The sequence below is a fragment of the Mesoplodon densirostris genome, chromosome 3 (genome assembly GCF_025265405.1).
Source record: "Mesoplodon densirostris isolate mMesDen1 chromosome 3, mMesDen1 primary haplotype, whole genome shotgun sequence".
NCBI lineage: Eukaryota > Metazoa > Chordata > Mammalia > Artiodactyla > Ziphiidae > Mesoplodon > Mesoplodon densirostris.
In genome coordinates this window covers 161,970,309-162,041,318 of record NC_082663.1, presented here as the reverse complement: position 1 = coordinate 162,041,318, position 71,010 = coordinate 161,970,309, and the positions used below count along the sequence as shown (strand labels likewise).

The following is a 71,010-nucleotide window of genomic DNA, read 5'->3' as shown; positions in this document are numbered from 1 at the left end:
TAGCTGTCACACAGGCCCTCCTGTTGCCCTCGCCTCTGCCTGCTACCTGTACTGGGCACCCCACCCCAGCTGCAGAGGCCTGGCAAGCCCCACTCCTGACTCCCACACCACCAAGGTCCAGGGAATGGAGGGAACAGGCAGGACAGCTAACCTGGGCTCCAGAACCCACGAAGGCCTTGTTCTGGCTCAGCTTGGCCTTCAGTCCCAGCCCACCCTGCTGCTGGTGATTGTGAATCCCAAAGCTTGAAGCACGAGGCTGGCCTCCTGCCCTGCTGCTACTCAGCCACCCCCGGTTCAGGCCAGCTCTCTGTCCAGAGGCAATAGTTGGAGTAGAGGGAAGGGACTTCGAATCAGCCAAGCCTAGTGTGAATCCTGGCTCTAGCACTTACTAGCTGTGCAACCTGGGCAAGTCAATGAACCTCTCTGTGTCTCCGATTGAAGATCCTGGGCCCTGGAAAAGGCACTAGAGCACGGGGTTAATGATAGTCGTTAATCACAGCTAATGCAGGGACTGCTGCTTCTGACCGCCATAGAGGAACAGACTGTGGATTGACCCTCCAGCCTGAAACAAACAAAAGTGGGACATAATATACCCAATAACACTTTTCAAGACACTGGGCAGGAGGCAACAGTGATTCTGGAGTGTCAGGAAGCAAAGGAGGACAGGCTCACTGGCTAGAGAGTTCCCAGACCATAGCATGGGGCAGAGTGAGGGGTGGAAACCAGGCAGATCTAGATGGTCTCTTTGAGCTGAAGAGATGGAATTGAAAGCCCAGGGAGTCCCAAGTGGCTAGAGTTTCCAGAAGAGAGTATTGGACGGGAGGGTGCTCCAGAGAGAGAGCCGTCCAGGGAAACTCAGGGGGCCTCCTTTGACCAGTGTGCACTGGTCAAGTAAGCTATCTGAGCTGGGGAAAAAACTACCTGAAAGAATTAGATGGAGCAGTGCCTGGTACTTATATGGGGCCAGGAACAGTGCCTGTTTGCACCACCCAGACTGGCAAACCTCATGATGCATGGACCATCACGCAGGATACATAGAAGGATCTTACCTTAGTAGTAGAGAACAATCAGCCCTAATTCCTAAGCACTGCTCTAGTCCAACATAACAAATCTTAAAAGCAAGACTTGAAAGAATGAAACCATTTCTAAATAATTTAATTTCATCCTAGAACAAAATATTCAGTTCCCAAGAAGGTAAAATTCACAATGTCTGGTATCTAATCACAAATGTCCAGGCAGGCAAAGAGGCAAGGAAATATGACCCATAGTAAGGAGAAACATCCATCAACGAAAGCTGGCCCAGAACTGACATGAATGTTAGAACGAGCAGACAAGGACATTGAAACAGTTATTATAACTGCATTCCATATGTTGAAGAAGTTAAATAGAGACTTGGAAGATATAAAACAGACTTCCAGAGATGAAAACTACAACTTCTGAGACATTACACTGGATGGGCTCCATGGCAAAAGATTAGTGAATATGGAGACACAGCAGTAGAGACTACCAAAAATGAAACACAAAAAGAGAATTTTTTTTTAAAGGATAGAGCATCCACTGGTGCTGTGGGACAGTTTCAAGCTGCTTAATATATGTGTAATTAGGTGAGTAAAAGAAAAACTATTTGAAGAAATAATGGTCCCAAATTTCCCAACCAAGGAAATAATAGCTACTGCTTACAGGTGGTTTGCTATGTGCCAGGTGCCATTCTAAGTGCTTACACACATTAACTCATCTACTTCTTACAATGCCTATAAAAGCTCTATAATTCTTGATTTATCCCCACTTTAAAATCAAAAAACAGAGGCCTGGAGGGTTAACCAATGGCCCAACGTCACACAGCTGATCAGTGGTTGAGCCCAGCCTGGGATCCAGGGACTTCACAGACTATTCAAATCTTGGCTCTGCCATTTGTGACTGTTTTTTTTTTTTTTTTTTTTTTTTTTTCTGGTACGCAGGCCTCTCACTTCTGTGGCCTCTCCCGTTGTGGAGCACAGGCTCCAGATGCGCAGGCTCAGCGGCCATGGCTCACGGGCCCAGCCTCTCTGCGGCATGTGGGATCCTCCCGGACCGGGGCACGAACCCACGTCCCCTGCATCGGCAGGTGGACTCTCAACCACTGCGCCACCAGGGAAGCCCTGTGACTGTTTTTGACATCAGTAAACAGCATGCATCTATTATTTTTAATGACTGCATAGTATTCCATTGTTAGAGTTTATTTCACAAATTCCTCATGGCTGAAACATGGCCTCTAGTTTTTCCCGTGATGAAGGGCGCTTCTTAGAACATGCACAGAGCTGAGGTGGTGGCCCTTGCCTGATTATATTCCTCAGTTTCTCAAAGTGGGGCAACTGGGTCAAAAACAGGCACATTTTGCTGCATATTGTCAGCTTGTCCGTAGGTAGTTTACACAGCCCCCAGAGCCCCACCAGTGACTCCCTGTGCTGCCTAGGGTAAGTGACTTAACCTCTCTTAGCCTCAGTGTCCTCATCTATAAAAAAGAGTATGATATCCCTCACCTCTCAGGGCTGTGGTGAGGATTAAATCAGACACCAGGTGCCAAGCAGTCGTCACGTTACACTGTGTGGCATGTAGTAGGTACTTCCTTTTTATGACATGAATGGCATAGCAGGATGGGGTTGGTGCTTCCTTAAAACTGACTCATGGGGGTGTCTTCCAGCTCTGAGGCCAGCTCCCATGCGTCTCCCTCAGAGAACCGAGGGCTGCTTTGAGCGTCTCCAGCTGGAACCTTCCCCCTCTTGATCTACCCGCTGACTCACGGTCTCTCCTAAGCTGTGGAAAAACAAACCCTAGCTTGTTTTCTTTGTGTGTGGGTCCCTCTCCGCTTTTCTATCCGCTTCTTTCAGGTAGAGGAGGTTTACGCTTTATAGGCATAACACAAAATCCCCCCACTCCACACAGACACACACACACACACACACTGTGTCTCCCCAACCCCACGGCATCCCCCCAGGGACCCATTATGACCAAAGAGCTATTTTTGTACAGAGACTTCTAGAGAGCACAGTTAATGCAAAGGGTGATGGTAACAGTAGAACCATAGGCGCCATGGGTGCACGGGCTGTATCCCATACCCTGAGCTGCGAGAGCTGGCCTTGGTCCACTGGCCATTCCCATCATGCCTTCTTCACTGTTAATGCGATTGGACCCCAAACAAGAATTTCCTAACTCAAAGATCATTTCCCACTAAATCAAATTCACAAGGAAATGTCTTCCCTTCCCTTCCTCCTCCCAAGAACACAGCTTTTAAAAATATGGTGTGAATGGGATTTTTAAAGCCTACTGGCTAATGTGAAGAGAGAAAGATCCTGGGAGAAACATGCTCTCCTGATGGATTAAATTACAGGCTTATTTGCAACAAGGAGGGGATGAATGTTTATTGAGCACATACTGTGTGCCGGGCACAGGGTCAGCATCTGCCTTCAATTGCTCACCTCTGACAATGCAGAAGGCAGCTGTGATGATCTCCCAGGTGAGGGATCTGAGGCCCAGACAGGCCAAGGGATTTGCCCAGGTCACACAGAAAGTTGTGTGCGGGCCAAGGAAGTGGGTCCAGGCCTCTCTGAGTCAGATATGGGGAAGAAGTCCCTTACCCTTGGGGCTGCATGGGATTGAATGAGTCCTCTGTGGAAGCCACTGGCCTAGGGAATCAAGGTTGGTCTCTTCCCAGCCTCCCCTCACCCATCTGGATCTCTCTGCACAACTCAGCTCTGTGCACATGGTAAGTCCTTCCTCCCTAATGATTTCTGTGCTCTGTCTGTCCTTTCCTTTGTTCATTCAGCCAGCATTCGTTGAGTACATACTACATGCTGGCCCTGTGCCAGAAGCCAGGGATGCCACACTGAACAGATGATTACGTTGCTGCCCATGTGAGCTCATAGTCTAGGGGGAGAAGCAATAACTAAATAACCTCATGAATAAATGCATACTTGTCCCCTTGAAAAGTTCTACAAAGGAAAAGTGTGTGTGTGGCGGGGCGGGGGAGGGAGGTTGCTCAGAGCAAGAAGAGAGAGAGAAGGGGTAAAGGCAAGGCTTCCTTGAGGTCTGAGGGCTGTACCCAGGGGAAGAAGGAGGGGTGGGAAGCATTCCAGGCAAAGGAAACAGAATGGACGAAGAACAGGTACCTGGAGGGAGAGATCCTATGGGCAGAACGAAGAGGGATGAGATAAAGTCAGATGAGCAGAGGTCAGGCCATGCAAAGGTCCAAAGGCCATAGGGAAGAACTGGGTTTTGACGCCAAGATGGTAGGAAACCACTTAAGTGTTTTAAGCAGAAGTATGACATGATCAGATTTGTGGGGAAGAGACTCTAGGTCCTGAGGAGAAAAAAGATTATTGCAGGTGAGAGCTTTAGTTTGCATGGGGCTATCTCTAAGCTTGGAGGTGCTGCCTTGGTCAGGCTGGCTGGGAAGGTAGAAGGCACTGGGGCAACAACCACACAGTACAGTCTTGTAGAAAATCAACCTCCTTCTCAAATGTCTCTCTGCTCTGTTTGCACTTCCTACTCATTGAGAGACTTAGTAGAAATGTCTGCCCCTCTCTTTCTTTCTACTAACATGACCCCGACATAGTCCCCACCCCTAACCCTTACAGGCCACTTACACTCCAGGCATGGTTACATATCTGGTTCCTTCTTTGAATCTTCCAACAAGTCTGTGAGGCAGATTTTATTTGATACTCATTTTACAGAGCTGGAAATTGAGGTTCGAAGCAGGAGAGGAGAATCAAAGTCCCCAGGTCATTGGCCTCTAAGATATAGAACGAGAATAGAGGAGAGTTCTAGTGGGCAGATTCTTTCGGCCTTGTCATCAATTGTAAAATAAACTTGTGCTTCCTGGAAGAGCATGACAGAACCACATGCCCACCTGTCCACAGCCTGATGCCCTCTGGCTACTGTTGAGTGTCCAGGCTGTGGGCTTTCCGAGGCAGGGACCTTCCTTATCCACCAGAATACACTCCATAAATGGCTGGAGAAAATATTGCAACGGCCTTCTCACCGGGGTACATGTCTCCACTCTCTCTGTCCTCCAATCCCTTTGCCACCTGCTCAAAATCGCCATTATCCTAGAGTAGCAGGCAAACTCTCAGGCCTAGGGCTCTCACCATCCAGGCTCGCACTCACCCCTCCAGCCTTGCGTTTTGGTAAGTGGCGTCTGAGGAGCCATAAGAACATCAAGCAAGGCTGTAAATAGGAGAGCTCAGGAGTAAGGTCCGGGCCCTTCGGTTTTTCTATAAACTATGGCTAGACCACGTACCAAGTGCCAGGGACATACACAGAAGCATTGTCAGTCCCGCACCTATTACCAGCGGCTTGCAACTGGGCCTAGAGTTCCACCACTGGCATTGCTCCTTTGCTTGAAGGTGTTATCTCCCGACAGCCCTTGTGAACACAGAGCAGTGAACACTCACACCTACACTGTACACCTTTACCTTGGCACCCCAAAAAGGCTAGGGTGTCAGGGAGCCGGAGCTCTACCGGCAAGACCAGAACACTAAGGGATGCATGGATAGGAGGGATATGGGGTTTTTTTTCTGTTTTTTTTTTTTAATTTTAGTTGACATACAATATTATGTTAGTTTTAGGTGTACAACATAGTGATTTGATGTTCAAATACTTTACAAAATCATTACCACGATAAGTTTAGTAACCATCTGTCACCATACAAAGTTATTACAGTACTATTGACTACATTCTTCATGCTGAACGTTACATCCTTGTGACTTTTTATTACTTTTATTATTTTTTTAAATTGAAGTACAGTTGAATTAGGAGGGGTAAGTTTTGACTCCAGTAGGGATAAACAGGTAGGTCAGCATGGGTGGGATGGTGTAATATACTAATAAACGTTTGGGGCAGGTATGTTTGTTATTGTATTGCTTTCCCACTTTACAACTAGAAGGGCCCTGATTGCTCAGTTCACAAGGGCAAACTCCCTGGGGGCCATCCTGCCAGTCAAGACAACCTCAGACTCTAAAACTTAGAGCAGTGGTTTGCAAAATCTCCCACAACAGAATCACAGGGCAGGACTGTAGAAGTGCAGATTTCGAAGCCTCACCCAGACCTAGCCAATCAGGAATTCTAAGGGGAGGGCCCAGGACTCTGCATTTCAGACACACTCCCTCTTGTGATTCTTATGTCCATTGAGGTCTGAGAGTCCATGACAAGGAGGAACGAAGCCCCTCAGGTGATCTATCTACGGCACGGCTGACAGATGATGGGGAACCGGACAGTCACAGCCCTGGAAGAACTGATGAACCGCTTTGCAGGCCAAGCTGCCAACAGAGACTCATCCACAGAGCTCAGAGGCCAGGGAGGGCCAAAGAGGGGGTCATGTCTCGGCCAGGCATCTCACCAGGCTGAAGGGGGGCAGATGACTGGGAAGGATGCTCCAAGCAGAAGGAACAGCAGAAAGGTTTGGTGGCTGGGCACACAGTGGAGAGGGTGGGGAACCGGACCAAGCAGTTTGGAGGACCTACCCCACCCACAACTGAACATCGTTTGTCCTCTCTGGGTACGTGGGCCTCTCACTGTTGTGGCCTCTCCCGTTGCGGAGCACAGGCTCCGGACGCACAGGCCCAGCGGCCATGGCTCACGGGCCCAGCCGCTCCGCGGCATGTGGGATCTTCCCAGACCGGGGCACGAACCCGCGTCCCCTGCATCGGCAGGCGGACTCTCAACCACTGCGCCACCAGGGAAGCCCTGTTCACATTTTTTGTGTGTCGGAAATCGAAACACATCTTACGATGGATGGCATTTTAACTTTGGCTCATCATGGCGAAAGTACCTGCTTCCCACGGTTGAGGGGAGGATTGGATGGAAAAATGTAAGGAAAGCACCTAGCGTGGCATTGGACACACAGTAGGAACCCAGTGAGCATGAGCTCCCTTCCCCCTAAGCTGGTGAAAGGTGTTGGGAGTTGGCTCAGACATTTCTAAAAAGGCCTCTCCCCAGTCACCTGCATGCCAAGGCCCTTTATGGACAGTAACGCCCTGTAATTACCTGACTTGATGAGAGCAAGCTCTAGTGAGCTGCTTGTCAGTGCCGCTGGCCTAATGACACAATCGTCTTTACGGGTGGAGTTCCTGTCCTGTCACCTGTGGGCTGTGATCAAAGGTCCATCCTCTCTGCACGGAGGCCCCTGCACTGGTTCATTAGACAGACTTTGCTCAGCCTTTCACTGCATGCCCCTCAAGGTTTATTCCCTGAGGAGAGAAGGAGGGTTTGTGCTCCAGGTGGGATTCTCAACCCCAGACCTACTGTGGGGCTCATGGGACCAGGGGGATCCCTGTGTACAGGCTGTGTGACCTTAGACAAGTCACTTAACCTCTCTGGGTCTCAGTTTCTTCATCTGGAACACAGGAGAAATAGCAATAGCATTGCTGAGGGTTCATTCATTGGTTGAACAGGTAGTTATTGAACACCTGCTGTGTGTCACATAGGCTCTGAAGATACAGTGGTGAACAAGGGAGTTGAGATTCCTGCTCTCATGTTGCTGGCCTCCTAGGAAGACAATAAATGAGTAGCCCTATCTGTATTACAGAAAGTCTTTGAAGACAATAAAATAGAAGGCTGAGATAACTTGTGCCTGAGGGAAGAGGGGCAGGAAGGTTAAGTCCAGCTAGTCAGGATGGTCAATGTTTAGGGGGCTTTTCTGAGGACACGACACTTGAGCTGAGACCTGAGTGATGAGATGAAGCCACTTAGGAGATCTGGGGAAAAAACATTCCAGTCAGGGTGTAGAGCAGGTGCAAAGGCCCTGAGGCTAGGTGAAGCTCGGAATACTTAAAGAGCACTGCGAGCACAGGCCAGCCTAGTGGGAGATGCGTTGGAGAAGTCCTCAGGAGCCAGATCAGAGAGGGCCTTGTGGGCAGGTCAGGAGGTGAGCTTTTTTTTTTTTTTTAGTTTCTGCTTTATAACAAAGTGAATCAATTATACATATACATCTGTTCCCATATCCCTTGCACTGGAGGGGACGCCACAGGAGGGATTCAGCCAGGGCATGCCGCAGGGTGAGAACTCTGCCGGCTGTGAGCAAAATGGATACAGGAAGCCCAGCTCAGTAGGTGGTAGGCCTCACTATGATTACAGCCCCTTCCCTGGGAGATGAGGAGAACCCAGACCTCTCACACAGACCACCAGGATTGAGCACCAGGATCCCCACACTCACTGAGCCCGCCAGTCTGCTCCTGTTATCTTAAGACCCCAAACGGTGACTCACATAATAAGACAGTCAACAGCTGATGCGCTTGGGTTAAAATTATGCAGACTGCATGTGATATTAAAAATCTAAGAAGCATATATTTCGAGCACAGGGGATGCCAAAATGTAGCTGTCTTTATTTAAGGAATTATTTGGTGTGAATGAATGTTCATCTGAGCTTTTGCTCCTGGTGGGGGGGTGGGGGGGCGGGTGGCAGGGAACAGGTACATGCAGCTTGGTTGCTAAAAATAGGGGGATCCTCAGTCTGTTTTCATGTGATAGGTCCTGAAATATAGCCCCCGCCTTTCCCACCCCCACGTCAAGCTGAAGATCAGAACAGATTCACAGAGACCTGCCCAGGATGAGCTTTGCCCAGGAAAGGATCTGCAGCCGCAGAGGGTCTGCCCCCCGGGGGCAAGTGCACACCCAGGGCCTCCAGAGTCCAACTCCCAGGGGTGACTCTGGCTCTCACTCCCCCGTGTCATCTTGTGCTGGGATGCCAGGTCCAGGTGGCTGCTTCTGCCCCTAGACTACAGGGACAGTAGCGCCCACTGTGAGGGCTGCTTAGACACTGGAAGTTCCAACACTCAGAGCTGGGATGTGCACGGCAAACAGGAGCTGCTTATCCCAGAGGCTCCCCTCCTGAAATCGTGAGTGCTGTGGAGTTCAAGTGCGGCCAGGGGCCTTCAGAAGCTGATGGCCTCTGGCCAGTGGCCAGAATTGGGTCCGTGGGAGGGAGAGGCACTCACTGCTCGCAGAGTCCATAATGGGTCCATTTCAGAGACGGGCACATGAGCCTCGGGGCTGGGGTTGAAGGAGGCCCAGCTGAGTCTAACCTTTCATGGCATCCCCCTCTGACCTCCTCCCCCCTCTGACCTCCTCCCCCTCTGACCTCCTCCCCCCTCTGACCTCCTCCCCCGTCTGACCTCCTGCCCCCTCTGACCTCCTCCCCCCTCTGACCTCCTCCCCCTCTGACCTCCTGCCCCCTCTGACCTCCTGCCCTCTCTGACCTCCTCCCCCATCTGACCTCCTCCCCCATCTGACCTCCTCCCCCCTCTGACCTCCTCCCCCCTCTGACCTCCTCCCCCCTCTGACCTCCTGCCCCCTCTGACCTCCTCCCCCCTCTGACCTCCTCCCCCCTCTGACCTCCTGCCCCCTCTGACCTCCTGCCCTCTCTGACCTCCTCCCCTCTCTGACCTCCTGCCCTCTCTGACCTGTCTGGAGCCTCCTGCCTCTCAGCACTCTCCAGGCCACCCGGCTGCTTGCGCATCCCTTTCATTCATTGTCACTCCCTCTTCATTCATTCATTTCCTCATTAATATTCAGTAATGGCCCTGGTCCTCAACTGGGGTACCTGAGACCAGAGAGTGGCCTGCACTGGCAGGAAGCCCAGGCCGGAGAAGGCTTTGTGCCCTCAGCTGTCTGAGTCCTAGGAGGTCACAAGGACCCCAAAGGACCCCAGCTGGGCTATGCAGGAATCCCAGTCTCTGACAAGGTGGCCGAGAGTGGCTGGACAGTTCAGAGGGATGCCTGATCCTGGAACTCCTCCCACAGCGTCCAGCTTAGGGGCAGTAGAGACCGGAGGGACAGGAACCTGGAGGGATCAGTGGGGAGCGCTCCACTGGGCTGTGACCAGGGCTGGCTGAGGGGGAACCATCCTGCGCTAAGCCCCGCCCACGCCCACCCCTGCTCTTCCAAGGAAGAGAGGAGGACTTTGACCTTTTGATAAGGTGAGAGATGCTAGGTAGCCAGCATTCAGCTGGGGGAGGCTTCAGGGTCAAAGACTCTGGGGTCAGAAAGACGTGGGTTGAAATCTCTTAGCTCAGCCACTCAGCATCCTAGGTGGCCTTGAACGAGATTCTTTGTCCTTCTGAGCCCCTCTTTCTTCAGGTGATACCTATGTCATGTGCAAGCACACCGGGCTGCCTCTCAGCTCATGCCCTTGCAGGCCCCTCTGTCTGGTGCACCCTTCCTCAGACGTCCACCTGGCTTCCTTCCTGCTTCCCTCAAAGGTCCCCTCCTCAGAGAGGCCTTCCCTGACTGCCTGGCTGGAAAGGCCACTGCCACCCACCCATCCCACTGATTTGTTTTCCCTCATTCCACATATCACCCTGGTTTCTTGTCTGCCTTGTCCACTAGAATGGACTTACCTTAGTTCAGGGGCCTCAGCTCCCTCTGAGTGTGTGGGTGGGCTGCGGACAGTACTCAGAGTGTTCCACTGTCCTCCCCAGGGGACACACCCACCCCTTTCAACTTTGGTGGAGGAGGGATGGGGGTAGGGATTCATGCCGAGGAGGACCCAGAATATTGCATCAATATTCTGAGACTGGTACTAAACCTAGCTCCATTTAGCAGATGAGGAAATAAGGCTCAGAGAGGTAAAGAACTTGTTCAAGATCACACAACAGTGGCAGAGTTGGGATGCACATCCTAACTGGCTGACTCTAAAGACCCAGCTATTTTCTTTTGGGGAGAATTTGACCAGAGGTAATAAAAAATACATAGCAAACTGGCTGCAGTGGAGATTTACAGAGAGCACAGTTTCACTTTGAATGTTGGCACTATTTGAAATTTCAATTTTTATTATAGCCACTATCTTTTTTATTGACAATTTTCCGAAGAGAGATGTGAAGGACAGAGTCGCCCCCAGCGGTCTCTGTCCCCAGGCACAGGGCTAGGTGGCTGGGTGGCCTTCCACCTCCCTCCCCTGCCCCACTCCTGGCCAGGAAAGGCCAGTGTTGCTGGGAGACCCTGGCGCTAGTTGGGGATGGGAGCTGGTGGCAGATGGGTGGGCACAAGGCCTTTTCAAGGCAGCTGCCAGAGTAGGGGGCCTGCTTTGTTGGGTCTTTTCAAGAGCTGTGGCTGCACACAACGAGGGGCCAGGGATGCCCCCTTTCTTTGCTTTCTTTTCCTACATCTGCTTGACCACCTGTTCACCCAAAGGCTCCCAGCCCCTGGCCTTTTCTTCCTGCTGGCTCTCCTGGGCTCTGCTTCCCCAGTCCCTAGGCCTCTTCCTGCTCTCCCTCCTGCAGACCCTCAGGGGTGACTCTTCAGGGCTCCCCTACAGACCAGACAACCATTCTTCTTCTTCCCCAGCCCCTTCCCAGCACAGCTGGCCTTCCAGGCCTCTGCCCGTTCTCTACCACCCTTAGAAGGCCCCGGCTTGCCTCTTTCCACCTGTCTATTCATACAGGGGTCTTCACACTGGGGGCTCACATAGCCCCTAAAAGAATTTTGAAAACTACCTACAGCACACAAACATTTTTAGTTGGCACCTAAATGTTTTCATCATAGAAGTAAATAGTTGCAAAGGATGTAACTTCCAGCATGCTGTATACCCAACAGGTGCTTTAAATAAAATCTCATCACAGCTTTGGAGATGTAGATTCCACTCATACATTTTCCCAAAAACTCCACCTCGCAAACTGAACAGCTGACCATCTCTGCCAAACAGTGCATCCAGGTCCGCCTGACTTACAGTCAGAAAACTATATGCATTTATTTTCCAGTGTGTAAACATGCTAATGCACATCTCTGCATTGCCCCTCTCTCTCTTGAATTCTGTTTCTAATTCTAAGATGGGTAAGGCATTTGACGCCTAGATAAAATAAGGCTTCGATGTCTTCTGTGTTTCTTACTGACACTATCTTGCTCTCCTGCCCCAGGGATGCTCCCTCAGGAGCCGGACTCTTTCAAATTGCCTTCCCTCTGGTGCCCTGGAAGTTTTTTTTTCTTTTAAACTTTTTGTTGTGAAATATAACATGCACAGAGAAGCCACATTGTGTGGGGCTAAAGCTTGCATCAAAACTAAAATGTGCAGCTCAATAATTTATCAAAAGACAAACATCCAGGTCAAGAAATAGGACATTTCTCGCTCCCCAGAAGCCCCTCCTTTGGGCCACTCCAAATGGTACCCCTCCCTCCTGTTCAAAGTTGACCATTACTCTGAGTCTTATGATAGTCACGTCGTGCTTTTCTGTACGCTTTTATAACCTACACATACCTGTTTTCAACATCACATAAATAAAGTCATGTCTTATGTACTCTCTGGTGCCTGGCTTCTTTCACAGGACATTGTGTTGCTGAGTCATCCAGGTTGGTATGTGGACTCTACTTCTTCTCATTACTGAATTATATTCCACTGTATGAGTATATCCCAATTTATTGACCATTCTACTGTTGATGGACATTTGGGCTGTTCTTAGTTTGGGGCTATTTGAATAAAACTGCTAGGAACATTCATGAACAGGTCTCTGTTGGGTCTATATCTAGGAGGGTTTTGCTGGATCACGGGAGTACACGTATGTTTAACTCTAACAGATACCACCAAATAATTTTCCAAAGTGATTGTATGACTTACACTCCCATCAACAGTGTATGAGAGTTCCTGTTGCTCCACATCCTTGCCAGTTCTTGGTATTGTCAAAAGTTAAAATTTTAGCCAATCCGGCTGGGGTGCCATGGTTATCTCATTGTGAATTGATTTTTCATTTCCCTGATTATCGATGAGATTCAGTACTGTTTTATATATTTATTGGCCATTGGAATGTTCTTATTTTGAAATGCCTGTTATTTTCCCCATTTTTATATAGGCATATCTCGGAGATATTGAGGATTTGGTTCCAGACCATCTCAATAAAGAGAATATTGCAGGGCCTCCCTGGTGGCGCAAGTGGTTGAGAGTCCGCCTGCCGATGCAGGGGATACGGGTTCGTGCCCCGGTCTGGGAGGATCCCATATGCTGCGGAGCGGCTGGGCCCGTGAGCCATGGCCGCTGAGCCTGCGCGTCCGGAGCCTGCGCGTCCGGAGCCTGTGCTCCGCAACGGGGGAGGCCACAACAGTGAGAGGCCCGCATACCGCAAAAAAAAAAAAAAAAAAAAAAAAGAGAATATTGCAATAAAGCAAGTCACATGAACTTTTTGGTTTCCCAGTGCATACAATTTTATATTTACACTATACTGTAGTCTATTAAGTATGTAATAGGATTATGTCTAAAAATGGTAAACCTTAATTAAAAAAATACTTTATTGCTAAAAAATGCTAACCATCATCTGAGCCTTCAGTGAGTCGTAATCCTTTTGCTGGTGGAGGGTCTTGCTTCCATGTTGATGGCTGCTGACTGATCAGCATGATGTTTGCTGAAGGTTGGGATAGTTGTGGAACTTTCTTAAAATAAGACAACAATGAAGTTTGCCACATCAATTGACTCTTCCTTTCACGAATGACTTCTCTGTAGCATGCAATGCTGTTTGATGGCATTTTACCTACTGTAGAACTCCTTTCAAAATTGGAATCAATTCTCTCAAGCCCTGCCACTGCTTTATCAACTAAGTTTATGTCATATTCTAAATCCTTTGCTGTCATTTCAACAATCTTCACAGCATCTTCACCAGGAGTAAGTCCATGTCAGGAAACCATTTTCTTTCTTCATCCAGAAGAAGCAACTCCTCACCCATTCAAATTTTAGCATGAGATTGCAGCAATTCGGTACCATCTTCAGGCACCGCTTCTAATTCTAGTTCTCTTGCTATTTCCACCACATCTGCAGTTACTTCCCCCACTGAAGTCTTGAACCCCTCAAAGTCATCCATGAGGGTTGGAATCAACTTCTTCCAAACTCCTATTAATGATGACATTTTGACCTCTTCCCATGAATCATGACTGTTCTTAATGGTATCTAGAATGGTGAACACTTTCCAGAGTGTTTTCAACTGACCTTGCCCAGATCCATCAAAAGAATCACTATCTATGGCAGCTATAGCCTTATGAAATGTATTTCTTAAATGAGAAGACCTGAATATCGAAATTACTCCTTGATCCATGGTCTGCAGAATGGATATTGTGTTAGCAGGCATGAAAACAACATTAATCTCATTGTTCATCTCCATCAGAGATCTTGGGTGACCAGGTGCATTGTCAATGAGCAGTAATATTTTTAAACAAATCTTTTTTTCTGAACAGCAGATCTCAGCAGTGGGCTTAAAATATTCAGTAAACTGTGCTGTAAACAGATGTGCTGTCATCCAGGCTTTGTAGTTACATTCATAGAGCACAGGCAGAGTAGATTGAACATAGTTCTTAAGGGCCATAGGATTTTCAGAATAGTAAATTAGCATTGGCTTCAACTTAAAGTCACCAGCTGCGTTAACCCCCTAAGAAGAAAGTCAGCCTGTCCTTTGAAGCTTCAAAGCCAGGTATTGACTTCTCCTCTGTAGCTATGAAAGTCTTAGATGGAATCTTCTTCCAATATAAGGCTGTTTTGTCCACATGAAAATCTGTTGTTTGGTGTATCCACCTTCATGAATTCTCTTAGCTAGATCTTCTGGCTAACTTGCTGCAGCTTCTACATCAGCACTTGTTGCTTCACCTTGCACTTTCATGTTATAGAGACAGTTTCTTTCCTTAAACTTAATGAACCAACCTCTGCTAGCTTCAAACATTTTTCTGTAGCTTCCTCACCTCTCTCAGCTTTCATAGAATTGAAGAGAGTTAGGGCCTTGCTCTGGGTTAGGCTTTGCCTTAAGGGAATGTTGTGGCTGGTCTGATCTTCTATCTAGACCTCTAAAACTTTCTCCATATTGGCAAGAAGGCTCTTCCACTTTGTAATCATTCATGTGTTCACTGGAGTAGCACTTTTTTTTTTTTTTTTGCGGTATGCGGGCCTCTCACTGTTGTGGCCTCTCCCGTTGTGGAGCACAGGCTCAGTGGCCATGGCTCACGGGTCCAGCTGCTCCACGGCACATGGGATCTTCCCGGACCGGGGCACGAACCCGTGTCCCTTGCATCGGCAGGCGGACTCTCAACCACTGAGCCACCAGGGAAGCCCTAGAGTAGCACTTTTAATTTCCTTCAAGAACTTTTCCTTTGCATTCACAGCTTGGCTGACTGTTTGGCACAAGAGGCTTAACTTTCAGTCTATCTTAGCTTTTGACATGCCTTCCTCACTAATCTTAATCATTTCAAGCTTTTGATTTAAAGTGAGAGATGTACTACTCTTCCTTTCACTTGAACAGTCAGAGGCCATTGTAGGGTCATTAATTGGCCTAATTTCAATATTATTGTGTCTCAGGGAATAGGGAGGTCCGAGGAGAGGGAGAGAGACAGGGGACCAGCTGGTCAATGGAGGAGTAAGAACACACATGACATTTATCAATTAAGTTCTCTGTCTTATAATGTTAGCAGTTCATGGCACTCCCAAACAATTATAAGAGTAACAAGAAAGACCCTTGATCACAGATCACCATAACACATATAATAGTAATGAAAAGTTCGAAATATTGCAAGAATTACCAAAATATGACGCAGAGACACAAAGTGAGAAAAAGTGCTGTTGGAGAAATGGTGCTGATAGACTTGCTCGACACAGCGTCGCCACAAAACTTCAATTTGTAAAACATTCAGTATCTGTCAAGCACAGTAAACAAAACTCAATAAAGTGAAGTATTCCTGTATTGAGTTGTTAGTCTTTTTCATATCAATTTGTAGTTGTATTTATTCTGGAAACAAATAAGTCCTTTGTTGGTTATATGGGTATGATATATTTTTCCCACTCTGTAACTTGCCTTTTAATTTTCTCATTAATATCTTTTGGCAAAAAGAATGTTAACTTTTATTGTAGTCAATTTTATCAATCCATTTTTATGGTCAGTACTTTCTGTGTCTTGTTAAAGAATTTTTCTATCACTTTGAGGTCATCGAGACATTCTCTTACGTTATTGTCTAGAAGTTTTACTGTTTTGCCTTTAACATGTAGATCTATAATTTCCCTGAAATTGATGTTGTGAGTGGTGTGAGGTAGGGATCAAGTTTCTTTTTTTCCTATATAGGTATCCAATTGGCACAGCACTAGTCATTGAAAAGATGTTCCTCTTCCCCCACTACTTGGTAATGTCACATTTGTCAAAAAACATGAGTCCATTTATGTCTGGCATCTGTCTCTCTTCCATTGGTCTATTTGTCTATCCTGTACCAATACCACACTATCTTAGTTACTTAACTATATAATAGGTATTGGCATCCAGTAGAGCAAATCCTTCTACTTTGTTCCTTTTTATCAAAAAATGTCTTTTTCAAAAAATGGCTATCCTTCACCCTTTGTGTTTCCACACAGGTTTTACAAACTTGTTTTCCAAGTTATAATACATACATACATACACACACACACATGCACACACCTGTTAGGATTTTGATTAGGGTTGTAAGCATTGAATCTATAAATCGGTTTGCAGTGAATTGACTTCTTTAAAATATGGGATCTTCAATTCATGAATGTGATATCATTCCATTTAGTTTTTGGATTCCTCTCAATAATGTTTTATAGTTTTCTGAGTATTTTTTAGGTGAACCAATTTTTTTAAAACTCTGAAGTGAGTGATAGTACAGGCAACATTTGGATATGGCAAAATCATGAAGACAGAAATGTTCCCAAAATATTTTTTGGTACCTCCTGCCAGCTTGGTATCAAGGGGACTTCAAGCTGTGCCTGGGCCCTCCCCAAGGCCCACTTCCCTTGCACACTTTGCACAATCTGAAGCTGACCCAAGGCTGGGACTTAGTAAATATACATGAACTAAGCACTACCTGTCACACTCCCATCCCACAGCGTTCAACTCATTGCTTTAAAACTGACAACCCAATCCATGCCAAAATGCTAAGGACCGGTCGGGCAGTGGTTCAGCTACTAGATAAAACTCTACCTTTGAAAAGTAGTCTATTGAGCTCTTTACCATTAGAAAAGTTTTGTACATGCTCATTACAGAACATTTAAATATTGCCCACAGATAGAAGGGGGAAAAAACACCCATATTCCTTATTACTCAGAGAAAATGACTTGTCATGTTTTGATGCATTTCCTTTCACCTTGTTTTTATACACATTGTTCAGCCTTTCTCATTTAACATTATGACGTAAGCTTTCTCTCCTGTGACTCCAAACTCTTCAGAAGCATCATGGCCAGGAGCTCTGTAGGGTTCTGTGAGTGACACCTATTTACTAAACATTACCTGTGGTAGGAGATGTTTGTGAATTCATGCTGGTGTACGCAGTGTGTACTGAAGAACTCTGGGCATTTCTTAGCTTAGTCTCTATCCGTCTGGGATTACATCCTCAGAATAGATGCTTAGAAGTGTATTTCAGACTCAGAGAATGCAAACAGAAGCTTATGAGGCATTTCAAAGCAGGAGTTAGAACCTGTAGCCATGGCTGCCCGTGGGGCATGTGTTTCTTGAGAAGTAACTATTGCCAGACACCCCTGTAAATGCTTCAGGCCTATCAGCTCATTCCCTCCTCACAAACCTCTCAGGGAGTCCCTATCATTTGCCTCATTTCACAGAAATAGAACCTGAGACACAAAGAGGTGGAGTGGCTAGCCCAAGGTCACAGGCAGTGAGTACCCAAGCTGGGAATCGAACCCAGGCACTCTGCCCCCAGGGTTCCCATCCTTAACCACTCTGGGAGGATGGAGGATAATGTGGGCTCTTCTCCACATGCTTGTCTCCTCTCATGGTCTCCTTCCTCTTGGCCTAAGGAGCCTCTTCCTTCTGCAGGTGAGGGGTCAGTGAGAGGGAGGACCCGACTGTAGGGGTCCCACAACAGGCACGAGTCCCCTGAGTCCAGCTGTGTGACACGGGCAAATCCTTCCACTCTCTGAGCTTCAGTTTCTTCATCAGTGAAAAGGGCGAAGAGACCATGAAGGGAAATGGCTCGGTGAACTGGACAGCGCTCCTGGGTGCTGGGCTTCCACGGCCAGTCCATCGGCACCAGCTGTCAGGGCCACCTCCCAGTCACCCACCTCTGGTGGCTCAGGTCCCATCTCCTCCCATCCCACCTGTACTGCCTGATTATCTCCAGCCAGCGAGGGTGCGACCCTAGGCCTGGCGCAGAATGAGTGCTCCTGCAATGGTTGTGGGACTGAGTTTTAAAGAGCCCTCGTGAGATGTCACCCAGTTATGGGACAAGTGGAGGCAGAGCAAGCCGGGACCAGAACTTGTTGGGGGGAGGAGTGGGAGATAAAAGAGGGTATTTAGGGCTTCCCTGGTGGCGCAGTGGTTGAGAGTCCGTCTGCCGATGCAGGGGACACGGGTTTGTGCCCCGGTCCGGGAAGATCCCACATGCTGCGGGGCGGCTAGGCCCGTGAGCCGTGGCCGCTGAGCCTGCACTTCCGGAGCCTGTGCTCCGCAACGGGAGAGGCCACAGCAGTGAGAGGCCCCGCGTACTGCAAAAAAAAAAAAAAAAAAAAAAAAAAAAAGGGTATTTATCTTTCTATATCTATACCTCTGATAGAATTAATGGTCCTTGTTTCACAAGAGTTTAGCCTGTCACTGAGTCCCCATCGCTCTGAGACATAAGGGCAAGTCACAGGGCAAGTAAGAAGGCGAATCACTATTTGAACCCTGGTCTATGGGACCAAATCCTGGACTGCCAACCTGGTCCTGTACGTCCGACTTCAGTGTTGCAATACGCACAGCCGGAATGTCCAAGTCGAATCCCGTCTGATCCCCAGTAAACCCAGAAAATGATTTTTCCTGGCCATTATACAGATGAGGACACTGAGGCCTCAGTTGGGTAAGTGCTGCAGCCTCGAGTTGATCCTGGGCTCTCCAAGTCCCAATCAGTATCCGAGCTCCCCCAGCCACACAGCACAGACACCTTCCCTCAGGCTGGGCAGACGATGATGAAAAAACCTCTGAGCGTGAACCGGACCATGGTGAGAAGCTTCCAGCACGGGCTGGGGTAGCTTTATGGATTCCCTACATAAACAAGGAGTAGCATCCCTCAGCACAGAGAGCAGAGAGAGAGGCCCCAGCCTTTCTCTTCCTGAGACTGTAACAGTGGTCGCTGAGATGAAAAGCCTGGTCTGAGCCAGTCTCCATGCCAGGCTCTGGGGCAACGGAAGGGCCACTGGCCTCATTTACTCTTCCCAATAGTCAGAGAAACAGACTCTGTCCCCCGTCCTCATTTTTCAGGGGGAGAAACTGAGGCTTAGTGAAGGAAGTTGCTTGTCAGAGGCCACATGGCCAAGAAAGGGCAAGCCAGGGGTTTTGAACAAGTCAGCCTGGCCTCAGGGTCCAAACCATACCCTGCTGCACCTGCTGTGGCCCCTGGTGGCATCCTCCCACCACCTCACCCCCAACTTGTCCCACCAAGGTCTGCCTCTGTTCTCTGGCCTTTACCAGCCTCACCGGGCTCCTGGCAATGCCTCAAGAAATGCAGCCCAGGGGCTTCCCTGGTGGTGCAGTGGTTGAGAGTCTGCCTGCCGATGCAGGGGACATGGGTTCATGCCCCCGTCCGGGAAGATCCCACATGCCACGGAGCGGCTGGGCCCGTGAGCCATGGCCGCTGAGCCTGCGTGTCCAGAGCCTGTGCTCCGCAACAGGAGAGGCCACAGCAGTGAGAGGCCCACGTACCGCAAAAAAAAAGAAATGCATGCGTTTTACACTACAGATGTGTTTTGGAGAAAAAGTGTGCTCCACACTGGATCTTATTCCAAACTCACGGTAATTCTAACGTCAGACCACTTGGACTGAGCCTCCACCCTGCGCCGATCCCTTCCCAGGCTGCTTCTCATTTCATTCCCACACTGGGAACGACTGTCCTCCTTCTACAGATAAGGAACTTGAGGCTCAGAGCAGGCACGTGACATGCTCAAGGACCCTCAGCTAGGCAGTAGTGGGCTGGGTGTGCACTCAAGCCAAGGGCCTGGAGCTGGACTCTTTCCCTCTGCACCATCTCCCATCAGAGCCGGAGGAAGGCCTGGGTCTGCCCCCCAATCCTGGAGCCCACCGAACCCACTGGTGGTGCAAGTGGCCTGGCCTCCTGGACGAACAAGGCCCTGCACATTAAGGTACACACATCCCAGCTGTCCCAGATCCCAATCTGCCTCAAATCCCTGACAACCTGGGGTTCTCCACTCAGGTTCCTGCTGCAGCCCACATGGCCCCAGAGCCTCCGTGACTCCCCTGATGCTCTGAGCAGTGCAGGGCCAGCTGAGGGAGGTGAAGATTGCCTGAAAGACCCCAGGGTCACAGGAAGCCAAGCGTCCCAGGCCTGCCAGGCATAACCCACGCTTCACATGGCCTGCAGTGGCACCACTGGGCCCCAGGCTGGCATAACCCCTCTGGTCCCCTGCTCAGGCTCCCCAGACCTGGCAGCTCCTGACCCAGCTCTGAGGAGCTCCCCCAGGACATGAGACACCACAGTGTTCAAGGCCAAGAGAAGCAGCTTCTTCTACTGTCCCGCCCCATGTCCCCACTCTGTTCCCTTCCTCTAGAAGAAATGTCCTCTTCCCAAGCAACTGGCCCCAGGAATAACAATAGTTACTAATTAATAATAATGGTAGTTTAGTTTTATTGTGCATTTACCATGTGCCAGGCACGGTTCTAAGCACTTGACATGTATTATCTCATTTAATCCTCAAAACAATCCTATGAGGCTAGTACCCTTATTAGCCCAGTTTACACGAGGGGAGTGAGGCACAGAGAATTTGAGTAACATGCTCAAGGTCACGCATCTAGTTAGGAGGGAAGCCAGACTATGAACCCAGATAGTCTGGTTCCAGAGACTGAGCCCTTAGCCAGTACATCATCTGTGGATGAGATCCAATCCCTGTCCCTGGGGTTTATGTATTGACTCATCAATTCATTCATTAATTAAACACTGATCACCTATTCTGTGCCCTTTGCAATCATAATCTCATTGAAAGTTTATAGCGCCTATCAGGTAGGCGTTATTATCATCCTCATTTTACAAATGAGGCAACTGATGTCCAGAGTGGTTAAGTAACTATGCAGAGACACATAACCAACAAGATTCAAGGTAATTAAGTAAGTAGCCTAGCTAGGATTTGGCCCTTTCCACATTCATCATTCCAGTTTTTCTTTAAAAGTCCATGTCCCCCTGGTGGGTTCTCCACAGCTCTAGGAAGGCAGCAGAGAAGAGTGGGCTCTCCCAGGGCCAGGACAAGCTGTGCGCTGGACCCTGGGATGGATCAGCACAGGCCTGCCCTCAAGTTGCTCTAGGTAGGATGGGCTGGGCTCTTTGCAAACTCTCAGCCACCTGAGGGGCCAACAGGAGGAATGCACAGACTCTGGGGTCAGAGCAGGCTGGGTTCCTGTTCGGGTCCTGCCCTCTTGGCTGCATAGATTTGGGCAAGTTGCTGTACCTCTCTGAGCCTCCCAGCATGTCATATAGAATGGAGATGATAATGGCCCCTACCTCTGCTGGAGGGGATGAAGATTTTAAAAGGCAACAAATACAAGCAACTCCGTAACAACACTTAACTCCTTTTCTCACTCATAGGGTTTTTATGAGGATTAAATAAATCAGAACCTAACATGTTCAGTCATACTGCTCTCTGCCTATGTGACTGGGGCCCTGCTACCTACACTCCCTGGGCTTTGGTTTCCCCATCTATAAAATGGGCATATTAATAATACTACCTCCTAGGGTTGTTGTTAGCTTACTACATCTGAAGGATTCAAAACAGCATCCAACACTCAATAAATGTTAGCTATTTCTGTGTTGTAATTATCATTGTAACTGCAGGTTATTGGGATCATAAATTGATTTCAATTCACCCCCTGCCTCAGGCTTCCATCCCATGGCCATCATGACCATGTGTCTCAGAGCATCTAAGCTCTGTCCTTGTGTTATGAGAAAGCTGAGTCCAGGACACCCATGACCCCAGCCTATGGCAGAGATGCCTCCACTGGATTTCAGGAAAATGCCAGTGCTTGGCGTTTCCGGATGGCCAGCATGGGACCCATCCATCTGAATATTGTTGATGTGTCTTTGGGTAGACTCTAGAGGAAGATTCTGTCCATTCAGGCTTCCTGTGCACCAGTGATGAGCTCCCCTTTGGAACTGATGCCAGCACCAAGTATGTATCTGCAAGGGAACAGGACAAGGAAAGCCATGTGCCAGGGCTTCTTTCCCTTTTTGCCTTGGCTGCCAGGTAAACTGTGGCCAGATTTAGTACCACACAAATGTGATTTGCTCATTGAGGGCGGCCCTGCATGAACATAGGTATGGGAGCCAGAAAAACTCAAGACACCTGGCTCCTCTGTTCACCACTGTGCCACACTAGATGAGTGGCTTTGTGGTTCTGAGCCTGTTTCCTCTTCTGTAAAAAGAGAGGGAGAGCTAGAAGTCTCTGAGTTCTGCTTCCTCCTGGATGTGTGAACTTGGCAGTTCCCTCTTCGCCCTTCGCTTCAGTTTCCTCTCCTGTCAAACAGGAATTATGTTAATGAGCATGCTAATGAGCTAGGCTGTGAGGAGGATCACTCAAAGGGCACAGCCTGGTGCCCACTGCATGACTGGCACTTTGTAACCAGGAACTGAAAATATATTGCTTTTGTGGGGGAAGACCGCTGGGTTTGGAAATCGAAGGTTTGATGGGCAGAGTTTGCTGAAAAGTAGAGGCTTCCTGTAGCAATTTAAAAACCAAGCTTTGTGGTTTGACTGTAGCCTGGATTCTCAGTTCTTGAGTTGCAAGGACGAGTCTGTGCAAAGGCCCTTGGATTCGCTGGAGGCAGGGGTCTTCTACCCAGGAGTCCCCCACCAGCTCAGTGCGTGCCCTTTTTACGAGGTGCACTTGACGGCCTGCCATGCATGGGGCAGGATCTGCTAGGGCATGCCCAGAGGGAGCAATGCCAGGGAGCAGAGCCTGGGCCCTCCCTCTACCCACTGCCGTGGGAGACGGTGCCAACACTGCACAGTCAAGAGAGGCAGCCCCACCCGGGGGCTCCTGCAACCCAAGCACGGGTCCTGGTGCCAAGGGAGGGTAGCATTGTCTCCACAGTTTTAGATGTGGCTAAGGGTGGGGGGCAGTGTGGAAGTCAAAGCCAGGAGAGGTTATGACTAGAGGCTGCTGTCCTGGCCCAAGGATGCCCCGCATCCTCTGCTTCTGTTTGCACACCTCCTGTGACTGGGATCTCCGTCTCTCCCAAAGCCACCTGCAGCTTTGTCTTCCTTCTCAAGTGTGGTGCCCAGAACCAAAGCAACTTCTCCCAGAATGGTCTAATCATGCACTGGAGTGGCAAGCTCCTCCTTTGCTCTACAGACTATACTTCTGTTAATATATCCCTATTTTGTTTCTCCCCACACATATAGCACTATTGATGACACCCAAGTCCAGGGCTGCTATCAACTAAAACTCATTCCTTCACAACTCTTTCTTACCCCTCCCTTCTTCCATCCCTTCCTCCCTCCCTTCTTCCATCCTTCTTTCCTTTCTTCTCCCATTTTAGAGCAAAGCCCCTCTGCAGTCAGTTTTTTCAAATGTGTATTGAGCATCTGTGCATGCTACTCCTACTCCGGGCACCGGGGATTCATAAGTGAATATGTCCTGGGTCCTGCCCACAGGAGGCTTCCCATCTGCCAATGGAGAGGACAGAAGGGTAACAGCTGAAGCACCTGCCCTGAGGGTGTAATTGACAGAAAAGACAACGTGCAGAGGGACCTCAGAGGGGTGAGCAACTACCCTCTATGCCCAAATAGTAGGCCACCCAAGTAAAGGTTAAGGGAAATCCCTATTCTCCCAATGAGAAGATGCACAGTAAAGTTGCATGATATAAACTTTAAGGTGTGGAGATGAAATAGTCAAATGGCTATGGTAATATTTATTTCTTTACTGAGAGATAGTTTAAATCACTTTTATATATTTAAATTTTTAATATTTCAGTTATTTAATAAAAGGTTAATTTGGAAAGACTGCTTTTGTCCAATCTAAAATTTCAAGAAACTACTTGGTTCAAATTCTTTTTTTTTTTTTTTTGCTGTACGCGGGCCTCTCACTGTTGTGGCCTCTCCCGTTGCGGAGCACAGGCTCCGGACGCGCAGGCTCAGCGGCCATGGTTCACAGGCCCAGCCGCTCCGCGGCATGTGGGATCTTCCCGGACCGGGGCACGAACCCGTGTCCCCTGCATCAGCAGGCGGACTCTCAATCATTGCGCCACCTGGGAAGCCCACTTGGTTCAAATTCTTTCCACGTGGCTTTGATACTAGTATCACCATCAGCTGGTAGGAGGGTGGGGGGAAAGAATTTTTGGTTTTCCAGAGCACATCTTAATCACAGGGACCAAGATGCTCAAACACAGCCCTTTTGGATCCAAGTGTCACGTGACCACTGGACACTGTGTCCCCTCTGCAGGTACCATCTGCATTGCATCAGGACAGTTGGGGCTTCATTGGCAGGTGTGCATTTGTGATCTGCACAACGCTGCCACTTATTCGGGTGCTCTGAGAGTGACCTTTCAAAGGCCTGTTTACGACAACCTCCCTTGCTGTCACCCTTTGTGACCCTCCCTTTGTGACACTTGCAGTTACAAAATCCCATTTGCACTGCACTGCTTTATATGAGTAAAATTTCCTAGACTCCTTTTATAATAATACTGACCTCTGTACGCATCCCAAACTCACATGGATTGAGGGTATATGGAACTACTGTACCTTTCCCAAATAGGACTTTGTGTTTAAAAAATAAGCGACTGAGAGAGTACCCGTAATATGAGAAATTGTGACTCAAACACAAGCCAACCTTATGTTCAGACATATATGATAAATCAGGGTGTGGTGGGGAATAGAGAAGGCTTCCCAGAGGTGGAGGCTTTGAACTGACCTTGAAGGACAAGAACCCTGTTGGGATGGGTCAGGCACTCGAGGCAGAAGGCACCAGAGAAACAGCTGCGGGGGCTGGGGGCGGGCGGGGGCTTGTTCTCCCAGATACCCATCTTTCAATCACATATCTCCAGGCCAGCTTTGCCCCTTACTGGGAAATTTGGAGCACCTGTTTTCCACTCTCTGTGCCTCAGTCTGCCTATCTGTGAAGTGGGGGTAATAACACATTTCATATGGTCATAAAGGATACAAGAGCATGGAAAGTAAAGCCGGAAAAAAAAACTGGTTTGGAATTGGGTCTTCTTGGGCAAGTCATTTCACCTCCTAAGCCACAGTGTTCTGATCTGAAAAATGGAGCCGAATGAAGGCAGGGGTTAGCAGGCTTCATGCCCCACTGAGTGTGGTCTGGGTTCCTGCACAGGAGAGGTACTGAGATCTGTGGGGTGAATGAATGAATAAGGAACGCCTGTTACTCCCTCTGCCAGAGACACTGTCTCCAGCTCTTCCCACGCCGATTCTTTGCTGTGCATCAGATGGAGCTGACACGCCCCCAGGTTCTCCCTGAGCCCAGCAGAGTCACCCCATCAGTCTTAATCTTGTTTTATTTTCTTCCTGGCTTTGATCATTGTATTATGTGATCTTAATTGCTTGCTATTTCTGTCTTCACCACTAGACAAGCATGGCTTGTCTGTATCTACAGTGCCCGGCACAGCCTGTGGCACATAGGATGTGCTCAATAAATATTTTAATGAATGAGCGAGTGAGTGAATTAATGAATATAGGTTCCCTCCTCCCAGCCTTTGGACACTGCCTAGGTTTCTCCTACTTGTAGGCACGAGATCCCACCCCAACCCATCACCCTGGTTGAACTGTTTTCAAGCCCTTTACACTGTCCGAGGTGACCTTGTGCTTGTGTTTCCGTCCCGGAACTCCTCATCCCCCACCCCTACCCCCGCACCTTCAACACGCCGCATAGAAGCTCCGCAGGGCGAGGGCTTGGTCCCCTGTGGCCCAGCGCCTGGCACACAGTAGGCCTTCTTAAAGTGTTACAATTAATGACAGAAAGGCCAGCAGGCTAACGAGCCTGGCACCCTGAGGGCACCCAGCTGCCCAGCGCGCCTTCCTGCCCCGGGCGCGGGAGCCGCGAGAGCGGGAGACTCGGCCGTTCCCCTCCCGCCTCCCGGTGCAAACTTTCAAAAGATGCTGCGGCCGCGGCCCCGCCCCTCTCCGCTTGGTTGGAGGCGGCGGGAGGCAGGGGCGGAGCCGGCAGGCCCCGGCCGGTGGCTCCGCCTCCTCCTCCCGCCGCTGCTTCCCTCACCGCACCCTCCTCAGCTGCAGCCCGCCGGCTCGCCAGTGCAGCCGCGATGCCCCGGAGCTCGAGCCCGAGCCCGAGCCCGACCCCGGCCCGGGTCCCCGGCCCACCGCGTATTTAGCCTCCGTGCGTCCCGAGCGCGCCACCGCCAACGCCGCACCCCGACGCAGCTATGGGCAACACTGTGCACAGGACCCTGCCAGGTACGCCGAGGAGCCCCTCCCGGGAGGCGGGCGCTGGGGTTCTTCTCTCCTCGAGGGACCCTCTGGGTGACTTCCGGAGAGCCACCCCACCTACCCTTGGAGCCCTCGGCGGGCGCGGCGAGCTGAAATCTCCGGTGCTTCCCGACTCCCGGCTCAGCGCGCGCGGAGCGGCTGAGCTTTGCGCTCTGGGAGGGCGGGTACCGCGTCCTGGTTACCTTGGGGACCCCGGTGCTCTTTCTCCCGGGTTTGGCCAGATGCGCGAAGGGGCCGTTGGGGCGATGCTGCGCGACCCCTTGCCTTTGTTCCAGCCCAAGGGCGCTGATGAAGGAGCCCGGGGCGCTCCAGGGGGGTGAATGGAACCAGGCTCCGCAGGGCTTCCGACGGCCAAAAGCCGCCCGTTGTGCCGAGACTGCAGCGGCTGAGGGGGGGGGGTGCTCTCAGGGGTACCTCAGTTACCAGCCGCTCGGCGCCCCCGCAGTACATGCTGCCTTGGTTTGGCCACGTTCCCACGCGCACCCGGGCTGCGCCCCCCTCTGGTGTCTGCTCAGCTGGGAGCTCTCTAGCCCCTTGCAGTCGCCACTGTCGAGCGCATCGCCCCCTAGTTAACACCGCCCGAGAATTTCCGGAGCCAGAGTAAGGGGATCCAGAGCTGGGAGGAGGTGGGGCTGTGAAGATAGAGGAGGCCTTGCCAGAAAATACCTGATAATTGTGGGAATAGATCAGCGCTGCTCAAAGGCTTGGAGGCTCAGTGTCTGGCACTTTGCCTACCCCAGCGCGGTATGCAAAGAAGCTTCACGGTAAAGGTGTGTATTCCAATTTTATAATGAAGAAATTGAGTTTCAGTGGAGGCGAAATGACACACCCAAGGCCATGTTGCTAGTGGGGAGGGCGTCTGGGTTGGGATCCATGTCTGTCTGCCCACCCTCCTCCCTGCCAAGTCTTTAGAATAAATCTTTATTTTGCCTTAAGGCTGGGCATTTGTAGCATCCTTTAGGCAGAAGGTGAGAGACACATATGTGAGGTTTTAGGAGGAGAGGGAGGTATCACCTCTATGCTCTAACAGTCCCATATAGCTCTCTCCTTCGTAATTATATATCAAAAAATAATTATTTCTTCCCCTGGAAGGGATTGAAATGGATGGTGCGACCCCCACATTCCCAAGGCCCGCTTATAGGAGAGGAGCCCCTCCTTCTACTTTATAAGCCCCTGGGCAGCTTTCAGGCCACTGCACACAGAATTTACCAAATCCTCTGAGAGGTGAAGTCACCAGAAGAGCGTCACCAGTTAATCAGTGGCAGAGGTGGGATTCGAATCCAGGTCCTCTTACCTGAGAGTGGCCACGCCTCCTATGGCCAGGGCTGTTGACGGGATGGGGATGGGGATGGGGAGAACCCGCCACCCAGTCTGGAGGTGTCCAGGGATATTGGCAAATAGAGCAGCAGATGTCCTCCCAGCCACAAAGACATGAGCCCCCTTTGTGGGATTTCTTTTTTTTTTTTTTTTTTTTTGCTGTACGCGGGCCTCTCACTGCTGTGGCCTCTCCCGTTGCGGAGCACAGGCTCCGGACACACAGGCCCCGCGGCCATGGCTCGCGGGCCCAGCCGCTCCGCGGCATGTGGGATCCTCCGGGATCGGGGCACGAACCCGTGTCCCCTGCATCGGCAGGCGGACTCTCAACCACTGCGCCACCAGGGAGGCCCCGGGATTTCTTAATTAAGAAATGTTTATGCTGTTCTAGTAGAAAAGCCATTCTGCCACCTGTGGGTCAGCCTTGGGGTAGATGAAGGGACACAGGCACGCCAGGCGGGCTAAATATAGCTGGATATTTATGTAGTCTCCATCCCACTCAGCCCTCTCTCTGTGGACAGGGCCACCCCGCGCTGGGAGCCTGGGGTTAAGGTCGGTTACTCACAGCAGTAGCTAATCGTGGAAAATTCAAACTCCACTGGTGCTGAAGCTTGCATCGAGTTAGAGGAAGGAGATGGAACTGGCATTCCTGTGCCACATCAGGCTGTAGGTGCCAAAAACACGAAGAAACATTTATTGTTTTCTGACCTGCCCGTAATTAGTTTCTCACACACATTGTGCTGGTTTTTGCACCTCTGTGCTCAGTACATGATGCTCCCCACACCTGGAATATCCTTTCACTGTCTAGTCCATCTTTCAAAACCCAGCTCAGTTGTCACCTCCTCCAGGAAGCTTTCCCTGACTACCCACACCTTTGCTCTGCTCCCTAAATACCTTCTTGTCTCTGCTTGTTCATCAGACCACTTTGCATTGTTATCACCCATCTCTACTACTCGCCTTGGGGCTGCCTGAGGACAGAGCCCACGTCTTGATCATCTTGTATCCCTGATTGCCCAGCCCAGAGCCTGGTGCCTGGCGGGAGCCCAAAAATTGGCGGTGGAGCTCACATGTTGCCTGCATCTTAGGCTGAAAGAACACTTGGCTCAGTGTTGCCCTGTAGAAATCCTTGTGCTTTCGTTCTCAGGAAAAGGACACATGCGTGGGGTTCCTTCTACGGGACTTGAAATAGAGAGCTGGCATTTGCCGAGCACCTGGATTCCATGCCAGGCTTCCTGCATATGTGGCTTCATTTACATGCCAAGCATGCTTCTCCTTAAGGCTTCCGCACTCGCCGATCCCTCTGCCTGGAACATCCTTACCCCGGATCTCCACATGGCTTCCCCCTGCTTCTTTCAGGTCTCTGCTCCGCGCGGCTCCTGCCATTGCCCCTGCCCCCAGCGTCTCCCACTCCCTCTCCCCTGCTTTGTGTTTTTTCTGAGCATGGCTCACCATGTGCCACGCTGTAAATGTAGTTAGCTGTTTATTGTCTGTCTCCCCAGGGAGGATTTTGCCTGTTTTATTCACTGTGGTATATTCGGCGTCTGGAGCAGTGGCTGGGACATAGTAGATGTTCAGTAAATATTTGCTGAATGAATAAATTTAGTTCTTGCAACAGCTCTGCAAGGTAGGGATTATCATCTCCATTTTACAGACAAGGAAACCAAGTCTCAGAGAGGTAAAATGACTCATCCCATTTCACATGGGTCATCCAGTTGGCAGAACCAGGATTGAATCCAGGTTTATTTAGCTCCAAAGTCCTGCACTCTTCCCCTGACATCCATGGTTCAGATACCATTTATTGGGTGCCCCAGAGTACACCTAGCATGCTATTGTGTGCAATAAGGAAATGCCCCCCAAAAGGAATGTCTTTTATGATCGATTGAGGGGAAGCCCTTGGTGGCTCTGCAAGGTAGGGATTATCAACAGCTCTGCAAGGTAGGGATTATCATCTCCATTTTACAGACAAGGAAACCAAGTCTCAGAGAGGTAAAATGACTCATCCCATTTCACATGGGTCATCCAGTTGGCAGAACCAGGATTGAATCCAGGTTTATTTAGCTCCAAAGTCCTGCACTCTTCCCCTGACATCCATGGTTCAGATACCATTTATTGGGTGCCCCAGAGTACACCTAGCATGCTATTGTGTGCAATAAGGAAATGCCCCCCAAAAGGAATGTCTTTTATGATCGATTGAGGGGAAGCCCTTGGTGGCCTTCATAAAGGGCATCAGCAATTCAGATCAATGCCCTGTAAACAAGTGTGCAGGGGTCAGCATGGGAATTCGCATTTACTATGCTCTTACTGTGTGCATTACCCATTCCCTTTCTAGTTGCAGTTCAGACCTGCAAAATACGGTGCCATTCTCCTCCATTTTACAGATGAGGAGACTGAGGCACAGAGAGGTTGAGACACCTGCCCCAACTCACACAGTAGGGCAGTGGTAAAGCTGGGCTTAGCAGACCCAGGTCTGTCTTGTTCGTAATACTACATGGTCCTTTTTTCTGCACTCCTTTAGCCTTAATTTGGGTTTTGCAAAGCGAAGAAAGAAAAGTGTAAACATGAGTGGGGTGGGGGGGAGAGGAGGGCACAATTCCAGCAGGGAGGGGGATGGGAGGAGGAACTCTCCCCCTTCTCCCACCAGCACGTTTCAATCCCTTCCCTCCACACGCCTCTGGGGCTCACCCATAGTTCTGGTTGGAGAAGAGGCTGAATTCAAACTGTCGGTTGGGTTTAATCATTAAGTCGGTCCATGCTTGACCAAGTCAATGGCCCTTTCTAGTGTTAGTTCAGTGAGTGGTATCCTGGAGCTCTGGAGTGAGGGAAGTGTGTTGACCCTGCTCTGTGCCAAGCCCTGAGTCAAGGGCTTTACCCACATTACCTATTTCAGATCCTCATAACAATGCTTTAGAGGGGCTATACTTATCCCCATCTTACAGGGAGGCAGATGGAGGCTTGGAGATGTAAAGGACAAAGGCTCACCGGTATAAGGGGGAGAACCAGTCTTCCTAACCTAGATGGTCAGTTTGCAAGTGCTACGTCCAGACCGGAAGCACCTGCTCCTACTGGGCCACTCAGGTGCCTTCCCTGTAGAGCCTCTTTCTTAATTTGACCTGAATACGGAACCGTGTGGCTACTGGGCCTACATGGGTCATATCTGCTGCCCTCTGGCAGTGGGCGGTAATGCTCCGAGGGCCTGGCAGCCACTCTTTTCCCTGAATCTGGACTGTCTCAGCTCTAGGGAGGACAGCAGCCTTTGTCACTCTCACAGCCATCACGGGGGCTACATGGATGACCCAACCAGTGACATTCCCCTCTCTCTGCACCGCTCTTCCTCCTTTACCCAGTCACAACGTAAAGTTAGGTTGGGCTTGCCCGCCTTATCTGGCCCCATCTGCCTCTCTCCCACTGGGTCATGAAGAATCACTTTTATAGCCTCCCAGTTGAGCAAGAGGCCTGAGCCTGAGCCTCTCAAAGTGATAGTGGTTCGTCCAACAGCTCTGAAACCTACCAGGCTGTCAACACATGGTCAGGGGCCCTGACTAGTCAAGGTTCCTTGGTGAGGGCCTGCGAGGATGCTGGAGGTTGGGGTGGGCGTTGGGGGAAAGGGTGGAGCAGTCTTATCCATCCGTGGAAGTGAGGAAGAGGAATGGGTCTGTCCAATGTATAGGAAACATGGAGAAGTTGCCTGTGGAGAATCTGGAGCCAGAAGGAACTGGGGCCTCCCTCTGTTTTTACCCTCTTATCCCACCTCTTCTCCCTTCCCTCTCTCTCTCCCCAGGCAGGAAAGGGGGGTAGGGAAGGCTTCCTGGGGGAGGTGACATCTGAAGGAAAGTCCAACTGAATGTCTGCCTCCCCCATTCGAATGTCATCTTTTTCTGCCTGCTTTTAGGGTCTTCTGTAACTCAGTTGCACCAAAGCCATCCTGATCTCTGCTTAAGTGCCATGCGCCCAGGCTGGGTGACCCTGGGGTGTGTCCTGCTCTGCATTTTCCTGACTGTGCACCTTCGTTCACTTATCTGACATCTGTTGGGCATGTGTCGTGTGCCAGCCCTGGGGTTCAGGCCTGAATGGGATAGACAGCCGCAGGCGGGCCCCATGGAGCTGGCCACTGGTGGGAGAGGGATAGAATGTTCTAGTAGAGCAGGTCACATAACTGGTTATATCACTGCAGAGCATAAGGTGCTGCTACCCTGTGCCTCAAAGAAGGAGGGGCCGAGGCCCAACACCCCGAACAAGGCCTGGCCTTGTTATCTGTCTACTGTGGGTCGTGCACGACCACCTTTTAAAAAAAATCCTAATGACATAGAATAGGATAAAAGATAAAATATCGAGTGCATTCATGTAGGAAGAGTATTTTTGCCTCAGAAACTTTGGCTTCAGTTGTGCATGTGTGTGTGCACCTGTGCGTGTTGCGTATCACAATGTCAAATGCATTTCTCTCCGTGGGTCGCAGTGGTTAAGGGCTATGGTGAGCCCACTCACTGGTCTACAGCAGCAGGAGGTCTGGTGTCCGGGTCTAGACATGCATCTTGGAGTCAGGCTACCTGGGTTCAAATCTCAGCGTGGCCATTTCCCAGTGGAGTGATGTTGGGCAAAGACTCCCCTCTCTGTGCCTCAGTTTCCTCCCTGCAAGCGGGGAGGATGTGTAGCTCCCTCGCAGTTGGTGGGAGTGGAAGTTAAACGGAACAGAGTGGGCGGAGGCTTTAGCACAGCCCAGGGCAGTCGCTGTCATGGTTATTGTTGCCACCATGGACAGGAGAGGCCTCAGGCCTGCCCCTGGGGTCCCTAGACGGGGCTGGCTGACAAGTGCCCTTCACTTCCTGCCTTGAAAGCTCTGCCCCCAGGTGACCACGAGCCCCGAGCTGAGGGGCTGGATTGGGAGGCATCCCTTTCATAGCACTGACAGCAGTTCCCAAGGGTTCCTTGAGCCCTGTCCAAGACACCTCATTTCTGAGGAGGAGAATCTGCCTGGCAGGTTGCATTTTGCAGTTTGCATTGGCTCACCAAACTTCCAGGTCTAGTGGGAGAGACGACCAAGGACAGGGCAGTTTGGTAAGTGGGGGAGGGGAAGCCCAGGGGGCTGTGAGAGCCTAGAGGAGGATGCAGGGAAGGCTTCCTGGAGGAGGTGCTGTCCAGCTGAGACCGGAAAGCAGAGAAGTTAGCCACAAGGGAATGGGAAAGGCTGTTCAAGGCAGAGGGTTAGATGTGCAAAGGCCTGAGGGGAGGGAGAATGGGGCATGTGAAGGGGGAGCTGCAGAGTTCGGGGGTCCCAGTGCAAGTGAGGGTGGCAATATGAGGTCAGAGCGGTGGGTAGAGGTCAGGTCAGAGGAAGAGTGGTTTCTTGCAGGCCGGCCTGCAGTCAGAAGACTTAGCTTTCTCAGATGCCACACTCCCCGCCAGGATGATGTGCTGTGTTTGCTGGGCTGGGCCGCAAAGGCTGCTCAGAACAGGCTGTTTAATCTTCCCCTTGGACAAGAAGAGTCAACTGTGTCCTCTTTTGGACCAAAGGGCTTTCTGTACTTGGTAGTGCTCTATAAGGGCTTAAAATAGAAGCCCAGAAGCCAGGTGTGTGGTGAGAGCTTAAAGCAGAGAGGGAAGAGGAAGGGGCCCAGCGTGCGGTAAGTTGTGAGCGCCCACCTGGGGGGTGTAGCCGAGTGGTCAGAGCTGCAGCACGCCCGCCCCATGCCAGGCCCTTTTTCTGTTTCATCCCCTTTAAACCATCCGGACGAGCCTTCCAGAAGTAGTCTCCCACTTCACAGATGAGGAAACTGAGCTCAGAAGGGTCATGAGACCCGCCTTGGGTCAGGCAGCTAGGAAGTGGCAGAACAGAATTTGATCCCAAGCCTGCCTGACCCCAAAGCCCCTTCCCCCATCACTATGGGGCACTGCCCCCTGGGGCTTCTTGGGGCTGCTGCCCCTTGGCCTCATCCTGAGCTCCTGAGTCCCCCCTCCCCACAAGCTGTCCTTCCTGCAGGCACACCTTCTTACCTTCTTTGTCCTGGGAAGGTGGATCGCCTCTGTCCCCAGCAGCCAGAATGAAGCTGCCCATAGAAAAGGTCCATCCACCAACCCCGCTCACCTCATCCCAGGCCTGGAGACTCTAACTAAAAAGGTAGAGGTGGCATCTGGGAATCCTGCCCTGGAGGAGAAGGGGTGAACTGGAGCTCTGCACCCCTTCCTCCTGCCTGACTAGGGCTCAGGCTCCTGATGTGTCTGCTTGGTAAAAGCTGGCCCGTGCTCGGCCATCCCCACCTGCCATTGGCAGGTGTCACCATGCACCCACATCCTTTCCCCTGAGCCTGGCTGCTACCCAGAGCTCCAGGCAGCCCCTACCAGTCGGTCAGCAAGGGCCTGAGGCCAGGGTGAGTGCCCTTTGTCACCCTGCACCCAGGCTTTCCTGCAGGCCAGGAGCATCCTGTCTCCCTGGTGTGCTGTCATTATTAATAGCGTTGGTAATGGCACAGGCTGGGGGCCTCCATCCCTGGGTCTGAGTCTGGGCTCTGCCCCTTATTATCCAGACGAACGACTTGACCTCTCTAAGCTTTGATTCCCTTTTCTGCAGAAAGGAGATAATGATGTTACGTCTCAGGCCTGCAAAGCCTCTGACAGATAGTGAGTGCTCACGGGGGGCACCTGTTATGATTATGTATTCACTAGACAAACAAGCCCCTGCCCCCTGCTGGGCCTGGTGCTCCCATGGGAGACAGACACAAACAAATAATAATAACCACTAGCTTGTATCACTCAGCCAGGCTGTGCCAGGCACTGTTCTCAGCAGGTACCTGCATTTAGCCCTCAGGACAAGCCCTGTGAGAGAGCTACTATTTTTAGTCCCATATAACTATTGAGAGAACAGAGAGGGAAAGTAGCTTGCTTAAGGGCACACAGCTTGGGTAGTCCAACATGATTCCCACTAGAAGGAAGCAGTGTTGATGTGGGATGGATGACTGCCAGGTCGAGACAGGGGATCAGGTGAGGGGCATTTCACATTTGCCCTGGAAGCCTTCATAGTATTGAGCAGAAACTTGTGAGCATTTAGATTTGTCTGGCAGATTTCTTTTCAGTTGTTCACCTACTTCTGAGGTTGTTTATCTCACATCCCACCTTTAGGCATGGCAGCGTAGGGCCACTCTCCCGGTGGCTTATGGGGACCCCAGCTGATATTCCCAAAGTCTGATGTGTAGATCTCCAACCCCCTTTCAAGGCAGGCCAGGGGACGACTGATGTCCTGAGAGTTTTCTGGAGAGCAAAGCAAGGGCCGTGTCAGCCCCAGAGGGGCAAAGGATCCCCAGCAACATAGCCTGGGGACCCTTGGAACCAGAGAGCTGCCTGCAGATCCATGAAGCAGGGGAGCAGACTTGATAGCGAGGGGTACTGTGGACCAAACACAGACATGACCAGACGTGTGTGGACATCACATGAGATTTCAGCTCAGTCAAAGGAAGAGCTTTCTAACTGTGGAAGCTATCTGGAAGTGGAATGAGGGCAGTGGGGGAGAAAGTACCCTTTGCCAGAGTGGCATTGGTGTTTAGCCCAATTGGGACTTGACATGGACATTGTAGAGGCAACTAGAGCATCAGATGGATCCGGGATGAATTGTCCATTAAGGTGCCTTTTGACCCCGGGGTCTTATAGGAAGTGTTAGCCAGTGCTCATCTGCTGAACGCGTGGAGGGCCCTTCATAATCTCTCACTTTTCTAATCCCCCTGCCAGTTCTGCATGTTGGGAGGCTTTAGCCCCATTTTATAGATCAGGAAACTGAGGCACAGAAAAATGAAGCCACCCACCCCCTTCTGGGTCTGTTCCCTCCCCTGTGACCTCCCAGCCTCAGCAATTTTCCACACGTAGCAGCAGGTACTTCTGAGCAGCAGCCATTCTTGGATATCCGTGCCAGCTCGCTCTCCTCCCTTCCCCTTCATTCTCCTTCTTACCAGGACTCAGAGCAGCTCAGAGCTGGCCTCTTGTATCGCCTCTGGGCAGAGGGGAGAGAGTTCTTTAATGAGTAAACCATCTGGCAATACGGGTGGTGTGGTGGTGTCTGGGCCAGTACTGGCAGTCGGCAGGAGGCCCACAGCTATTAACAAGTGTGTTCTGTTTACATCCTCAACGTTACACATTGTTTACATCATAATTATATCCCTCAGGCGCGTGTTTTCTTTCCTTTTCCCCAAGGAGATGCCCACCCATCTCATAAATTCCAAGAATGCTCAGAAACACCATGTCCCACCTCCCATTTGGCAGATCAGGACACTGAGGACAAGAGCCTTGCACAGAGATTACAGGTGGGGTCTTTGGCTGGAATCCCAGGAGAGATGGTGGAAAGAGCACTGGTTTTGGAGGAAGTCTCATGTTCAAACCTCAGTTCTTCTATATGTAAGCTAAGTGACCCTGGGCAAGTCACTTCCCCTCTCTGAACCTTCATTTCCCATCTTTAGGATGGGGAGAATGATGGTGACCCCCTCATGGGATTGTGATGAGGAATAAATAGGAGACTCCATGAGAAGTCTGAGCCAACATAAGATGGGGACTCTGTAAATGGGCATGTCTCACCCTCTTTGCCAGAGGTGACTTTGGATTCCTTGAAGGCAAGGAATCCGTGCTCTTGAAATTGATGAAAAGGAAGGGAGCAATAGGACCAAATAATCCTGCTGGGTCTCACCTCTCAAATCCCTGCAATAGATGCCTAAAGTTCTCGCTGGCTGGCTAGGGAAGCAATTCCACATGATGGTTAAGTGTGTGCATGGCTTTGGATTCAGGTCTGAGTGAAATCCTGACCCAGCTGTTTGCCTGCACCATGACCTTGGGCCATCCCCTCCTCATCTGGGCCTAATGTCCTCATCTGGGAAATGGGCTCATAAGGATGTAGAGAGGCCCCAGTGAGCCAACAACTCTCAGATCATCAGAGCTTAGGATGTGTGATATGGAGCTTCTTATTAGGACTCCTGAGTTTGCATTTCCAACATTCATCCTTTACTTCTTGGGTCAGGGACAGAAGCCCGTGCAGACTTCCTGCAGGCATCCTCAGTCTATACTCACTGGCTCTTGGGAGCCCTCAGGCATTTGGAGAAAGGCCAGTCTGACAGAAGAGGGGGAGAGGAAAGAGAAAGCTGGCTCTTTGGAGAAGGAAGGAGAGTGGGAGGGGCACCCTTGAGTCACTTCTCTGTGGGCCTCAAAGCCAAACATGGCAGGGAAGGAATCTACTTTAGTTGAGGACCTACTGTGTGCCAGGCTCTGTTCCTTCCCTGTAGGGATAACTTCTACACTTTTCCCAAAGCACCCATGGCATCTTCTTCCTAGCCTTGGGAGCCGGGCTGGTATGGTTCTAATGCTAACTCCACCACTTCCTGGCTGTGTGGCCTTGGGCAGCTCTCTCAGCCTCTCTGAGCCTCCCTTCCTCACCAGCAGTGGGTCTGGTAGCAGTCACCTCCTTCAGCACTGTCAGGAGGATCACAGGAAGTCTGGTGGGTGGAGGGCCAGCCCCAGACTCTAGATGGCCCCCTGGGAGGTCTGCCTCTCTGATCATGCCCCACCTCCAATCCCCTTTTAGACCTTGGGGACATTCGGCTCTGGGGCTCCATCCCCCTGCTATAATCTGCCACTGCTTTCCCTTTTTTAGATGCTGCTTCTTGTTCATCCCAAGTTCTGCCAACCTGTGGCCTTTCAGTTGCTCAAAACAGGCTGATTGATGACATCCACCACCACACCTGCCCCTCTCTGAGCCCAAGCCAGGGCCTCACTCCACCTCTGTCCCAGAAGGTGGCTTATGCCTCTTGTACATTGCCTACTTTTTTCTTGTAGGTCAGGGGGTAAGCGAGAGACCTTGGGAGGAATGAGGCATAAAACAGGAAGGATGCAACCTTCAGGGTCAGACAGGACCAGATTCAAAAACAGGCACTAGCCTCACAGGCTGGGTGGTCTCTGGCCAGGACGTCCGCCTCTCTGGGCCTCAGTTTCTTCACTTGGAAGCCACCTGGCAGGGTGTGGCCATGAGTGAATGGGCCATGTGGTGAGCCCCTGGCACACACTGGGAGTGCCACAGAGGTGGGCTCCCACCCCTCGGGGCCAGCAAACACCACCCAGCCATGGCGTTTGTGAAGAGCATTTCCTCAGCTCCAGAGGTGAGAACAGTTGGTTTTCTAGGAGAGTTTCCAGCTGCTTTTGAGCCTGGAAAGCAGGGCCAGTGGACCTATTGTTTCAAAGTTGGGACAGGGGCCCTGCAGGTGCCCATCTAGGGCTGAGGATAGTGAACAGCCAGGCTTCTGGGCATCACCCAGGCTGGGGGAGTGGCAGCTATCAGGGCAAAGAGAAGGAGAAAGCTGGCCCATCAGCTGGCTTAGCAGGCAGCTGCCAGAAGCTGCCTGGAGGAGAAGCAGGTGCCAAGGGACAAGACTGTGCCAGCGGTTGGAAGCAGTGTTCGAAACCTGGACTGGTTTTACCACTCCTGCTGTGCCGGATCATTTTGATAGGCAGGGAAGAAAGGAGCGGGCAGTTTCTATGGGAAGACCCAGGACTTGAATCTCATTTTTCAGAGAGACGGATCCTCAGAGGCTCTTTCCCTTCTCCAAACCCTTCAGTGGCCCCCAGAGCCTTCGTGAGGACCTTAATCTCCTCTGCTAGGCCTTTAAGACCCTTTGTGATGTAGCTCCTGACTCCCTCTCCACCCTCCCCTTTCCCTTCTACACCCTATTCCCTGCAGTTCCCCAAATGCGCTCAGCTTGCTCTCACCTCCAGGCCTTTGCCTGTGCTGTTCCCTCTGCCTGAAACACAGTTCTCCATCCTTTATCATGCCCCACCCCCAGCCATTTCTTCCTCAGACTGCAGAGTGGCCCCTCTGAGAAGCAGCCCCGTGGCCCCAGCCCTCCGTGCTGACCACCCTGTGCAGTCATGGTGTCTGTGTCCATCCCCCCTGCTGGTCTCTCAGCTCTGGGGTCAGGGACTGTGTGTGACTCGTCAGCGTGTGCGTCCCTGCAGCCAGCGCGGCCCTGGCATGGAGCGGATGCTCCTTAAATGTCAGATGAAGGAGGAAGTGATGTACTTGAAAAAGAATGAGGGCACGTTCCCCCTCACCCTCTGCAGCAGTGGGGTCCTAACCCTGGGAGCCGGCGCTTCTGAAGTTGGAGCTTCCTGGGTCCCTTTATCAAGAAGAGGCCTCGGCCGAGGGGCCCAGCAGAGGGTCGGAGCCGGCTTGGGAATCCCAGCTCTGTTGAACATGCTTGGAGCGGGCGTCGGGATGACCTCACCCCCTGGGAACTCAGTGCATCTGAGCCCACTTGAGCCAAGAGGGCTGCCACTTAGACCTGGAAGGAGAGGGCTTTTCTCCCAACGAGCAGTGGCGCGTGACCTCCGGCCTCCCTCCTGGGCCTCCTTGCAGCTGTTGACAGGAGTGTTGTGCCTTTCCGGCTGCACTGTGCTGACCGGGTTCTGTCTGCAGAGAATAGGAGGGGGAGGAGCCTGGTGGCGGTTTCCAAGTGTGGGCTGGCCCCTTTCCACCCTGGGTGCTGGCCGACCAGGCCTCAAACAAAGTCCCGTTAGGCTGGCGTCTTTCTGCTGGGTGCATGTCACTGCCCTTTTTGGCAGAGGTGAAGGAGGCTTGGTTATTTTTTTTCTAATACACTTTCAAACTCACCAATAGAAAATTACTTTCTGTTGCCAAAGGAGACTGATATTCCCGCCCTGCTTTGGGTGACGGGAAGCCTTGCCAAATACCAGGCTTGCCTTTTCCTCTCTAAAGCCCGCGTGCACGCACACACGTGCACCCTGTTGCTTCCTACCTCTGTCACTTGAACCAGAGACTTGTTACTGAAGGTCCACAGTCTGAGGTTGGATGTTGTGAGGGTTCAGAAAGCCCCTGAAGTTGTACGTCAGATTGTGTGAGTGGAGTGTGGGTGTATTTTGGTGGGAGAGGGGCCAGTACAGCTGTCATTGCGCTTAGCAAGGCACACGACCCCCGCCCCCAAAGGCCACAGGCAGCAGCCTTGGAGAGGGGGCAGGGATGGGAGGAAGGGCCCGAGCCTGGCCCTCCCTTGCCACTGCCCAGCTTTGCTGCCTTGGTTTCCTTCTCTGGAAAATGAAGGTGGTAAAACCTACCCTGCAGGGTTGTAAGAATGTAAACTCAATACACAAAGGCCTGTGCAGACACATAACGAAGGCTCAGTAAAAGGCTAGTTAAATCCTCTGGCGAGAGGGAGGGGGCAGAATAGACCGTCCTCGCAGTTGGCAATTCCCTTCCCCGGTGGAGCAGAATCTGCTGAAAATTTCAGCCAGAATGCCATCTGCTGAGTGCCAGCAAGCTGGAGGCCGTCATCTCGGCAGCCAGAGAAGCTGGAGCTATTGCTTCCTGCCATCCTCCTGGCAGTAAATGCCATTTCCTTGGGCTCGTTTTAGATCAAAGGAAAAGCTGGGTTGGGGCGATGAGCGGGCATCATTCAGGGGTGGCACAGTGCACATTCGGGACGCTGCTGGGATGGCTTAAAAATAGGCCTCTGTCCTCGGACACCCAGAGAAAGTGACCCTGGGGTTTTCAAGAGGCTTTTCCTGGCCAAGGTTATCAACCCTCCATGGGAGAAACGTTGCAGGATATATTCCCCTGACCCTACAAGTAGCCATCTTCGACCCAGGAGTAAACCTTTTCTCGGCAAAGAAACTAAATAAGGTAACTAAATGGGGTGTGGGGGGGAAACCCAGTGTTAAGTGAACACCTACTACGTGCCACACACCGAGTCTGACCAGCTGGCCTCATTTGTCCTCAGAGCAATTGTGCAGGGTGGAGATGACTCTTACCAGTTTTCTAGGTCTGGTTGGGGGGCGGGGCAGAGAAGTTAAGCATGTACCTCAAGATCACACAGCTACAAAACGACAAAACCAGAATTTAAACCCCCATCTGTCTGACTCCAAGCCTGTGCTCTTTTTAACTGCCTCTCACATTGAGATTTAGAAAATAAAAGTGTGGGAGAGATGGAGTGAGGGGCTTACCCAGGGGTTGGACCTGATGTTCCCTGCAGGGGCGGGAATGAACGTTTAGGGCACATCCATCGTGTGCTGGGACTCCTGCTGGGAGCTTTCTGTGCTCTCATCGCCCCTCCCAGCAGCCTGAGATGAGGCTCTGCATTCACACACTATTCACAGATGGCGACTTGTCCAAAGGCCCCTCAGACAAATTAGCAGCAAAGCACGGGCTTGCACCCAGAGCCCGTGAGGGCCGTTCTAAAGCACTGATGTGAGTAAATCATGGAGCAGCAGCCCGTCCCCCTGCTTTCCCGAAGGACTAGCCCAAGGCTGGCAGTGGCAACATTTGTTTAGCCAGAACAGAGCTCCCTCCTCCCTAAATACCCACAGCCACTCATCACCCACCCCCCAAAATCTGTACTCGTACGTTTTCGAATGGGGCATTGCTTCCTTGACTAAACGCTGGAAAGGCCCTTGCCTCTGGTCTTGGAGGGGCTGGAGCAGCCTTTGGTTAACCATGAGGGGTGGGCCAGGACTGTCCCCTCCTTCCTACACACAGGAAGAGACTACAGAGTCTCCCCTCGGTTCCCACCGCATAGAAACTCCTTCCCCCTGCCTTGTTCTTAGAGTCTCTAGACCCAGTTCCTGGCCAGAGAGAGGGAGGCACACCCGCACGAGGCCAGTGGGGACTCGGCCTTGCATGGGAGGAAAGGGTCTGGCCCCTGGCGTGGGTTGGGGTCCCTCCCTGGCAGAAGGTGACACCTTCTCACCAGTGACAGGGTGTCCATTTAAATCTGGTCCTGGCACCAGCAGCCAGGAACCTCTGTGCCCATGGACTCAGCCATTTGGGGGAACAGCTGAAGTGATCTCCAGGAGGGGAACGGCAGGGGACATTTTGGCTCTCAGTGGAATATTCTGCAGTCGTGAAACAGAACAGTGAATGCTTGGGAGCCATGTGGGAAAAAGTGCTTTTTATATAATGTTGAGTTAGGAAAGAAAAGGCAGGAGGCAAAATTAAATGTGTGCTCTGGTTGCAAGGAAGTTAGAAAAGGTACTCAGTACTACTTAGTGCTTAGTACTTCTGTGCTACTTATGGAGGAAAGGCAGGACAGGAGGAAAGAGCACTGGTTTGGGGTCAGACAGAGCTGGGTTCATATCTCCTTGTAGCCGCAGGAAGTTTTTTTTCTTGGAAAACAAAGACAATAATCCTGTGGGTGAGGATTTGTATTGAGAATTAACTACAACCTTGTATCAAAAACATCCGGCCCGGGCTTCCCTGGTGGCGCAGTGGTTGGGGTCCGCCTGCCGACGTGGGGGGCGCGGGTGGGTTCGTGCCCCGATCCGGGGGGATCCCGCGTGCCGCAGAGCGGCTGGGCCCGTGAGCCGTGGCCGCTGAGCCTGCCCGTCCGGAGCCTGTGCTCCGCAACGGGAGAGGCCACAGCAGTGAGAGGCCTGCGTACCGCAAAAAAAAAAAAAAAAAAAAAAAAAATCTGGCCCAAGACATGGCGCCTAGTGAGGGCACAGCCATGGTTCTTCCGTGGATAAGGGCCAGGCAGGGAAGATGAAAAATGCAATGTGAGCTAAGGTGTGAATGTGGGGAGAAGAGGGGAAACTTTCTCCTTCTTCCCAAACTTTCTCTAATATGGCTGTAGTGTTTATTGCTGTAATTTAAATGACAAAGTTCAGGTTTTCCATTGACGTCCCTGAACTAGGATGTTCTCTGAGGCCCCGTGGGGTCCATGGCCACAGTTTTCTGTTTCATGAAGAAGCTGCTTTCCCTGAGCTGAGCTAAAAGCAGATGCTGGTGTACAATTTGCAGATTGCTTTTTGTTCTTTCATTTTGAGCATTTTCAATTTGTGTAAATAACACATCCTCTTAGAGACTTTTTCACTCTGGTTTTCTTTATCTCACATAAGGCCTCTGGGCTCAGAGGAGGGAAAAGTAGTGTTTATCCCTCATTCCCTGAAGGAAGTTGGATCATATAATCAAAATTAAACAAATATGTAAACTTCGCTGGTTACTTGGCTGCCTTTTATCCTAACATATAGCTGGTTTAGCAGGAAACATCCCCTTGTAGTAACAAAGCAGTAGTATCTCTCCACACCCCAGCATCCATTGAAATCGCCAGGCCACTCTGAAGGAACAGCTGCTTAGGATTCCCAAGCCAGTTTTGTAAAGAAAGTCTCTGATTGAGAGGTAAGGTTGGAAAAACAACGGTGATGGGAGCTGAGATAAAAATAATCAAATAAGGGTGGCTTGTGGGCTTTGGTGCTTTTGATCTCTAGTCCTATTTAATGTTTCCTGGAGAGTTTGCCAGCGGCGGGGACCTTGGAGAGAATCCGGCCTGTTAGACACAAGAGGAAACTGCCACCCACGGTTGGGTGGCTGGTACAAGGCCACAGCGTGCGTGGAGAACGCAGGCTCTGCTGTCCTGGGCGGCCTCTCTGGATGGTTTACACCCGAGCAGTATTTCCCCGCCTCGTCTGATTTTTGTCCTGCTGGTATTGCTGTCCAGTGGTCCCTTACTCTTATCCTTGTGGTTCCGGAGATGGCCCACAGCCTGGCTCTGTGTCCACCCTCCTCTCTGCCTTAGGGGCCCTTCCTAACAGGCAGTGCCGGCCTGCTCCACTGGAGGCCCCTATGGTGTGCACTCTGAGCCTCCCAGGCTGGCGTTCAGGGCCTTCCTGTTTGGTCCCTATGATGTGATGGCACCCTCACCCCTCACCCCTGCAAAGCAGTCGTTGCCCAACCTCAGATACCCTCTGTCACACCTACCGTAGTACTTACCCTCCCCTCCAAGTCCAGCTTCCCCCACTTCTGCCCCTAGTGTTCCCTCTGCCTGGAATGTATACTCCCTTAAGACCTGGCTCTGTGGACATCACCCCCTGCCCTCCGGCCCCTGGCTGAGTCTGGGGTCTCCTCTGGGCCTAATAGCCCCCCAATGCCAATGCCTAATGTGGTCTCTATTGTTATTATTGGTCCCTAATGTTCATGTCTATTCATCTGTGTGTCTTCTCTTCCACGGAGAGACTCAGATCTCCACAAGGGCAGGATTGTATCATCACCTGTGCTCCCTCAGTGCTTCACACCAGCAGATGCATCTGCAGAAAAGATGGATGGGTGGATGCATGGATGGATGATGGACAGATGGATGGATGAATGGATAGATGGATGCATGGATGGATGGATGGTTGGATGGAATGGATAGGTAGATAGAAGGATGTATGTATGTATGTATGTATGTATGGATGGATGGATGGATGGATGGAATGGATAGGTAGATAGAAGGATGTATGTATGTATGTATGTATGTATGTATGGATGGATGGATGGATGGATGGATGGATGGAAGGATGGATGGATGGATGAATAATGGAGTGAGCATTTTGCCTGCTGCCCTCCTCCACCAGTTCAATGCCTAGCAGGCCTGCCTAGGGGTACAAGGAATCAACAGGTGGCCTCTGCATCCCTGTCCTACGTCAGGGGTGTACAGCCCAGCCCTTCTGTCCATCCTGTGTTGATTCCTAAACAGCAGAGAGAATAAGGTAAAATGGCTAAAAGGGCAGGACGGAGGTCACACAAACATGGCTTCAATTGAAGCTCTGCCTTTACTGGAGCCAGCTGTGTGACTTCAGGCAAATAAATCAACCTCTCTGAAACACCATGTCTTCATCTGCATGAAGGAGATAATGGTAGTCCTTACCTCATACAGTTATTATAAGGATTCAATGAGGAAACGCATGGAAAGTCACCAGGGATGGAGGAGGGAAGGTGGGAAGGATGATGCCCCCACCTCCAGAAGGGGCCACCTGGGTTTGTGGCCAGCGTCCAGATCCTTTGAAAGGAGACTATCCCAAGATTCTCCAGGTCCTTTGGGGCAAAATTCCCATAGAAATGAATTATGAAAGGTGTATGTTCTAGAAAAGCCAGACTTGCTTATAAAGAATGCCTTCCTCTTCTGTGGGTAAAGGGGAAGGGAAGTCAGAATACTGGCTTGGGTGTCCTTTTGAACCTCAGTATTATGATCATGTTATTAGTTGCTTATTAACCACATGCTCTGTGCCAGGCAGTATTCTAGGAACTTCGTCCACATGTTCATTTAGCAGCTGTGTGAGTTAAGCAATGTCCCCATTTTACAGGCAGGGAAACAGGCTAGAGAAGTGATAGGATCTCCTGCATATCACACAGCCAGGAAGTGCCAGAGAGCTGAGATTCCAGGATGCGCCGGGGATCCCAAGAGTGTGCCCAAACTGCCTTGCTTTTTAATAAAAATTACACAGAGAAAAGCAACCAAAGACTCCCCACTACTCCCCAAGAATCCAAGGCCGTTCTTCCCTTTAGAGGGACTTTGCAGCCCAGAAGTGGCTTTTGGAGGAAGCCTCTAGATGTGGAGGGATTTGATGGGAATGGAGAAGTCAGTTGACCCCAGCCTGGCTCTTGTGACCAGCTCATTGGTGTTGGCCTGTCTGGGAGTGAAACAGCTCTGAACAGTTTCAGAGGAGCCTAACAGTTTGTGAGGGCGCCTAACCCTCCTGTCTGTGTCTTCCCGCAGACTCGAGCCCGCCCGCGCGCCTCCTGGCCACCCGGCCTTGCTGCGGCCCCGGCCCGGAGCGGCGCCCGGTCCTGGGCGAAGCGCCACGTTTCCATGCACAGGCCAAGGGCAAGAACGTGCGGCTGGACGGCCACTCGCGCCGGGCCACGCGGCGCAACAGCTTCTGCAACGGGGTCACGTTCACGCAGCGGCCCATCCGGCTATACGAGCAGGTGCGGCTGCGCCTGGTGGCCGTGCGCCCGGGCTGGAGCGGGGCGCTGCGCTTCGGCTTCACGGCGCACGACCCGTCGCTCATGAGCGCCCAGGACATCCCCAAGTATGCCTGTCCCGACCTGGTCACGCGGCCCGGCTACTGGGCCAAGGCGCTGCCCGAGAACCTGGCGCTGCGCGACACTGTGCTGGCCTACTGGGCGGACCGCCACGGCCGTGTCTTCTACAGCGTCAACGACGGTGAGCCCGTGCTCTTCCACTGCGGTGTGGCCGTGAGCGGCCCTCTCTGGGCGCTCATCGACGTCTACGGCATCACTGACGAGGTGCAGCTCCTCGGTAGGTCGCGGCTCCCGCTGGCAGGGGGATAGGGCGGCGCCGCCTGGACCAGGCAGCGGGTCCCCGCGCGCATGGATGTGTATTTCTGTAACATTCACGAGTACCGAGGGCTCACTTTGCCAGGCGTCTTCTAAGCAGTTGACACATTTCAACTCATTTCTTTCTGGCAAAAACCTACCACCCCCGTTTTACCGATGAGAAAACTGAGGCACGCAGTGGTTAAATGACTTGCATTGCAAAGCCAGGATTGGAACCCACACGGGTGTGGTCCAGAGTCCATGGTCTGGCCCAGGTTTATTCACTTGCTCCTTCGTTCAGTTCCGTGCTCATTCACTCACTCATTCTTTCATCCATTCCTGTGCTCATTCCTTCACTCCCTTGTTCACTTGCTCACACACTCATTCATGCAAGTATTTGTTCTTTTGCTCGCTCATTCATTCACTCATTCATATATCCACTCACTCACACGTGTTTATTCATTTGCTCATTCATTCACTCACAATCCATTTACTGGTATAGCAGTCAAACATATGACCTAGTCTTCTAGTATTTACACTGCCCAGGCAGTCGGCAATATGTATCGAGTCAAGGCCCACGGTTAAAGGGCTCAAGGTCCACTGGGGAAGCAGGCAGGTAAGTGTGGCTCTGGCTGTAACAGAGGAGGTGGTGAGAACTCATGGGGCTACAAGTCTGCTGCTCTTAAGACCTTATTTCTCTCTCTCTCTCTTTAAACTTTAAGAAAAATTGAGGTAAAGGTCACATGACACAAAAGTGCCGTTTTAAAGTGTACAGTTTGGTGGCATTCAGTTGGCAACCATCACCTGTATTTAGTTCCAAGACATTTTCATCACTCCAAAGGGAGATCCATACCCATTGGGCTGTCCCTCCCCATCCTTCCCTCCCCCCAGCACCTGGCAACCATTGACCTGCTTTCTGTTTGTGACATTAGCTCTTGAAGGTGCTCAGGTGGCACCTGAGCCAACCCAGCCTCCATTTCTGGGGAAGCAAAAGGAGAGCAAGTTTCTCAGGGGACACGGCCCTATATGTCATTTACCTGCAGTGAACGCACAGATCTAAAGTTTGAGTTTTGACATATTTATACACCTGTCCATAAGCCAAGAAAGTTCCTGCCTGCCCCTTCTGAGGCAGCCCCCCTCTCTCCCGGGGCAGCCACTCTTCCGATTTTTCACTATAGATTATTGTGCCTCTTCTTGAACTTTACATGCATGGAATCATACAGTATATGCATTTGTGTCTGGCTTCTTAATCTCAGCACAGGGTCTTTGAGATTCATCCATGTTGATGGTGTATCAGAAGTTTGTTCCTTTTTTATTGTGCAGTAGGATTCCGTGATATGGATGCACCACAGTTTGTATATCTGAATGTTTGGGCTGTTTCTGGTCTTTCAGCCCTGCATCTTGAGGGAAAACTCTGGCCCCGGGCTCCTTGCCTACCACCACCCACACCACCGCTGGGCAGGGAAGGGAGATGTACGCGTTCAGCCTCCCCAAATCTCCAGGAGAAGAAAGGCAGCAGGATTTCTGAGCAGTTAGGAGCAGAGGGTTGGGAGTCACACGGATTTCTGCTCCACACCTGGCTCTCCACTTGCCAGCTATGTGGCCTTAGCCAGGTGACCGAACCCTCTCTGTGCCTCAGTTTCTTCATCTGTAAATTGAGTTCATGATAGCACCCACCTCGTGAGATTGTTGGGCAGGGGAACACGAGATGGTGTATGAAAGCGATGCAGCATAGCACCTGGCCCATAGAAGGCACTCAAGAAATAACAGCTAAGAAGTAAGAATCTCTGCCCGTTTGCATGGGGGCTGAAGCACATGTCTGAAATCCAGGTTTAGGCAGACCAAATTATGAAGAGCTACCCACCCTCCAAGCTGAGGCCTTACTTGGGCATTTTAACTGTGTTGCCCCACACTCTTTTCCATGGAAAATTTTGGTATTTCACCTCCAGGAAATGTAGGTTTCTAAAACCTCCTCTAGATGTCCTGTCGCTCTTTTTTGGAGCTCTTTATTCCTATAGAGCAGGAAAACAATCAGGCCTCATTCACCTGCTCCCTCAGATAGCCCATGTCTCAGGGTAGTAGCCGAGAAATCACAGCCACTCCATAATCAGTGCAAGTGGATTCGGATTTTTAAAAAATACAAATTGGAAGTAGACTCTGATGACTTAATGAGACTGAACAAGCCTGTGAGGAGTCACGGACTCTTGCCCATGTTCATTTGCTCATTTAACAAGCCTTTATTGAGCCCCTCCAGCATCCCATGCCCCTTGGAGGGAAGGAGAGGACCCACTGGAACATCAGTGGCAGGTGGCAGGCATGAGTTTGTTTCCTTCTCTGACAGTAGTGCCTGCAGTGAGCTGGTTGACAGGGAGCACCTAGTACAGGTGCCATGGGGCGATGTTCACAATTACATGCAGATGCGGAAATGAGATTTAGAAGGAATGCTATCTCTCGGTGATGGGATCATAGGTGAATTTCACTTCTTTCTTTATTACCTCTATGAGTTATCTTTTTTAATATATATGTAAAAAAACCTTTTATAATCAGAAAGGGCAATAAAGTTATTTTTCTTTCTAAAGGTTATATGAGATAATGGAGAAGTTACTGACATGTGATCAAGGCTCAATAAATGTTTCCTTTCCAGGGAAAGAGGAAATTGACATTGGTTGCATCGGGGTAAAGGGGTTATGGGTGTTTTTTTTTCTTTTTTTCCCCCCAAGTTATCAACAATGATTTATAATCAGAAAAAAAAGTTATAATAAAGATAAGAAGAAAGCAAAACAGTCATGCTTTTGTACGGTTTGAGCCTGGGTAATAGATACTCTGCTGTTGCCGGCACAACATGAGAACCAAAGAAATCCCACCATAAAGGGGACCCCTCCCTCCCAGTTCCTGGAAGAGCTGGGCTTCTGAGGGTGGTGTCCACAGTACCAAGTGGATAAGTAAAAGGCAACTGATGTTAGTGTCATGCAAATTCCTCTGGTTTCCTTTTCCTCACTAGGAACAAGGGGGTAACATAGTTCCCTTAGAGAGTCTCAGCTGTGAAACTCCAGAATAGGGACCCCTCATCCCTCCCTCACCTCTCTCAGACCACACTGGATAGACCCTCAAACACCAAGCTAAAGCAGCATCTGGGTAAGGTTGTCAAGTTTAGGATGCCCAGTTACATTTGAATTTTCAGAAAAGTGATGAATAATTTCTTTAGTACAAGTATACCCCATGCAATATTTGTGACATAGTTATAAAAGAATTTGTTTTCTTTTTTTAATTTTGATTTTATATTGGAGTATAGTTGATTTACAATGTTGTGTTAGTTTCAGGTGTAAGGCAAAATGGTTCATTTATACATATATCCATTCTTTTTCAGATTCTTTTCCCACATAGGTTATTACAGAATATTGGGTAGAGAAGAATTTGTTGTTTATCTGAAATTCAAATGTAACATGGCATCCTGTATTTTATCTGGCAACCCTCACCTGGGAAGTGTCCTCCCCATCTGGTGGGCCAGGGGTGCACTGTATTTGCCCTGGAACTTGAGCCAAAATTAAGTCTCAGAAACAAAAAGAGATGCGTAGGCCTTGCCTATTTCTCTTACCTGAAGAAATTGTGCTTTCAGCCCAGCATTCCTCCTGCAGGGGGGTCCAGCTGCAGCAGAGAGCACTGCTTCTCTGTGGCCAGACCCTCAGGTGCCCCCTCTTGTGACATTCAGTCTTTCCTCAAGATAGGGCAACTTAGCCCCTTTTAGATAAAGAATCCAGGGCTTGGAGAAGGGAAGTGACTTGCTTGTGAGTGGCAGAGCCAGGATTAGAACACTTTAGTTCAGTGGTTCTCAGCCTTGGCTGCACACTGATGTCACCTGGGGGGCTCTGAAAACCCCACTTCCCAGGTTGCACCCAGACCAATTAGATCAGAACCTCAGGGAAGTGGGGGTGGGGTGGGGCGTGGCTCCCAGGCACTCAGATTTCTTAAAGGCTCCTCGGGTGATCCCAGGGTGCAGCCAGGATTGTGATCACAGTGGTCCTCTTTGCATGGGTACCTGTCCCTCCTCCCTGCCTAGTACCAAGCTGAGCTCTTCAGACCTCTCAGTTCAGGGCATGGTATCATCACACAAGCCCCTTCTCTTGTTTTGACTTTTCTGCTTCATCTCCAGTTCCCACTCCCATTCACGCCTTCCCCTGCCCAGATAAGCATCACTCTGATGTTTGGCAGCCCTTGGGCGTGTGTATCTTTTTAAAATATGTAGAGCTGTTTTGTATGCATAGGTAGATGGTATTGTGCTAAGGATCTTATTCTGTTTTTCTTTTTTCACTTGCCCCATTTTAAGATTTATCTGTATCTGTCTCTCTGCTTCCTTATTCTCTAATGGCCTCCCACTTTGATGGACACCTGGGTTGCCCCCACGCAAACTGCATTGCTGGATACATTCTCCCACAGGGCTGCCCTGTGGCTGCTAGTTTACTGTTCTCAGGGGCATCAACCAGGATGGGCTTACTGGGGCCTGGAGTGGTCCATCCTGAGAGCCTTGATTTCTCTGGATGCTCTTCTGGGCCAAAGACAAGTTACTTTCTGCTGATTTTAGTAGTTCTTGGACCCAGGAGAAGAAGGTGCAGCCAGGTCGTGCACACCTCTCCTGGCTCCTTTTTCTCCAAGGAAGCCCTTTTCCAGAGCTCAGGAACGCAGGCCCCATGCTGTCCCGAGGCAGCCCCGTCCCTCTTCCAGGCAGCTCAGGAGTGGTCAATGTCATGGCCTCATTATCCTCCCTCTGCCAAGCGGTAGAAGGCTGGTCAGACTGAACATGGAACGCCAGCCCAAGGCCATGGCATTGCAGGCTATGCTGTCAGAAACCTTTGGTTGCAAGTGACAGAAACCAGTTCAATCTCACTCAAGCAAAAAAAAAGGGGGGGGGGTGGAATTAATGTCTTCTGTGACTGAAAATTCCAGGGAACAGCTCCCTGTTAGACTGGCTTGATGCAGAGGCCCAAGAAATAGCATCCAGAATATTGGCCTGCCTTTATTTCTTGCTCAGCTGTAGTCTTTGTTGGTGTCATCCTCCACCAGGCTCTCCCTTTGGGTTGGGGGCAAGGCCACCAGCAGCTCCAGTCCCATGTCCCACGAACTAGCAGGAGAGCTGCTTTCCCACAAGGTCTAGCTAAAATCTCAAGATCTAACCTCATTGATCTCCATGGCCAGAGGGATGGGATAGAGTGACTGGCCAAGTTAAGACTCCCTCCTCAAGGCAATGAGTGGAAATGGGGCAGGGGGAGATCCCTCAAAAGAATAGTTGGGTGCTGAGACCAGAAGAAGCGGGGATTGGGTGCCAGATAGCCAGCAACAGTGGCTCTCCAAAGGCCTCATAAGGGAGTCATTAACCCCCCTTGAAAGCCTTGAGCCCTTTCGTTAATTTATTGGACCTACTCTGTGCCAGGCACCACGCTGAGGGCTTTACCTGGGTGATGTCTTCTAGTCGTCACAAGAACCCTGTGAGATAGGAAATAGTATCATCCCCATCGGCAGACCCAGCATGGATGGATAACTTGGCCAAGGTCACCTAACAGTTGGTGGTTCTAGAGCCAGTATTTGTTCACTAGTGTTACGAACAAACTGTTTGACAAAGACTTGAAGTTGTAGATTGAAATCAGAGCCTGCAGGTCTGAGTGCACCTCTCCATGCTGCAGATAAGGAAACAGAGGCCCAGAGAGGGGCAGGGATTTGCCTGAGGTCACCCAGCCCATCCGTGGCTGTGGTGGGCAAGGGGCTTTGGTCCAGGACCCGAGAGGTGCCTTGGTGTGGGACCTGTGAGCACCCACATCAGGCAGGGAGGAGTGGCTTCAGCTGGCTTCATCCGGAGCCCCAGTGGGGAGCAGCAGAGGGTAATCGGCTTTTGCAGTTAATGTTTTCTTTACAAACAGCCCAGATCAGCGCCCAGCTCCCAGCCCCACAGTAAGGCATTTGCCTGGTAGGGTACCCCGAAAGCTTATCCTTTCCCAGTCAGGAGTGAGAGCTCCACTCTGCGGCCACGTCCTACTAGGGGCCCCTAAAGGCCCACTCTCTGTCGGGTGTGGCACCAGGCACGGCACCAGGCACGTGGGTATTCCTTCCACAGCTCTGCCTGCCTCCCCATGGGCCTGTGAGGAAGGTGTGAAACTCCCCCAAATTGCAGAAGGAAGCTGAGGTCACAAACCGTACTGGCCAGGGACCAGCCGAGGTCTGTCTGCCCTGGTCCAGTCTTCTCTGGTTGGCAGCAGGGAGGCATCTGGAAAAGCCCTGGCTCAGTGCCCAACATCCTCACCTTCTCTTCTCCATCCCAACACCCCTGCCTTTCTGCCTGCCCTCTTGTGGCCATGGTAGAAGGAGTGCTGCTCCTGTCCCCTCTGCCTGTTCAGGGACATTCTCCTGTCATTTGTCCCTTTCTCTAGCCTCTCTTTCCCTCTCCACTGAATCATCCCCATGAGCACACACAAGGGTTCTGGTAGCGCCCATCTTTAAAAGAAACTGCCCTTGACAGTCTCTTCCACAGGCTACTACCATTTCTCTGCTCTCCTTCAGAGAGAAACTTTCTCAAAGGTGTTGTCTATACCACCCCCTCCCATTTCCTTCTTCAGCTCATCCCAGTGAAATTTTTTTTTAATATTTTTTAAATTATTTTTTTAATTAATTTATTTTATTTATTTGTTTTTGGCTGTGTTGGGTCTTCGTTGCTGCACACCAGCTTTCTCTAGTTGCGGCAAGCGGGGGCTACTCTGTTGCGGTGCGTGGGCTTCTCATTGGGTGGCTTCTCTTGTGGCAGAGTACGGGCTCTAGGAACGCGTGCTTCAGTAGTTGTGGCACGTGGGCTCAGTAGTTGTGGCTCACGGGCTCTAGAGCACAGGCTCAGTAGTTGTGGCGCACGGGCTTAGTTTCTCCGCGGCATGTGGGATCTTCCCAGACCAGGGCTTGAACCCATGTCCCCTACATTGGCAGGTGGATTTTTAACCAGTGTGCCACCGTGAAATTTTTTTTTGATTAAAAAAGTTTTTAATATGAAATTAAAAAGAAAACACAAATAGAAAGAAATCAATTCTCTTTAGCATTATACAAAAAAGTATGAGTAGGCCCCAAAGGAAATGAAACATTATCACATTTGTTTACACCACCCTCTGGTTCTTCATATTATTTACTATTCAAACAACAGAAAGTATAGTTGGCAATTTAAGGACTGGGGGAGAGATATACCCAAAGCACATTTTCTACCATGTTTATTCTACACTGCATATAGCTGTGCTCCCAGAGACAGCTTCTTCTACCTCTGCACTGGCACAGGATTGCAGTTGTAGGTAAAATGGAACCTGCTCAGAAGCTGAGGGAGACAAGAAATGGTAGATCCGTAGCCTGGTGCATCGTCAGTTCAAACAATGGGGCAGCTACCAGCTTGTAATTTTTAGGTTCTGCAAACAAGGCTTTCTCTTGAAGTTAAACCAAAAACAACTGCTTATATTCCTTAGGCTTCGTAATGTGTGCAGGAATATACGGATACTGAGGACGTTCAACATTTGGTCGCTACTAGTTACCCACGTAGTCATCAATGACCCAGTCTGGCAGGACTCACCGTGATGCCCCAGTATCTCGGCCAGTGAGAGTTTTAGCCCTTCAACTTCGTCTTCTCCTGGCTTAGGGCACCACCAGGTGTGCTGAAGAAAGTTGTTCCCAGCTGTGGCAGTAATACACGGGGTGGCCAGTGCTCGTGGACCAGCAGAAACCCTTCTCACTCCAATTTTTTTTTTTTTTTTGGCGGTACGCGGGCCTCTCACTGTCGTGGCCTCTCCCATTGCGGAGCACAGGCTCCGGACGCGCAGGCTCAGCGGCCATGGCTCACGAGCCCAGCCGCTCCGCGGCATGTGGGATCCTCCCGGACCGGGGCACAAACCCGTGTCCCCTGCATCGGCAGGCGGACTCTCAACCGCTACGCCACCAGGGAAGCCCCTACTCGCTCCAGTTTTATCAGACTCCTCCCCAATGTGCTGAAACCTGGCTGCAATAGAGCCGTCCGCACCGCTTCACTGGACTTCAGCCTGCAAGCTCACCCTTCAGCCTCGCGCTGCCAGATCCAGAGCTGTCGTCTCCATCCTCTCACCAGGCCTCTCCCCGCTGCCACAGGACAGCTCTCCCCGCCTCTCTGACCTGCTCGTGGCTCCAGGCCTCCAAAGCTCCTGCTTTTCCTCCTACCTCCTGAGCCTCTCCTCCTTGGCCCGCTTGCTGGCTCCTCCCCTGCCTGTCTCCATATGCTGAGAGCCCCAGGATTCTATCCTAGGCCCTCTTTATTCTCTTTCCTTCTTACTTTTTTTTAAAATACATTTATTTATTTATGTGTTTTTATATTTGCCTGTGTTGGTCTTCGTTCCTGCACGTGGGCTTTCTCTAGCTGTGGCGAGCGGGGGCTACTCTTCGTTGTGGTGCACAGACCTCCCATTGTCGTGGCTTCTCTTGTTGCGGAGCACGGGCTCCAGATGCATGGACTTCAGTAGTTGTGGCACGTGGGCTTAGTAGTTGTGGCTCACGGGCTCTAGAGAGCAGGCTCAGTAGTTGTGGCGCACGGGCTTAGTTGCTCCAGGGCATGTGGGATTGTCCCAGACCAGGGCTCGAATCCGTGTTCCCTGCATTGGCAGGTGGATTCTTAACCACTGCGCCACCAGGGAAGCCCTCCTTCTTACTTGTAAATCATATAATACAACATGCATGTAGAAAAGTGCCTAAACAACTGTAGAATTTAACAAACAAATGAGGCAAGGCCATTTCTCTCATCTACCCGCTTTCTCCAGATGATATGAGCCTGTCGCTGGGCCTTGAGTCCCATCTCTTAAGCTGTTGGCTCCCAAATCCATATTCCCAGCCCTGACACCTCCCCTGAACTCCAGACTTCCCTCCGCCTACTCACATCTCCTTCTGGCGTCCGAGAGGCTTCCCACATGGAACACGTTCACACAGCCATCCCTGTTGTCTGTGGATGGCACCACCCACATAGTGCCTCAGCCAAAACCTCCGGGGTCATGCTGGACTCCTCTTTTCCTCCCCCGGCAATCATTCTGTCAGCGTGTCCTGTCACTTCTGCGTCCAGGACACGGCCCAAAACAGTCCTTCTGAGACATTGAAGTGACTGATGGATGGTCCCCTCTGTCTCCAGTTCTTCCAGTCTTCATTTTCATCATCACACACAGATGGTTTCTCTTGGGGCATAAATTCTGCTTTACCTCCAGGCCCAGACATAGTTGACCTGAGAGAGCCAGGGAAGAGAAAGAAAGGGAAGAACTGAGCTCCAACCCAGGCCAGAGGCAGGCCCTGGAGGTGGCCCAGGGAGAGTGGGAGGTCAGGGCGCCCATCCCAGCCATTCCAGCCTCCGCGCGCCTGGCCTCAGACTGCTGCTGCATGATGGTGCTTGGTGGATGATCATGGAGGGGTGGGGGGGTACTTGTTGGACCCTTCCTGTCAGAGATATTAGGTCCCTGGGGACCACAACTCCACTTGGCCTGAGGCTGAGTCCCCATGCTGGGCAGCTGTAAGAGCTGAACAAGGACAGCTGAATTTTGGAGGCAGCGTTGCTTGTCATAGGAGCCCGGCTTTGGAGTTGCATAGCCTGAGATGGAATCCCATTTCTGTCACCGCTGGCTGTGTGACCTTGAATAACTCACTTCATCTCTCAAAGCTTCGGTGTTTTCCCACTGTGAAATGTGCCCATTTTGCAGAGCCGCATGGGATAGTGGTAAGGATTGATAATGAATGCATGGAGTTGCTTCTGGTAGGTGCTCAAGTAAATGGTTGTGTATACTTTCATCAGGTCCAGGGAGTGGATTTGGAGACGAGTCACAGGTTAGAGCCAGGAAGTTTTGATAAGCTTCCTTGATGGCCTCTTGATGTGGCTGGATTTCTGCCTGTAGCCAGCTGGCTGACTCTCCATAGAGAAGCTTTGAGAGGTGGATTCTGAAGTGTCGGGCTTAGGCCAGCACTCTGCTATCTTGGGCCTGTCTCATTCAGGGACAATGCCTGATAGGGACAAAGCTCCTTATAATAAAGGAAGGAGACCCAAGCTTTTCCAAGGGGCTACTGTGTGCCAGGTCCCAGGTTAAGTGCTATCACATACTCTGTAACACCAGCCTCAAAAACATACCAAGCTTTCACCGCCTCAGAGACTTCACACGTGCTGTTCCCTCTGCCTGAAATGCTTACTCTCCACCTCCCAGCGACCACTCCCTCAGCCTTCGTGTCATAGCTCCGTGATCAGAGACTGGGCTGTTCTGACCCACGGTCAGGCCCCACTTCTGACCAAGTCCCCCTTTGACACACACAGAGAATCCCAGTTCTATCACTTCCTGGCTGTGTGACTTGGAGTAACTCACCTTGCCTCTCAGAGTCTGAGTTCCCCACTGGAATGTGCCCGTCTTTCAGAGCATCGTGAGATGGCAGCTCTTGGTGGCACTCATCACAGTTTGGAAGAAGAGTTAGTTTTCTGTCAGTTGCTTCATTAAAATCTGTCTCTCCCACTGCAACGAGAGCTCCATGGACCCAGAGGCCATGCCTGCTTGTTCTCCTCTTCAGCCAGTGCCCAGCACAGTGCTTGGCACATGGCAAGTGCTCTATGCATTTTGTTAATAGATGTTTAAGGAATAATGATAATTACCATGTTTTGAGCACTTTGTTACCATGCTCTGTGCTAGACCACTGGTCCCCAACCTTTTTGGCACCAGGGACTGGTTTCGTGGAAAACAATTTTTCCACGGACCGGGTGGTAGGGGGATGGTTTCCAGATGATTCAAGTGCATTGATTTATTATGGTCTCTCTGCAGTCAAACCTCTCTGCTAATGATAATGTGTATTTGCAGCCGCTCCCTAGCACTTGCATCACCGCCTTGGCTCCACCTCAGATCATCAGGCATTAGATTCTCAATAAGGAGCGCACAACCTAGATCCCTCGCATGCGCAGTTCACAGTAGGGTTCACGCTCCTACGAGAATCTAATGCTGCCGCTGATTTGACAGGAGGCGGAGCTCCTGTCAGACCAGCGATGTGAGCAGTAATGTGAGCGATGAGGAGCGGCTGTAAATACAGATGAAGCTTCGCTGGCTTGCCCGCTGCTCACCTCGTGCTGTGAGGCCCGGTTCCTAACACGCCATGGGGACTGATAGCGGGTCCGTGCCCCAGGGGTTGGGACCCCTGTGCTAGACTCTTTATAAAAGCATCTAATTTAATCTCTATAACAACATGGGTGGGAGTGTGGGGGGCAGGTATCATCATTCCTTTTTTAAAAATTTTAAAATTTTATTTTTTTTATACAGCAGGTTATTAGTTATCTATTTTATACACATCAGTGTATACATGTCAATCCCAATCTCCCAATTCATCACACCACCACCACCGTCAAAACCCCCGCCCCTTCCCCCCCTTGGTGTCCATACATTTGTTCTCTACAGCTGTGTCTCAATTTCTGCCCTGCAAACCGGTTCATCTGTACCATTTTTCTAGGTTCCACATATATGCGTTAATATACGATATTTAAGCTGAGGAAGCTGAGACTTCAAGAGGTAAAGTGACTTACCTAAAGTCACACAGCCCAAAAGGGCTGAAGCCAAGACTCGAACCTAAGTGTACCCATCTCCAAGCCATGCTCTCAATTAGGATGCTATACTTAAGGACAGGCTGTTATGTGGAGTTGTTAGGGGCCAGGAGGAAGAGCTTTGGGGGTGGGGGACAAAAGCAGAGTGTGTTGGCAAGAGCAGAGGCCCAGGGCAAGCCACGGCCAATGCCTTTAGGCTTGGCCTCACAGGATGACTGTAGTAGGGCAGCGAGCCCTGGGAAAATGCATTACGCCAAGAGGCTCCCAGAAACATCCACTTGTCTAAAATGCCTTTTCAAAAAAAGTGCTTGTTTTAGTCTACTTTTATTCATGTTTTTTTTCTGATTACAAAATCAATGCATGTTCATTAGCGAAAAATGAGAAAATCTGAAAACCATAAAGAAGCAAATTTCCACCCAGAGATAACCACCCTTGAATTTCTATGTATTTCCTTCCTATATCTTTCCTCTGTGTCCCACGCATACATTTCCCACATAATTAGAATCAAATCATATATTCGGTTTTGTATCCTCAGCTGTTCATTTAATATTATATCACGGGCATTTTCCCCCCCATTGTTAAATATTAATTGAAAACTTGATTTTTCAAAATATTGGGGCTTTTGATGATAAAACTTTGCAGTGTATATGTTTACTGTAGAAAAGTTGGAAAATACAGAAAAATCTGAAGAAAATCCCTCGTAACTTCACCCACCTGAGAGATAATGACCATTAACATTTTGTTGTCTTTCTAGAACTTGATTTCCTATGCACATATAGTGTTATAGACAGATAGATACAGACACATGCACACATATATACTTTTTAAAAGGACCAAACTGAAATCCTACTTCTTCCCTCAGGTTATGGGGGAGCATCCACTAATGCAAGACAAACTCAAATGTCCACAGATCCCATGCAAGTAGTTGAGATGGGTGAAGGGGCCAGCTCAGGGCCATGGGGAAGGAGCAAAAGGGCAAGCTGTAACCCATTGATGACAGGCGAGAATTCAGGTCCTGTGTCACTAGACCTGATTTTCCAAGAGAGGCTATACATCCAGTGTAAAGTGAATCTCCTGACTCTTAAGTACTGGCCACTAGTTCAAAAATTTTTTGAAAGACCAAGGGGTGATTTATTCAACAAACCACTGGAAGGGGAAAAAAGAAGAGGCAATCATAGCTTAAAAGAGGCCAGTGACAATGAGTGGGCTTTATTTGGATCTTCATTCAAAGAAACTGGGAAAAAAGCATATTCTCACACACAATATGACAAGAAGTCTTTAAATTTTAGAGAGACATACTGAAATTTTTTGAGATAAAATGGCATGTATAGGATTTGCTTCAAAATAATATAGGAGGGAGAACTGATGGGGGCGTCAGTGAAACAAGATTGGCCATGAATGGTAACTGTTGAATCTGGGTAAACAGCATTCATTATACTATATGTTTGGGTTTTTTAAATAAAAAGTTTAAAAAAAAGAAAAAAAAAACCCAAACACCAGTAGGCCAACCAGACAGGTCTCTGAACCAGCATCAGAACTTGGATGGCCAGTTTGCAAACTCTGCCCTGTATGGAGTGGGGGTGGGGAGTAACATATGAGGCTCTCACAGGGGTTAGGGCATGTTTTTTGCAAAACCATGTTTGTTATTATGATTTAATTTTATATTCGGAAAACTAAAGATGAAGAAATATTTTTTCCCCATGATAAAAATTACAGAATGGTAACAAAATCTTAGCTAGAGTGGTTTGGTTTAAAAAGTCTGAGTAACACTTTTTCTTGCTTCCTTTACTTGCTTTGGTTAACAAGAAAATTTTGATCACAAAAACAACTTCAAAATACTTTCTTTCCCTGATATTTTTGTTATTCAGAGAGGCAGTCTGTCTCTGCTAGAGACCTCATTCATTTATTCATCCAGTAAACTACATAATAATGAAGGCTATCTGCCAAGCACTCTGCTAAGCCCTGAACCTTGGTGGTGAACAGACTGTCACAGACACGGCCCTCCAGGGACTCACATTCTAGATAGGGACGGTCAACAAGTAATCTATTGATACCAAAGTATGAAGACCTGTATTACCTGGATGACAAACACTATTTTTATTTGCTTTTTTACTTAATATAGATCAAGAGCATTTTTTCATGTTACTAAAAATTATTCAAAAATATTTTCATGACTGTGACTTTTAAAAAACCCCCCCTTAGTTTCCTGTCCTATACAATGAGGCCATTTCTTGCAGAAACCTTACACATTCAAAGGTGGGGTAGCACCCAGGCACTGTGCTCCCTGCTGCAGACACAGCAGTGAGGAGGACAGGCCCATGCCCCACCTTCTTTCAGAGGCAGCATGGAACCAGAGAGCCCCGGGTTCGAGTCCTGACTTTGCCACTTAATTGCTGTGCAAGCTCGGTCGTGCTCCCTAGCCCCTTTGTGCCTCAGCTCCCTTCTTTACCAAATGGTGGGTGATAACAGTACACACCTCACAGGTTGTATGAGGACTAAATGAGACCCTGTGAGAAGGAGCTTAAAATAATAACCTGTCACACAGTAAGGCCACAAACCCAAGGGTTTGCTCTTTCCCTTGGAGCTTATGTTCTAGTTGGGGAAGCGGACAATAACGATTTTTAAATGCCCTTTAAATATGTGTATGTGTAGCTGATTGACTTTGTTACGAAGCAGAAACTAACACACCAATTAAAAGAAAAAAAAACTTCAAAAGTATGAAAACCTCTGAGGGGGGTGGGAGGAAGGAAGAAGGGGGAAAGAAAAAAAGTAAGACGAGAAGACAGAAAAGAGGGAGAGGAAAGGATGGGGGGATGGGAGTGAGAGAAGGGGGGAGGAAAAGGGAGGAGGGCCTCATCTGCCCGCCCCAGAGATAAGAATAGTCAAGCGCACTCGGGGTGATGCTTAATCCAGTTCTGTGCACCTGAGGATCTTAAATAACCTCACGAAGGAATCAGAAAAAGAAAGGGAGGGCCCAGGTCGGGGTGGGGGCGTGGGGAGGGCAAGGCGGGGGCTCCTGGCCGGCTGCACCCTCACTGCACTTCTTCTGCCCTCCCCGCGCAGAGAGCGGGTTCGCCGACACGCTGACGCCCGCGCGCCTCGGCCAGACCCGCTTCAGCGCCTGCCTGCCGCCCAGCAGCCACGACGCGGCTAACTTCGACAACAACGAGCTCGAGAACAACCAGGTGGTGGCCAAGCTGGGCCACCTGGCGCTGGGCCGCGCCCCGGGCCCGCCGCTCGCCGACCACGCGGCCGCCGCCATCCCGTGCGGGCCCCGTGAACGCCCGCGGCCCTCGTCGTCGCCGGTGCTGCTAGAAGCCGACCTGCGCTTCCACGCGACGCGCGGGCCCGACGTGAGCCTGTCGCTCGACCGCAAGGTGGCCTGCGCGCCGCGGCCCGACGGCGGTCGCACGCTTGTCTTCTCCGAGCGCCCGCTGCGGCCCGGCGAGAGCCTCTTCGTGGAGGTGGGCCGCCCGGGGCTGGCGGCGCCCGGTGCGCTGGCCTTCGGCATCACGTCATGCGACCCGGGCGGGCTCCGGGCCGCCGAGCTGCCTACCGACCCCTACGCGCTGCTCGACCGCAAAGAGTACTGGGTGGTGGCGCGCGCCGGGCCCGTGCCGAGCGGGGGCGACGCGCTCAGCTTCACTCTGCGGCCCGGCGGCGACGTGCTCCTGGGCGTCAACGGACGCCCGCGCGACCGCCTGCTGTGCGTCGACACCACGCAGGCGCTTTGGGCCTTCTTCGCCGTTAGCGGCGGCGCCGCAGGCCAGCTGCGCCTCCTCGGTGAGTCCCCCGACCGCGCTTTTGCGGGGCTTGCCCCGGGAATCCTGGCGCCACTGGATAGGTAGCCGGAGCCGCTGCTGAAGCCCAGCCGGTGGTCCCCCAAACTTGAGCGCGCATCAGAACCACCTGGCCTCCACCTAGAGTTTCCCATTCGGTGGGGGTGGGTCCTGAGAAGATGCATTTCTAACCAGTGCCCCGGGGATGCCTTTGTCGCAGCTCCCTGGACCACACTTTGTCCACACCAACCCAAGTACCCGCTGGTGTCAGGGCCTGGCAGGTAAACTGTCGGTGCAATTTTTATTTCCATTATTATGATTCATTATAAATATTTTTACATATGTAATGTATATTAAGTGTAGGAGAAAAAGAAAATACAACTACATTTAAAAGAGGAAAATGAGAATAACACCGTCCACAGAAAGTGGAACGCAGGCTCGAACCATCCCGTTTTGAGATTGATTCTTGCCTTCTTTCATGCCACAAATAGACACGCAGCACCCTGCTCCAGCTGTGGGCCAGGCCCTGAGCTCGTGGGATGGGGCACGGCAGAGGAGAGGACACAGACCGTGGGGCGCCTTCACGTCCTCACAGACACCCAAATGGAGATTTGCGCCGTGTGGTGTTCGCTACAGCAGAGGGGCTTCTCTTCTCACCAGCTTGGTGGAGCGGGGCTGGTGATCAGGGAAGGTTCCCGGAGAGCACAGCTCCATTTTCGTGTTTCAAGAAGTAAAGTCGAGCGATAACAGAAACGATGAACGTTTCATATGTCACCTCATTCAGTTTTATCCTCCTGAAAATTGAAGCACAGGGAGATTAAATAACTGTCCCAGGCACGTGGCTGGTCAGCCATGAAGATGCTTGGCAAATCAGAGAATCCCTGAGCCTCAGTTCCCTTCAGTGTAGAAAGGGAGGGATGACGTGCATCATGGGGTTGGTGTGAGGATGAAATGATGAGGTACATATAATGCTTTTAAGCAGGTGCCTTCCACATGCAGCATGTTTAATAAGTGGCAATAGTAACGACAGTGACTGTTGCTCTTTGAGGACGGAGGAGGAACAGGGTAGTGGTGGTTGTAATTTGGTTGGTTTGGGTTTTTTGGGTTTTTTTTAAGGGACCATCAGACAGTAGTCATCATTTCAGCCTAAGATGAGTGGCCCAAGTTCCCACTGGGGCTTTGCAAGAACTAAGCCTAGAGTCATTCTCTCCCCCTCCCCAGCACCTCCAGAAGAACCAGGATGAGCCTTTGAGTGGTCAGGAAGAGAAGGCAGGAGAAGGTAGGAAGGAAGTGACTGCTTTTGGAGGCCAGGGACTTGCCCTCCTGATCCCCGTCTGACAGCAGCCCTGGTTCTGTAATCTGTCCATCCATCCTCAAGTAGGGTAAGGGAAGGGGCATGTCTCTTCACATCGGAGATAACCCATCCTTATCTGAAGCAACAGTGAGTTCAGGGAAGAAGACCCATCCACGTTGAACACTAGTTGGGAGTCCTGTAGTTGCAAGTAACGAAACCCCACTCACAGTGCCCTAAGCAAAAAGGGAATTTGGGGGGTACACACATGCCTCAGAAGTCTGGGCGTATATTGGATGGATTCAGGAACAGCTGGATCTAGGTGTTGAAAGGATGTCATCAGCATTCCACCTGAAAGCTGTACTTTCCTCTGTGTTGGCTTGACTCCCAGGCAGGCCCTACAGCACCAGGCTCATCTCCCAGTGGAATGGGCCCCTTCTTTCCTGGTAGTTCTAGTGAAAGTCACAGAATTTGGCCTTGCAGGCCTTGCTTGAACCACCACTGAGACCAAGGGTGGAAGTTCTCATTGGCCTGGCCTGGATTGTGTGTGTGAGGGTGAAGTAGTGCCTGAAACAAAATTCCAGTGCTGCTTCTGAAATAAGAATGGAGGCTAGGCGGCAAAGACCAGATGTCGATCACGCTTGTACAATTCCATCAGTTCTTAGCAGAACACTGTGAGGTAGCTCTCGTCCTCCCATTAGATACATGAGGAAGTGAAGGTGCAAAGCAGTGGAGAGCCAGGGACTAGCAGAGCAGAGCCCACCTCCCACTCCCCCTGATGGAGTCTCTTTGGTCTCAGGCACCCTGCAGTCCAGCCCTGCGACCGCATCCCCATCAGGATCCCTCAGCGGCTCCCAGGACGATAGCGATTCCGATATGGCCTTCAGTGTCAACCAGTCCTCCTCGGCATCTGAATCATCCCTGGGTAAGGAAGGGCAAACCTTCAGGGATGGGGGCGTGGAGGGTGCAGGGAGACAGGGGCTCGCCCTGGTGGCTGTGCCAGCCCTTCCTGGGGCTAAATAAGGTGGCCGCCTTTCCCCCCCATCCTTTCCTTCTTCAGCTGTAGGGAGGAGAAACATCTGGATATGGCATCCCAGAGGGTGATAATGGTGCTTGATGCTTGGGGGTAGGAGCGTAGGAAAGGGGCCAAAACCCAGGAGAATAACCAAAACTGGTGTCTCCCAAAGTTGTCCCCCCATGGATTCTGCCATAGAAGCCCTGCCTTCTTGGGACTGCCCCAGCAGAGCCCACCTGAGAACCACAGATTAAGGTCTGCCTGTTCTCCCTTTCTGCAGTGACGGCCCCCAGCTCCCCACTGAGCCCACCAGTGTCCCCCGTGTTCTCCCCACCGGAGCTGGCGGGCGGCAAGAACAGCGAGTGCGCGGTGTGCTTCGATGGCGAAGTGGACACGGTCATCTACACGTGTGGACACATGTGCCTGTGCCACGGCTGCGGCCTGCGGCTCAAGAGGCAGACCCGGGCCTGCTGCCCTATCTGCCGGCGGCCCATCAAGGACGTCATTAAGATCTACAGGCCGTAGCCTGGCCCGCCGACGGCCTTGACCAGAGCAAGGTCACCTTTCTGAAGCCCACCCCCACCCCGGGCCGGGCAACCACCATGGCCGCCGGGGAGTCCAAGGGCAGCAGCTATCTTGCCTGCCGCTCTCCAGTGGTGGGCAAGGCGTGACAGTCGTGGACACGAGGCCCCCGAGGGTCTCAGTCCAAGGGAGGGTTGCTTCTGGCTCGTAAGTGCTTTGCCCCCAAGAGCGAGCTCAGGAACTGCCTGGCAGACTGCCCTGTCCCCCGGTGACCTCTTAGCTGAGAAATGGCGTCCTCTGTGCAATGCCTTTTGCTGGGGTTGGGTTGAGTGTGTGTGAGAGAGGGGGAGGGGAGGGAGGGAGACAGTCCAGAGAGGGCGAGTGTGAGAATGACCTAGAGAACGTGTAGGTATTTATCCAGGGATCCTGGCTCTAAGAGGTTATTTAACACTAAGGAATGTGCAATCCGGAGCCCAGACGGTAGCGTGACTAGAAGTTGTTCACTTTACAGGGCTGTCAGCTGGTTTTGAATGTACAAAGCCTGCACCTAAACAGAACTCCCTCAGGTGGTATAGAAAAGGGACACTCAGACTTTCTAAGGCGAGGAAAAAATAGCTCATTGTTTACAGCTCCGGAGCAGCAACTCCTTGGGGAGTAGTTGGGCAGAGAACATAAGAGAACAATTTGCTTTTTCAGTTTCTAACTCAGTCTTGGAGAGGAGTTTTGACTGGGTGCTGGGGCCAGAGCTCTGGGCGGTGTCTCCTCCAGAAGCCTTGTCACCCCTTCAACTCCAGACAGCCTAATTACAAGCACACCACCCCTTGACTCCATCCCTATATGCTTTTAGTCTGTAGCATCCTCACCGTCTCCAAGGAGAAGACAAGCAACAGGTTCCCTTTTCCTGGGGGAGGGAAAGAATCCTAGATGCCAGTGAGCCACCTGGGGTTGGAAAGGGTCACTCCGCAACTCTCCATATTTCCTGCTGAAATACGGGGCCTGGCATTTGCCAGCAGCTGTGGGCATCGCCAGGATGACCTGCTGGCCAAATAGGGGAAGGAAGCAGGGCTTTGCAACCGGTCTTTGTTCTGATTCTCAGCTTATCTCCCCCTGCTGATTACTAAGATGTTAACTGATCATTAGGATGTTAACTAGGAACTGAGACACTCACTGAAAATGCTGACACTGGGACTCTCCCTCTCCCCAGGGTTATTTGCCGGGCATTTCCTGGGACCCTGGCTCTGCCCCAACCCCTCCCTCCTCCCCCTTGCCTGGGCCCATCTCTGCAGACTCCCGGACCACACCTGGGCTGATGGGCTGGCAGGCCTGCAATTCCCTTCTGGGCCCCACCTCTGCTCTGTCTTGTGCTGTACCTTTAGGGAGGTCCCTGGGCCTCTCTGTTTCTCAGTTCCCGATCTGTCCAAGAGGAAGCCTGGTACCTGCCCACTCCAGAGCTCTTGGCAGGACTGGCACATTTTAAAAGGCCCAAGACACCTTGCAAAGAACAGGTATTGTTTTTAGTCCAATTCCTAATCTGTTCCTCTGTTGAGGGAGGCAGGGAAGGGAAGACTTGCAGAGTTTTTGCATTCATATAACAAGTGTTTCCTGCGTGTCTGGGGTCCCCCTCATCAGATCAAGGCCCATAAGGCCAGTCAGTCCGTGCCCTTGTGATGCTCCAGGTCTTGGAACATCTGCTTCTCCTCTGCCTGGTATTCCGACCTGATCTCAACTTCAGAAACCCTACTCTTGCCCCTTCAAGGATCCCTGATTAGTTCTTTTTCCCTTATGAACTTGGGAAACATGCCCAGGTTTTAATTTTGCAGCAGAATCTTTAGGGGAGTAACTGGCACCCCAGCATTTGCCAAGATAAGAGTTTGCAAACCTAGGCAGCGCTCAGCACCCAGCTGAATTTGGTCCTCTGGAGCCTTCCATTTCCCCCACGTGCTGGGTGTGGGCAAGGCCATGCACAGGCCCCATGTGAGAGGGCTAGTTACCCACAGGACCGTGGTTCTCCAGGCAGCAGCTCCCCTGACTGGATTGAGCCATAGTCACAAGCCCCGGTGGTCTCGGCGGCCTGGGGGAGCGAGCTCCTCTCTCTTGTCCCCTCGGGTTCCAGCCAGGGTCAGTGCAACCACTGCCAGGAATCCAGGGATCGAGGGCCTGGACCCAGGGTGGACCAGGCCATGTGCCTGGTGACCTATTACCTGGGAAGAAAGGAGCTGGTGGCCTGTTTAACATGCTCTGCAGCTGCTATAAATAGCCTCCCTGTTTCCAAGAGGAGTTAAGGGTGTGTTTATCTTCTAAAAACCAGACATTTCCTGATGCTCTAAACTGATTTATTCAGTGCTGCAGAGGAGCTGCCCACACCGCCCTCTAGGTTCTGTCTGGAGAGGGGGCAGGAGGAAGAGGGAAGGGAACCACCTCCTTTATTTGGCATCACTGTATGCCCGGCACTGGGCTGGAGAGGTGCATCCCCATGTCAATCCTGTGAGGTAGGTCTTAGTACCATATTGAGTTGTATCAAAGACACCATTGATGACAAAACACACCATTCTATGTACCACTAAGGGAAAAACACTGCCAATTTCAGCTGTAAGGTGCCACAGCTATTCTATTCATTTTACTCCATTCATTTTACATGTTAAGTGGAGAAGCTGTGCTCCTAGAATCAATGAAATACGATATTATCCCCAGTTGGCAGGTAAGAGAACTAAGGTGCTGGAAGTGAAGCAGGAGGTGACAGGACTGGGCTTCAAACCCAGGAGTGCGTGATGCCAAAACCCACGCTCTCCACTGCCTGGCCCCGAGCCCAGAAAGCTCGAGACTGCTTGAGTTTTCTTCCTTGAAGCTCACCTGGGCAGCGCCTGGAGAGAGCTGGGCACCCGCCCCTGTGTGAGGGTTACAGCCCCAGACTGCAGCCCCTGTGCCGCCCGGAACCCTGGGAGCACAAGTGTCCTTCCTTTCAGGCTTATCGGCCTACTGCCCACCTTCTCCCGGCAGAGCTGAGCCACGTGTGAGCTTGGGTCCAACCCAAGGGCCTCCTCCTGTTACATAGGGGTGCCCATCAGGGGCAACTTTGGGGAGGTACTTGTCCCACCACCTTCCTGGGCCTCATGACCACCACCCCCCTAAGTAGGGCCCCCAGCGCGAGGACAGGAAGACCAGAAGATGCCCCCTTTGTTGTGGCTTGGTGCCTGTTCATTCTGAACCACCAGAGAAATTGAGCTGTTTCCAAGTCAAGACAAACTCCTTTTTCTAGCCCATTCTCAGAACTGGGAGTCTTCTGGGATTTAGCTACCCAGGGCAGCTGCTCCCCTAAGTACAGCAATGCTTTTTCGGTCATCCGACAACCACTGGTCAGCGTGGCCTCTGTTCTGGACAAAGGGATGGGAACCGGGTCTAAAGACAAGGCCTGTAGGGAGCTCGCAGTCCAGAGCAGGAGGTGGGCAGATTTGTAAACCTGTATTTGACCCATCTAGTGCTGGGCCTTGTGGTAGCACTTAGTAGGTTCTCATGAAAGGTTTACTGAGTAACTCAGAAAGCAGGTTATGAGTCTCCAGGGGTTTGGTAAAACACCATGTATACATGCACACAAAGTCATTCAACAGACATTTGCTGAGTGCCCACCAGGTGTGGGGTGCTGGGAGGACGGAGCTGAGAGGACAGGACCCCAGCTCTGATGTCAGAGGGAGTGACATTATGAGACATTTGGGGCAGAGTCCATGGGCTTTCCTGGCCATTCTGTTACCTCGGGGGTCTATCTTAGTGAGTACACAACTGCTTTCCAGACCCAGAGCCCCCTGCACACTTCAGAAAGGCCTTCTCTGAATTAGGAATGCCGGGCATCTTGTAGTCACTGAGTTGCTGCCGAAATGGCCTTGGGCAGAGCCCTCAAGAGCCCCACCAACCGATAATCGCCTTCAGGTCTTGCCAGGGAGACACAGGGAGATAGCTACCTGCTACCTTCAGGCCTTGGGACTGGTGGCTGGAAATCAATCCCCAAGTCGACAGAGAACCCCCAGTCAGTTCCAGAATAGGGTTGTGCAAACTCTTGGTGAATGAGAGGCAGTCACCTTCCGCTGCTCAATCCTGTCTCTGCGCCGGTTCTGGCAGAAGGACTCCGGCTCAGGAACACGTGTCCTCCCGACATCTCTCGGTATTTAATTTTCTCACCGTCTTTCTCAAGTCCCTAGTGAGATGACTTGTACAACAATTTGTCTGTGCCTTATGAAAGTGTCTGTGCACTTTTAATCCTTTTTGAAAGCAACTTTAAAAAGTGGGCCGGGGACTAGCATACGTGGTAGTGTTCTAGAAATCTGTGCTCATCACTGAAACCCTTCTGCATTGTGTATTTGATGTTGGAGTGAAGAAGTGTACGTCCCCTGCCCCACCCCACTACCTGTGTACAGACCTTTTTAAAAATGTCTCTTTTTTTGATTCAATACTGTGACCTCTCCAATACAGTCTAATCTTTGGAGATCTGTAATAAAGGTTTCAAAACCTGGGGGGGATGGGTGGGGAAGGGTTTGCACTGGTCCTGTGTGTTGTGCTCTTGCGTGTTGTGCGTTTTGATTTTTGTCTTTTTATCCGTTTTATATTAACATAATTTTCCTGTTTAAAAAAACAAATACAACTTTGGCTTGTTAAGAAAGTCTCTTCAGGACTCAGTTTTAAAAATCACAGTTGCCTACAGAGTTGGGGAGTGGAGGTGAGGGATACAAATCGTTGCCAGCCTTGAGGAGACAATTTGCAAAATGTCTATAGAACCCTGAGAATATTCAAACCTTTTGCCAAGTAACTCCCGAGAAAATATCCCCAGGAAATAATTCTTGTTGAGGATAAGCTCTATATGTAAAGATGTTCATTGCAGCATTATTTATAATGATGAAAAACTAGAAGAAAGCCTGATGACCAACAACCAGGGTTTATAGTTGTCCCCACCATTCTATCATCAGGGGATTGGTTCCAGGACCACCCTGCCTTGGAGTATCCACGGATGCCCAAATCCCTTATATAAGATGGTGTCGTATTTGCATATAACATACGCACATCCTCCCATATACTTTAAACCATCTCTAGAATACTTATAATACCTAACGCAAGGCAAATGTTATGTAAATAGTTGCCAACACAGCAAATTCAAGTTTTGCTGTTTGGAACTTTCTGGAATTTTTTTTTCAAATATTTTCCATCTGAGTCTGGTTGAATCCACAGATGCGGAACCTGCGGATATGGAGGGTCAACTGTACTTGCCAAGAGCTCTTGGTTACAAGTGACAGAAACCCAACTGGAACAGCCTTTGGGGAATTAAAAGGCTCAGGTAACTGAGAAGTCCAGTATCAAAACCCAAGAACTCACTTCGGGTGCATTTCGATCCAGAATCTGAAAAGCTGCAAGAGGATGTGGTCTTTCCCCCTCTGCCTCTGCCCTCTTTTGTCCCCCCTTCCCGCACAAGTTCTCAAGACAGCTGGCAGCAGGTCCAGGCTACATCCTGCCTTTGAGTGATCCCTGCCTGGACCAAACTGGATCACGTGCCCCTTCCTTAGCCAATCATGGAAGCTGGGGAGATCCGGGGCTCTGACTGGTCAGACCCAGGACATGCGCTCACCTCCACCCAATAGCCGCACCTGTTGAATTATGGGTTGGGGGGTGGGAATCAGAGACCCCATGGGAAAATTGAAGCAATGTAGAAGGAAAGATGGGCAGGGAGGAACAACAGATGTCTAAGAAAGGTTGAATAAAACATGATGCAGATATATCCCTGGGAAATAGTATGGGCTGTGAAACCAGACAGCCTGGTCCTCACCTCCACATTGGGCCAGACACTTAAACTCTTTGTGCCTCAGTTTCCTCATCTGCAAAGCAAGAATAATAGGAGCTCCTGCTTTTAGGGTGGATGTGAGCATTATTGAGATCATGCGGGTGATGTGCTAGGCACAGCATCTGGCACTCAGCAAAGAGTTTATAACACAGGAACATGTTTACATTAAAATATACTGGGAAAATCAAGATATAAAACTGCACATACAAAAAACAAATAACCCAATCAAAAAACGGGGGAAGATCTAAATAGACATTTCTACAAAGAAGACATTCAGATGGCCAAAAAGCACATGAAAAGATATTCAACATCAGTAACTATTAGAGAAATGCAAATCAAAACTACAATGAGGTATCACCTCACACTGCTCAGAATGGCCATCATCAAAAAAGCTACAAACAATAAATGCTGGAGAGGGTGTTGAGAAAAGGGAACCCTCCCACACTGTTGGTGGGAATGTAAATTGGTACAGCCACTAAGGAGAACAATATGGAGATTCCTTAAAAAATTAAAATTAGAGTTACCATGTGACCCAGCAATCCCACTACTGGGCATATACCCAGAGAAAACCATAATTCAAAAAGTACATGCACCCCAATGTTCATTGCAGCACTATTTATAATAGCCAGGACATGGAAGCAACCTAAATGTCCATCAACAGAGAACTGGATAAAGAAGGTGTGGTACATATATACAATGAAATATTACTCAGCAATAAAAAAGAGCAAAATAATGCCATTTGCAGCAACATGGATGGACCTGGAGATTGTCATACTGAATGAAGTAAGTCAGACACAGAAAGACAAATATCATATGATATCACTTACATGTGGAGTCTAAAAAACGGGGCTACAAATTGTAAGGCCAAGTCTCTCGGGTGGCCACAAACCAAATGCTCCTCGGTCCTTACACCTTGCTTCCTACAGAACCCCCAACTGGTCTCCCCTAAGCCTCGGACCTTTGGTCGCCCGACTCCCCTTTCGACGCCCCCATTCAGCATGAAGTAGCCAGAGATCAGAACGCCGCCCCATTACACCAAAGATGTCGGGATGTAAGGCCAACTGGCCCGAGGCAGGGGAACGCAATCAGATTCACAGGTTGCATCAGACAGAAACTCTCCGGACCACCCAGTTCCAGAAACTGACCTGGAGACTTTCCGGACCACCCAGTTCCAGGAACTGACCTGGAGACATTCCAGACCACCCAGTTCCAGGAACTGACCTGGGGACCTTCCACCTGGCCCAGCC

General features: G+C 50.6%; 1 protein-coding gene across 2 annotated transcripts; it reads left to right on the top strand.

Moving 5' to 3' along the window:
• Positions 1-26,157: 26,157 nt before the first annotated feature.
• On the top strand, positions 26,158-64,287 carry NEURL1B (neuralized E3 ubiquitin protein ligase 1B). 2 transcript variants are annotated; one of them, XM_060094939.1, is made up of 5 exons: positions 26,158-26,349; positions 45,195-45,740; positions 60,402-61,121; positions 63,208-63,333; positions 63,704-64,287. In XM_060094939.1, exons 1-5 carry the CDS (start codon positions 26,319-26,321, stop codon positions 63,946-63,948), a joined length of 1,668 nt encoding a protein of 555 aa, XP_059950922.1. In that variant the 5' UTR covers positions 26,158-26,318; the 3' UTR covers positions 63,949-64,287. The 2 variants fall into 2 exon arrangements, with proteins under 2 accessions (XP_059950922.1, XP_059950923.1); XM_060094940.1 differs by lacking the exon at positions 60,402-61,121.
• Positions 64,288-71,010: the final 6,723 nt, after the last annotated feature.

Coding starts and splice junctions, on each gene's coding strand:
- NEURL1B (XM_060094939.1), top strand. CDS start 26,319: ATGGGCAACACTGTGCACAGGACCCTGCCAG. Junction 61,122..63,207: donor AGGCCAGCTGCGCCTCCTCG/GTGAGTCCCCCG, acceptor CTTTGGTCTCAG/GCACCCTGCAGTCCAGCCCT. Junction 63,334..63,703: donor GGCATCTGAATCATCCCTGG/GTAAGGAAGGGC, acceptor CCCTTTCTGCAG/TGACGGCCCCCAGCTCCCCA.